This window comes from Pholis gunnellus (genome assembly GCF_910591455.1).
Source record: "Pholis gunnellus genome assembly, chromosome: 13".
NCBI lineage: Eukaryota > Metazoa > Chordata > Actinopteri > Perciformes > Pholidae > Pholis > Pholis gunnellus.
The window spans coordinates 22628898-22700986 of record NC_136540.1 but is presented as its reverse complement, the minus strand read 5'-3'; the positions used below and the strand labels follow the sequence as shown (position 1 = coordinate 22700986).

At 43.3% G+C, this 72089-nt stretch overlaps 2 protein-coding genes across 4 annotated transcripts; both read left to right on the top strand.

Annotated features, from left to right (window-relative positions):
* The first annotated feature begins 24949 nt into the window (after positions 1-24949).
* Positions 24950-59191, top strand: arhgap32b (Rho GTPase activating protein 32b). 3 transcript variants are annotated; one of them, XM_079171819.1, is made up of 19 exons: positions 24950-25072; positions 26123-26215; positions 26722-26844; positions 28102-28179; positions 31250-31331; positions 32840-32890; positions 34388-34462; positions 44328-44477; positions 48031-48133; positions 49280-49424; positions 50365-50447; positions 50815-50922; positions 51298-51443; positions 51517-51718; positions 52092-52237; positions 52529-52603; positions 52780-53613; positions 53947-54542; positions 55606-59191. In XM_079171819.1, the coding sequence occupies exons 2-19, from the start codon at positions 26135-26137 to the stop codon at positions 57814-57816; spliced, it is 5289 nt and encodes a 1762-aa protein (XP_079027945.1). In that variant the 5' UTR covers positions 24950-25072; positions 26123-26134; the 3' UTR covers positions 57817-59191. The 3 variants fall into 3 exon arrangements, with proteins under 3 accessions (XP_079027945.1, XP_079027946.1, XP_079027947.1); XM_079171820.1 differs by lacking the exon at positions 32840-32890; XM_079171821.1 differs by lacking the exons at positions 24950-25072; positions 26123-26215; positions 26722-26844; ... (2 more) ...; positions 32840-32890; positions 34388-34462 and adding an exon at positions 38351-38445.
* Positions 59192-63594: 4403 nt separating this feature from the next.
* h3f3c (H3 histone, family 3C) lies at positions 63595-66742 on the top strand. Its single transcript, XM_079171281.1, has 4 exons — positions 63595-63722; positions 64863-65006; positions 65213-65366; positions 65478-66742. The coding sequence occupies exons 2-4, from the start codon at positions 64879-64881 to the stop codon at positions 65604-65606; spliced, it is 411 nt and encodes a 136-aa protein (XP_079027407.1). The 5' UTR covers positions 63595-63722; positions 64863-64878; the 3' UTR covers positions 65607-66742.
* Positions 66743-72089: the final 5347 nt, after the last annotated feature.

Below are 72089 nucleotides of genomic sequence, written 5' to 3'. Positions count from 1 at the left end.
TGATTCTTTGTGGAGAGACTGCAGAACTGTCGATTAAATCAACTATTCGATCAGTTGACAACATCGTAGGAGTGTTTGTCCCCTAAACGTGTCTTTTGTCGAGGTCAGCCCTAACACGCTAAACGGAAAAGAGGCATCAAATCCACTCAAATGAGAATCTGGAACCAGAGAGTGTTTTGAATGTTTTCTGAAACGATTAACAAAATAGTGATTATTCTGTCGATGGACTAATCAGTTAACTAATTGTTGCAGCGCTACTATGTATGTGCAATTAAAGTGGCTGCCGTGTCTAACCAGCTGCCCTCTCAGGGCCTCTGGCAGCTCTGTCCAGTGAACTCCTCAGTGAGACTTTTTGCGACCTCATTTGCATACCACCTTTACTGTCACCGACCGTCCGGCTGTCGAGTCACGAGCTGAATCCAGGAAACTTTCCTAGCTCTGCCCCATCCTGTTTCCTTTTTACATTATCCATCCTGACTTGATCATATTCACACTGACCTCACTTGGCCAGCGCCAGATCTGTTTGTAAATCAATCCTTTCCTTACTACCTTACCTTGTTTTGTCTCCCAGGTGTCCTCCAACAACCTGCTGTACATTCAGCAAATGCAAATACATTCCACAGGCTCTGTTAATGTTTCGTTGACCACAGCTGCATTCGATTTGTACTGTAATTTAAGCTAAATGAAAAAAATAATTGCGTGTGCCTTGTAAAGGAATACATTACCAAAGGAGAGCGCGGACTGTTGGTTAGCTCCTTGTGTGGAGTACATGTTGTGGCCAAACACTGAAACATACGAGCAGGTCTGTAGTCCGAGTAGGGGCTTTTTGACGTTTGAGCGGGCTTTGGTTGCATGCAGGTAAACGGCCCACGTGGATGGCAAAAGAGGCGGAATTCACTGGCAGAAATGCCAGCCCGCCGAACCCATTTATTAGCTAAGAAATCAACTGTTAACTGAGTGTAAACTGGCTACTTGTGTCGTCTCTCTACTCCATTCTTGGAGTCTCGAGTTGCTAATCGGAGCGTAAACAACGACCTGTGCACAGATATCCGTTACCCGGATACCTACCGGCTACACCGCATCCCCAGAAACACTGGCCATTATCGTCTTCAGACCGATATCCAATGGGTTCAGAGATCGGAGCGTGTTTGGCTTCCTCGATGTGACCCAGTGAATATGCGGGTGGGGCTTAATTCTCAGCTGTTTTTAATTTGATCGACCAAAAGTCGTCTACGGAGTTGTATCCACACCACCGTTACCAGACTGGCGTCAGAGGGGGATGTGGTTAGTGTACGTATGAATTACAATTCAGGAAGTCCAGTTGGAGATCCTTCAGTTTCAAGGATTATTATTATTAACGGTTTTACAACGAAGTTGCCACGCAGGCAGTTATTGAGTTTTTTGGGCAGGGGTAATTGATGAACAGTAGTGTTCACGTTACAAAATAGTCCACAAGGAAAGTAGGAACGGTCAAGGGACAGCGCACCATCAGAAAACATTTTAAAGGAAGAAAAAAGACACGGATTTGACGTAAAACCTCTCAAATATCAAAATACAAGTGAACAATTGACGCAGGTAAACAGGATTAGAACATTTTTTTGATCTCTTTGTGTCTTCAAGTAATCAATATTTAGGTCAGCTCATCAAACATCACAGCTTTTAATACAATAGTGGGATGCACTCTAGCTTTGGCTACAGAACTCTTATAATACATTAAAAGTCAAGCAGCTTTAAACGACTCACCACTTCACCCAGGCAACCCGGCGCTTCACTCGGCCTCTCGATTATTACATTTGTAAATTTCTTTGTTATGAATTTCCTTTGTTCACTTGCTGGCTTGTTCTGAATAAGGTTGTTGTTGATTTAAATCAGGTAAACTGTACCGTACCGCTTCACTACAAACAACCAGGAAAGACATTTCATCTTAGTGATGCTTTCAACCAACATGACTTCAAGTTTACTGCCTGTCAGCTGTTTGAATGTTTCTACGGAGCTTTGTCCATCACCACGACAAACGGCAGAGATGTTTCATATTTGTGTGCTCCAGCTGGACCGCTGATGTTCTTGTGTCTTTGCGTTTTAGGCGAGGAGTGCAGAGATCCCTGAGCTGAGGGCGGAGCCCCTCATGCGCTCGTGCAGCAGCAGCACGGCCAGCATGAAGGTCAAGAATGTCAAGAAGTGAGCCAACACACACACACACACACACACACACACACACACACGCCTCTGCCTGTCTCCTCCGCCTCTCTCACATCTCCCCATCCCTCCGTTCATCTCTATGCATCGCTCTCAGCTGGCTGTGTTTCTCATCCGTTTCCAGTCCCTCAGTCTATTTTTGTGTCTTCCTCCTCCTTTTCTCTGTTTGCACCGCAATACTAGTCATACACACACTTCTGAGGTGTTATCATGAGCAGAGGATGGAGTGCCAACCAAACTGTGTGTGTGTGTGTGTCATGTTTGCAGACTTTGCTTCACCAAGGGCCACTTCCCGAAACTGGCAGAGTGCGCTCACTTCCACTACGAAAACGTGGACTTTGGTACAATTCAGGTAAAGACCTTGACTATTTTCTTCCGTAGTTACATCAGCACAGTAGTGGAAAGTGTCATCACATGTGTGATGATGGACTGATCGCTCTCGATGGGTTTGCTTCACCGGTTTCAACATTTTGGTGAAGCTGGCTGTATGAAATACTTGACAGCGCCGTGGATGTCACTCACGGTGTAGCCAAAGCTTTGAACCTCGCTGCTTTTTCAGAGACGTACAGTCTCTCTAGTTCCTCCTCTGCACTGCTGGGGTGAGGAATTGGAAAGATGATGCTCATAAAGACAGAAATATGATTTGCATGCCTCTTCAAATTGACGTCAAGCAGGCTCCATCCTTTTTCGCCGTCGATATGGTTGATGATTTGCATTTGTTTGACATCTCCTTGATTGCCCAATGGGCTACTCCAGCATGACCTCATTCATTCCAGCTCAACACACCTCAGCTGACTGAGGGTTCTGTGTGTAGGATTGGTTACTCGTTAAGTACTACGCGTCTACCCGCAAATCAGACAAGTAGCTGATATAGCCTCTTATGATTCATATTAATGTTAAAGTTGCATTCTGATATCAAAGTACAGAAAACGTACAGACACTTGCTGCCTATGCTGACAATACATAACCCGAACATCAGTAGAATATAAAACAGAAAATACAAAATCCAGGCAATAGTACAGGGGACACACTGATGACAGCATGACTAGGAAGAAGATCAGTGCACGGCACGATGAGTGCTGCAGGGATGATGTCTTTTTGAAGGATGTTGGCATCGCACTGGTTCCCTCGACAAAAATCAGTGAATGATTTTGGATTGTTGCATAAAAAAAGTTCTGTGGCAAATTAACGTTTATGATGCTTACAAGTTTTGTTCAGCAAGATAATATTCACAACTAAACCCCACTTTTATTTGGCCACTTATTAGCAACCGAGGGGTGTCTACTGAAGCATTTAATGTCGTAGAACACAACGTTAAATCTCTTCAGCTTGTGTTAACCACAGACCTTATTTCAGGCATCAAACCAAAAACCCATTGGAAAGCAGATGGAGACAAAAGATGCGGAAGGGCAAACCTGCTGACTCATTTCTGGTTCTAGGACTCATTCCTGCAGCACTCTGTTAATTACTTTGAGGAGACAACATTCAAGCAGCCTATCAGTCAGTGTGATAAAAGTCTGAAAAGGATCCCACCCATCTGACTTGTTCTTATTCACACAGCACTTTGCCAGCAGCTCTTTGGTGCAGTTTTCTCACAGATCTTTTTGCATGTTGCAAACAGCCGAACCTTGGTCCGACGGAAATCTGTGGTCTCGGCCCGGATCAAACTGAACCACAGTTATGATTGTCTTTCGTGTGCAAATGTTTTTATTTCTTTTTTTTGGACAGTTTGGACTTCTGGACCAATTACAGGAAGTTCTAACATGCTCAGAGCCGGTAAAGCAAAAACAAATCAACATGAGCCGCGGTAGCACATGGAAAGTGGAGAAGACCCGATCATCACGTCATAGTAGTTCTTTAGTGCACTTGAATAATTGCAATGTGAAACCAAAACTAACCGGATCAAATATATACCATGTAACAAAAACGTAAACCTTGGTTAGGACGGTCAGATGTGGCTCTTTATTTCGATGGAACTCGGATGAAAGCAATTTGAACATCTTAAAAAGTTGCTAAAAGATGTTTCTAGTTCATACAGTAGTTTCTGTCGAGGCTGTGCCAGTATTAGTACAATTAAAAGCACATTCCACTGATTCCACTCATGAAGTTTGATTTGCTATATCACAATTAGAGCCATCCAGCTGTGTAACGTCTTCTGTGGCTCTCTAAAGTTTGAAATGATGATGTCATTGGAAATATCTCTGGGTTCTACTCGCAGAAGTTCTACTTGGAGTGAGACCTCAAATATTTTTACAGCAAGTTTGCGTTTCAACCCCGATGGCGTGGGATATGAAAGAAGGCATTTGGGTGGGTCTGATGAAATACACTACTGAGTTGTATTATGGGAAATGTAGGACCCATGCTAGAGTCTTGGAGTCGGGATATGTAGGTCTCTGTATTAAGATCACTTTCTGTAGGAGAGTACTCCTTAAAGGTTTTAGGGTTCACACTGCTGTCGACTATGCTCTATTTGCATCGAGGGTGTAAAGATGGAATTGTATAGCGGTTTTAAATCCGCTTAAGCTTTCACTCCTTTACACTAAATTAAGCAGTTTTGGCATCTCATCATAAAGGAGCAGCTTTGTCATGATGTTGAGAGACCAGCAGGGGTCAGCAGTCTGCTGCCTTTATTATTACACACTGCTGTCCGGAGGCCAGGGAGAGAGTTTGCTCGAACTACTGCGTCTACTTCAGCTGCAGGTTCTTTGTTGATGTGACTCAGGTTACACCACAGAAACCATCTCTTCATTCACCGCATGCATAATGGAGGTCCTCGGCTAAAAGCAGTCGTCTGCTGTCAGTAGATCAGTTATCCTTCTGTTGTCCCAGCTGTGTGTGTGTGCTGGCTGGTCATACTTCTCTGACTACAGAGCATACAGAGCAGCACGGCGGTCTTACCCTTTGTGGTTTCTCATAACGCTTGTCTTTTCGTTTTGCCGCTCCATGGTTTTAGTATTCGGTGGCACGGCTGCTGCTACTTCTCTTTGGTCTTCTTTGTTTGAGGGATCAATTGTTCTTTATTGGTTCCCCGTGTTGATCAGTATATTTTATGTATAATCTAGCCTCAGCCAAATATTTTTCTTATTTTATGAATTAGTCAGAAATGTATTCTTTTTATTTGGCCCAAGACAGACTCTACTTTTCAGAAACCTTTTTGATGAATGAAAACTTTCAGAGAGTTTCCTTGAATCAACTTTTTCCATTCATCACTGTGGTCGTTTGATTGGTGTGTCGCATGCACACATCCCCTGAAACACTAGCGCTGCCAACGGTCATCTGTTATAGCTGCAGCAGCTATCGTTAAAGTGGTGTCTCGCAGGTTCACCTGGTGAAGTTTAGAAATATGTCTTGAGTTTGTTTGTGCAGTATACTGGACCAAGGCCGGGCTCAGGTTGGCGTTAGGCCATCTGCTTGGAGACACATTCTTCCATTTCCATAATAAAAGGCCTCGCCAAAGGAGAGTTTGAGTCAGGCAAGGTTTTGTTGTGGAAACATTAGGATGTCATAGTCAGAGAAGGCCAAAGGGGGGGGGTGGCTGCATTCAGAGCAGCACTTGCGTGGCAGTTTTTGTTTGTTATGATACTGGTATTTCAGGCACTACAGGCCGGTCGTTTGGTCTAAACGGGGTTGTTTTTATTCAGCCGTCACTGACACAAAGTGGATTCATTCCTCAATTTTATATTTAGTTATTCAGCCAGGTTTTCCATCCCAATGTATTGCAAATTTGAAGGAAATCTGCAAAAGGAAAAAGGCGAAATGAATGCTGGTTTCCCTCCACTACAGATATGTGATTATAAAGAGTGGGATCATGGAGATAAACAGTAAGTGGCGCCAATTCTCCAGTCTGAAAACCATTTTACCGTTACAGAAGAAGAGGGTGTAACAAAATGACGAAACGGTGAAAAACTATGTAGAGAACTGGATGTAAATATGAAAATCTTGTCCCGTTGCTAACAGATTCTGCATTACAATGCAGCATTAACATGCAGATACCGGTTTATAAAGATGAGTCAGTTGGGCCACCACCCATGTCCAGACTGAAATATCTACAACAACTATTGGATGGGTTGCCCTGACATTTTATACAGATATTCATGGTTCCCAGAGGCTGAACCCTACTGATGAGCTCCTCCCTTTTCATCCAGCGAGAGTATCCGGTCAAACATTCTAATGTGACCAAAAACCTGCTAAACTAATGCTATTCTCATCAGTCTTGTGTTTGGTGCTAATGAGTGTGAGCATGTTTGCATTGTCATTGTGAACATGTTAGCATTACTGCTCCTAACTACAACCTCACTGAGGCAGACTAATGTATCATTCATATTACTAAGTATGAAGTGCATTCCAATTGCATGGTATGTGGATTTTGTGTACACGAGAAATGCCCGTATGTATATTGTAGATTACCAAAGATCTCTGTGTGTGTGTGTGTGTGTGTGTGTGGCGTGTGCTTACTGGACATGCTGAACCGCTCCACAAGGGACTGTGTCTCTTCAGACCGAGATGTTGATCCACGCTTAAAGCTGTTAATAGGTCACTTTATTAAGTTTATGCTTTCAGGGGAGAAAGTAACTATTTAAGATTCCCAACATTTGGTCAATATACAGTATATCTATATAGATATACCGATTGTGTATGTAGGAGGCATTACGTTATGTGATTTTGAACAGTCTTGTAATCCTGAATACCTTCCCTGTGCTCTGTTCACATGTCAGCGAGACGGATGCCTCCTGCAAAAGAGTTTAGGAACCAACAACTCCAGGTTGGCTGTACCTTAGTGAACTTAGTGACTCCAAAATATACAGCTGGAATGTAACTTTATACCTTCGTACTTGCTTTACACTAGAGACACACTCAGCCTAACACTTATGCAACTGTGCATTTCCATATCAAGTGTATAATCCGCCCGGAGGATTTGGGGCCTCTTGCATGAAGGCGATATAATGACAAAAGCTGATGGGCCTGTAGTTTCCGTTCTCCATGTCCTGCACTGTGGATAGAGACTCTGAAACCGTCAGACACAGTTGTTCCATCAGGCTACCAGCACAGTGTGAGAGCCATTAAGCTGATGCCCGTGGGCGACGACAAGCTGCTGGTCATCCTAAAACTCTTTCATTGTCAGATCTCATGCAGCCCTTCGGATGCACCGTCTTCTGTTGATGGAGGTGACAGCAGTCCAGTAGTCTCCGTTCTGTGTTTACCTAAATTACTTTTTGTGACACATTTTCCGACATAATTGACCATAGCTGTGACATCCATTATAACTAGAGAGGCTGAATTATTTGTGCCACATCACTTCATTCTGACCATGACAGGACACAGACAGTTATCAACAAGGCCTAGCCTCCTCCCCAATAGACTGAATCATTTTGTCTTCAGTCAAGTGTTTTTGGTGATCCCATGCACCTAAATCCTGAGAGTAGTATTTATACACACCTATACAAAATAATAACTTTTGTATAGCACATATCATGCAAAGATGCAGCCCAAAGTGCTTAGCAAAACAACAGAACATTGTTAAAGTGGTAGACATTAGAATGCGAGTGAACTCGCTGACCCTGTCCACATGCCGCACAGCGTCCTGTTGACAGGAGGTGGCTGTTGGCCGTAACAAGCATGTGTATCTAATAAAGGGGCCTCTTTCTTGAGACCTCCTTCCTCTCAACATTTAGTGTTTTTCAGTATAACTGTTATCCTCCAGACGATCTCACTGTCCGCGGCCTCTGCTCCACGTAATGTCTCTGTTCACTACATGATACAGTCCTCAGTCAGACACCAGGAACACAGCTTTATTGACTCCAACACTACTGTCCCCGCTGTGCCAGGCGGTCCTGCTCTTCCATACCGTTTATCTACAACCTAGCATTTTGTCCCGTCCCGTCGCACACACACACCGCACTGAGGTTCAAGCTCTTACACACTGTACTATTAATGGAGAGTTCGAAACCACGCAAGCTGGTGCTGTCTGAAAACTGAGCCACAGTTTTCAACTGCTGTTTGGTATACAGTGATGAACAGCGTCTGAAGTTATTTAGAGATTGTTAAAAGGGAACTCCACTGAGTTTGGGCTTCGCAGAGATGAATGTGCAGTGTTTGTTTTCACATTCATCTGCTGAAGGAGGAATGTCTGTCTGCGCTCACCTTAAATATAGTTGGTAGAAAATTAAATCCCAAATTGCTTGTGATCAAATACCTCCATGTGAATATTGTGGCAATATTGTACTGTTAGTGCTTTTACTAAATATTTACACAAAGACAGTTTTTATAAATAATCATTAGTAATGTGGATATAATGACTAAGTGGGTAAAGGCAAATAATAGAACAGCTAGATCAGTCTGGAAGATGTAATTTACTATAATTTGTCTAGTCTCATTTATCAATATAATATGGATATATATTGCCCAGCCCTATACCTATAATAGCCTATAATGGTCTTGTTAAGGTTTTCAACGACATCCACTTAAACACAGACAATGGCAGAATTTCAGTCTTAGTATTACTGGATCTCAGTGCTGCATTCGACACGGTTGACCATGACATACTACTAGAAAGACAAAGAATCTGGGGGGGACTCTCTGGCACAGCACTTAACTGGTTTGAATCCTACTTGAAGGACGACCGAGAATACTTTGTGTCTGTAGCTAATTACACATCAGAGCTGACTAAAGTGAAATGTGGTGTTCCCCAAGGTTCAATACTGGGGCCTCTTCTGTTCAACATCTACATGCTTCCACTAGCTCAGATTATGGAAAACAACAAGGTGTGTTATCATAATTATACAGACGACACACAAATCTACATAACTATATCACCAGGGGACTATAATCCCATACAAGGGCTGGGTAAATGCATTGAATAAATCAACAACTGGATGAGCCAGAATTGTCTTCAATTAAACAAAGATAAAACAGAAGTAATTGTTTTTGGTACCAAGGACGAACGATTGAAAGTCAGCGCTCAGCTTCACTTACTGATGTTGAAAACCACAAACCAAGCCAGAAATCTAGCTGTAGTTATGGATTCAGACCTCAACCTGAACAGCCATATCAAGACAATTACAACATCAGCGTACTGTCACCTGAACAATATATCATGGAGTAGAGGACTTATGTCTCAGGATTTGGAAAAACTTGTCCATGCATTTATCTTCAGTAGACTGGACTACTGTAACAGAGTGTTTACAGGTCTCTGTAAAAAGTCAATCAGAAAGCTGCAGCTCGAGTCCTCATAAGACCAAGAAAGTGGATCACATCACTCCAGTTCAGAGGTCTTTGCACTGGCTTCCTGTCCAACAAAGAATTGACTTTAACATCCTGCTGTTGGTTTATAAAGCACTGAATGGTTTAGGGCCAAAATACATCTCTGATCTGGTGCTACCTTATGAACCATCCCGACCCCTTAGGTCATCTGGGACCGGTCTACTTTCTGTTCTAAGAGTCAGAACTAAACATGGAGGAAGACGAAATTGATAGTTAGTATAGTACAATTTTACTACCACAATTTTACTACCATGCAGACATAGATTAATGATAAACGTGGTGATAAGCGGCCTTAGACAAATCTGTGCTTGAGAATGACAAAGACGTAGAAAGGTGGCCGACAATAATCATGGCAATCAGTCTGAGTTTAACAGCTGTGAAGGAGTGCCGCCCCCCCCCTCTCATCTCGACAATAGTTACTACGGCTGTGGTTTTAGTGTGCGGGAGAATGAGAGCAGGAGGCCGTATGTATGCAAGCGGCCATGCGTGTGATGAAGATTGACGCCCCCCTTGGCCCGTCCTCTAGGCCAGCACACTGTGTGCTGCTGTACGGCTCATGTGTCTCCGCTGCATCCACCTTCAGACGGTGACGTGACGGTAACCGTCTGGAGGGGAGGGGGTCCATACCTCCCATCACTCGCCTGCCTGCATCCGCCCTGCTAGCTGAGCATCGTGACACAATATGCTCCGGCTGCCCACTCACTCCTTTCTCTCACAAAGGGCCGAGAGAGAGATGCATGGAGTTGAACTCCCTCCCCCCAGCGGGACCCAATCCATCAACTGCAGCGCTACACTAAAGACAGCGCCGGGCAGCACACGCCCAGGAGGCAGGCTGCCCTTTAAAGGCACAGGGGGCGACCGACGGAAGGGTCCAGAAAATAATCACAGTCGACATTGGATCAGTTGTAGCTGTAGAATAGTTCAGGACCATATGTTAGTCTGGACAAAGCAAACTCCGAGCCATGGCCTGTAAACCCCCTCTACCACACATTCAGAGGACCTCATTCCACTCCTTGTGAGCAGAGGATGATGTAACGGTTGGACTCATTCTGCCCTTGTTAGAGGAAACAAAAGACCAGCCAGACCGCACACACACACACACACACACACACACACACAACCTCTCTCTCTTTCTCTGTGTGTCTCTCTCTCTCATGGCCGTTATTGGAGCACAACTCGAAAGGGTTGAATATGTGATTGTCCTCAAAGCCAGAATGCGCACGATGAAGTGTTACAAAATCCACTCCAGGATGGAAAACCAGCTCAATTAGTCATGACACTGTTCGCGTGTTTCATCAATACTTTAAATTGAATGTGACACTTGACCAGCTAAAGCTGATGCCGCTGCAGTTTGAGATAAAGATTGACAAATTGAATCCAGTGGACTGTAGATAAATTAAGTGGGCAATGAGATTAGCTTAGCATTAGGCTGTGCGACTTTCAATCCCATATTACATGTGAACATTTACAAAAAGTTTTTGATATTTTCCAATTTTGACAACATTTTTTGACTGACTCACATCTCCCTTTTACAGGTTGCGTATGTGTTTTGAGGGAAGAGTGTTGTTGCCTTTCAATGCACTCATTTGAATGTGGGTAGTGCATCTAGGCCGTGGGGGGCCGCTAACGTAACCCCGCCACATGGTTTGTTCTGCGAAGCCGTCATTGGAAACAGTTTGGAAAAGGAAAGGCACGTTCAAAAACTACCTGGAACGTGGGAACATTTCAAACTGCTGAGCTTGCTGCTGGAGCAACCGCTGCACTCCAAGCATGTTAGGAACGCCTTACGCCCTTTTTCTGGCCTCCGGAAAATGAAAGGGGGGGATATAAAAGACAAAGTTGCAATATCCTCTTGACATCGAGATGCTTTCAGAGATTCCTGCATTCCGGTCCTTTTTCTGTAAAACTAGAATGTTGAGGTACCTTGAACAGAGGCCGTTTTGCCTCATACGTAACGACCTGCGTTTGTAATGGGCCGACCGCCTGCAGCGGGTGAGATAACTGCATTACCAGAGCGGCCTAAATTAGTAGGATGCACATATGGACGATATACACTCTGTATGAAGATGGAAATCCATGTTGAGCTCAGTGCCCTTTCACCTGAGGGTTAGTCTTTGTTGAGTCACGGCTCTTCAGCCTGTACTTCTGTGTCTCAGTAAAGTCTTTGTGAGCGCATCTACACTACAGAAAACATTCTCATAATGGGATTAGTTTTGTGATCTGCTCCAAGTCTCCATCTCATTCCCTCACAGCAAATCGCCCTCTGTGTTTAAATCCCATCACACTTCTCAGTCCTTATAGCTTTAGTAATGATTTTTAGAGTTGGCTCCCTCACACATCCTCCTTTTAGCTTCGATGTACTGCAGTGAAGCCCCACAGGCAGACCCAGTGTGGAAATGGCATCATGGGAAAGAGGCCATTACTCTCCCGTTTCCCTCATCAAGGATGATGTTGTTCTTTCTAACTAACGGATCGAGGTCCGTTTGTCCGTCATAGTTAGATTAGAAAGACATGCACAGAATTGACATCACAATTACAGAAGGAATAGAGGAAGAGGAATAGCATTTTGCCGTGATACAGAGGCAAACAAAGGGGGTGTCATGTCATCCACCAGCCCTGAAGAAGTTGCACAATGTCAGAAAGCTGTTTGCTGGCTAGCAGTCAGCCTTTGGTTTGAAAAGTTCTCGTGGCTCTGGTTCTTTGGCCTGGCCAGCTCTCTTATGTCACATTTGCAGCAGAGGACGGGGGAGACTCGCGGGAAATGAGAGCAGAGGAACGCCGTGGGCACTGCCGCTGTTTCTAAGTGTTTTTAAAGGAGGAATGAGTAGGATTTGTTTGGCTGCGTGGGTTAGGGAGCTCGCCAGCGGGTGAAAGACGACCCAGGATTCCTTCTCGTTTTGGAACAAGCTTTGTCCGCTTGGTGTTTTTCCTCGCTGTATTTGCATTTCTTCCGGTGCTGTGTATGCCCTTTCCGTAGCATCGTCTTGCATGCGTGCCTTCGATCTGGCAGCTGGTCGCTTTGTTTTTATAGAGGTTGATGCCCAGAAGCATTCCGAACACATAAAAGAGGGAATCCAGGCAGATGCTCCACCCACCTCTAGTGGGTCATCAGTGAGAGGAGTCTATACATTGTTTGGTTGGAAAATCCTTCTTAAGGAAAGAATCATATATTATAATTTGAAATATTAAAAATGGCATCATTGTCTGCTGACAAATGTCTGAAAATTGAAGATTTAAAAAATCTAAAGGTCATTTAACTCCTCGTAGTTCCTCAAGCGGTTCTGCTGGTCTAGTAGTTATTTTTATGAGCCACGCTAGCAGAGGCTAATCAAGGTGTGATGGTCCACCGCTGTGTTTCTGACTAAAAGATCTATTTGATGTTTTTGCAATTTTTGTACATTCATGGTTCACAAGTGGACATATACTGTATGTTCCCCTCAGAACAAATTGTTATCAAATCTATGACCCCCAGACTTTTCATTCATCATCATCAGATTCAAGTTTGAATTTCTCTTGATTTATGACTAAATACCTGCCAAACTGATATTCAGCCTACGTTGCACCTTTGTGTTTGACATTAGGCAGTGCATGATTGTAGTCGTCTGTGGCAGGAGGCCTTATGTTTTCATCCGTCCCGGTCTCGTGAGCGCAGTATCTCAGGAACACCTGGAGAGTCGTTCTTCAAGGATGAACTGATTACACTTTGGTGGTCAAAGCTAACAACACAAAACACATTTTTGGCCACCAAATAATTCATATGCTAATTATGACGATTTCACACAAATGTTTAATAGGATTAAAGTGATGACATTTTGGACAGACATGGATGTAAACTGCAAGTTTTAAACTCCCCATGACAAGTAACTTACTCGTGGGTCGCTAGCTGCCATGTCTAATGCATTTCAAAGGTCCCATTGACGTCCTCAATGCACTCAAAGTCAATGATCGCTCCTGTCTAATCTTAATTTTTTTTAATAAAGCATTAATATCATTTGATGAGGGTTTTAGCGTTTTACATCGGATGCTGAACTTTGACTGTCGCTACATTTCCTGGAAAACGTCTGACCTCCCCACACGTGCTGTGTGATAGTCCAGCCTGTCACTGGCATCGCAGAGCGGAGCGCTGAATGAACTGGGTCATCATTGGATTATCATTTGATATTCATCAGGCAGACTGATGCTCCGGCCAGACATCCCAGCCAGCCGAGCAGCGGCTCACCTTGAATACAGAACAGTGGCTGTGTGATTGCCACACTGTGGCTGTAAATGTTTGGCAGCAGGTGTTGTTCGAGGAACCTTTTTTAAAGTTTTGATCGGAGTCACTTTAGGAATGAAGGTCGCAGCAATAAAAGTAAGTAAATGAGTTTAAACCTGAAGTTGAATTGAACTATCTTTTTGTTTTTGATCTTTTCTTTGTTTGGTGTTAGATCTCTTTTTCTTGCACAGAGAAACACACACACACACACACACACACACACACACACACACACACACACACACACACACACACACACACACACACACACAGGGAGGTTCCATGCAGCCCCCTATCCTTGTGGCCTCTCTTGGCTGCCACATGTCCTCCTCACTGAAGCCGGCTGTTTGCTTGGATTCCCGTTCTCTTCTCCAGCAGTAGCACTTTAAATCCATCTCATGTGTGAGTGGCACATGTGAAGTCATCACAGCTGATGAAACCTCCACTTCTTTTTCCTTTTTTGTTTGTTTGAGGCATTTGGCTGCGATCTGAGAGCAGAGGGGAGGTTAAGGTTATATTTTTGGTGACTATTTCTACTTGGGTAGACTGCGCTCTACCACGCTCCGTGGTTATTTATTGTGGTGTCAGTATTTAAATGCAGAGTTTGGTCGCTCCGAGTTGAAACAGCTTCCCTTATTTATTTTTGCTGCATTTGCAAAGCATCAGTTATTGTATTGACACACTTAAGTGAATGTGCTTTGAGGGGAAATACATTAATGTCCTTTGACCAATAATTTGCAAGAACTGCTGATTTCAAGATGCCACTGTGGAAAAGGACAGCAGAGAGAGGACTGCACATGTGGAAGGAAAGAAAACGCCTCCCCCCGTTACCTCCTGCCCTCTCCTCTGCTTCTTTTCGCTCCCTCCATCCCTGCTCTTTGTCCTGGGAACGTACCAACCGGAGAGGGGGGAGAGGAGGAGAGGAGGAGAGAAGGGGGAGGGGAGAGCCAGCATGTCAGGCATGGGGAGAGGAGGGAGCAGGGAGAGAATAGCATGTGGCGGAGGGACAGAGAGCAGACCGTGAGGCCGGCAGAAGGACAAGACGGGAAAGAAAGAAAACTGCTTTTTTTCTTTTTGTTTTGTGGGGGGGATCTGGTAGTTCCCTCCGTTGTTTCCTGCTGCTAATATAATTGGGTGTTAAAGTTCTGCTGGGTGCCGAGCCATCAGAGAAAGGAAGTAAACAAGAGAAAGAAGACGAGGATGATGGGATGGGAGAGGGGGCAAAATGGAGGAGATGAAAGCGGTCCCGTAAAGGAATCCACCAAATAACCTCCTCCTCTCATCCACCACCACCAGCAGCAGCAGCGCTGCTCTCTGTGTCCCACACTGGGAGAGCTTACCCTGTAAGTGAAAGAAAGTGGAGAGCTGACATTTACGTCTCGCTGAGGGGAACAAGACTCTGCAAGAACGGGATGTGCATTCTCTCACACACTTGCACAGAGGACTAGACTGGGGACAGGTGTCTGAGTATTAACGAGGGGCAGACTTGACACTGCACGGCATGAAGGGAAAGGAAAGTGTGTAGGGACTAAAAGGAGGAGTGAAAACCCAGATTTGAACTGCTGTGAGTACAAAATGTCTTTCTGTCTTTTTGACTGTACCCTTTGGTTCTTTTCTGTCATCTTTCTTTTCTGCTGCTGCTCTGCAGTTGTCAGAGCAATGCTTCCCCTTTGTCCTTGTGTGCCTGCAGGACTCGCTTGTGTCCAAAATATGGCTGTTGGGATTTAGCTTTTTCTTTCTGCAGGAACCTTTGTTGTAGGGGACAGTGCAGCGTCTCCATGGATAGGTTTCTCTTGCTTTTACTGTGTAAACAAGAAGAAATCACAGACCACACAGTGTATGTGTAGTTTTTCCAATGTCACCTTATACAGCTTGAGGACATGGAGAAAGTAATAGGTGTCACAATGATCTTTGTTGGGGTATTTGTATTGTATTCCCATTATTAAAATGCTGTATAGTTTGAATGTGAACCCGGTACATGCAGAGAAGCTCATTCTTGAGTATGTAGTAACTCCCTCCTTTGCTGTAGCTGGGGCCAAAGGGACAATGTGTGCTAGTGCAGGTTGGATCTTAATCAAATCATAACGTGGTGGGCCGCATGCGGTGCAGAAAGCAGGCCTAGAATGGTGGACAACCTGTCCGGCAGGCCACTCTGTTCTGGTGCACGGGATCTCAACACAAGTTGTAATTTAGATAAACTTCTCTTCAAAAGCAGAAGCACTCTCTAAAATGGTGAAGCTGTCATGTAGAGCAGACATTAGTCTTTGTATCTAGTGTCTAAAAGCACTAATAGTTTTTAAGTACATAGTTTGTTTGTTATACAGCTGGGAGAAGACTACCGTATGCTTCCTCAGTAGCTCACTTTGCTTATTTGGTAAATGCCGTCTTTAACTTCTCAAGGCTCTGTCAGCAGATGTACAGTAGACAGTTTAGGACTTGAGGCTGGTGGCTAAATATGTCTGTGTCTAAACATATCTTATTGTCACAATATGACAAGTGTCTTCCTGCACAATCCCTCAAAAGAGTGGAGCTGTACTGGTCATACCTGTACTGTGTGCATCTTATCAGAAGTAGACTCGGGTAAAACAGTGAATCTATTTAAAGGCCCTGCGGTGATCTTTGTAAAAACAAAAGTCATGTCACCCTCTGGTGGATGTGCTGAAGGATAATTGTGGAGTCCTGTGTGTGGAAGTGCTGAGGGAATGGATTCTACAGTAGCTAAAAGAGTGTTTGTCTGGGAAATTCATCATGTGCACACATCGTTACATATTTGTTGCTCACTCTGAGTTGTGTTGGGTCTCACAGCCTACGGATTAGATATGGCTCAAATACTGCTCTCAACTCAAAGGCTCTGAGTTTGATTCATACCACAGTTTTTCTGAAGTTGTGGCTGATGCTAACACTTAACTACCTCGTTGTTTACACCTTAGCTTAGCTTTTAAGCAGCTGGGTTCTGCTGTACATTTCCCTCTTTCATACAGTGAAACCATATCATCGCTTTGTTGGTGTTAAAGGGATAGTTTGGATGTTTTGAAGTGTGGTTGTACTTATCCGTACTCAGTGTATTACCTACAGTAGACAGTTTGTAGAAACAGACAGGAGTACCAGTTGAGACACACAAGAAATCTATATCAGTTTAAGTGTACTCTATATTTGTAATATTCAATCCAAACTTACCCCGTAAAACGCCAAAGTCACATATTATCACTAACTGATTGAGGCAGCGGTAGACCAGTTACTCCCATGTTATGCAATGTAAAATGACAGTTTTTGTCAAAGGAGACAGTGGCTTTGAAGAAGAGCATAGATGGATACAATGACTTCAGCTCCTTATTCTAAATATAGCGTGCACATTAACTGATATTGATTTATTTTTAGGTTTCTAAAATACGTTTTGCTGCCCCCCCCCCTCCACAGCAGTACATTGATTTACTCCCGTGCTGGTACTCCTGTCTCCAAACTGGAGACGTACCGACCTCCATCTACTGCAGGTACAACACTGACCTAAGTACCTCATACAACCCCACCTCAAAACATCTGAATTGTCGTTTGCCAGCTTATCATCCAGGATGGTTCCCAAAATATTTGTACTGCTGAACATGCTCCCACTTAATGATGATACTGTAGCAGGAAAGCAGTGAACTGTTTCACTGTCGGTTGAAGGAAAGACTGATGTTCCACCACTGGGCCATGACTGTGTTCCTCATGGAACAAAAGGTGGACAATTAGCGGATATGAGAGCTTGTACCTGTCTTCATGATTACTCTGAGTAATCCTTAATGTACATGACTAATAATAGCAGGGGACCGACGCAGTCCTAAGGAGCCCAAACTAACTGTGAGCACATAGGCACCGTGGTGCCTTGAGCTAAATGCTAATGCTAGCATGGTAACATCCAGATGTTAACCAGGTATAACGTTTACCGTGTTCACCATCATAGTTTAGAGTGTTAGCATGCTAACATTTGCCAATGATGGGAATGTCATTAGTTCTGCAGGTATTGGGGGAAATGTTTTGACCTGATGATAGAAAGTTAAGGGATTACCAAAGTTATTACCCTGAGGGGAACTAGAACATCTGAACCATATTCCATGGCATTCCATCCAATAGTTGTTGAGACATTTGAGTCTGGACAGAAAGATTAAAAAGTCCTACAAACAATATGTCCGTGCCTAAACTTGACAGCAGCCCAAGTGCAAGGGCGCTGAAGAGGTGTAAACCATCATGGTAGTAATGAGCATGCTGCTCTTGGCCTGTCCTACAGCACAGCTTTGAGGTTTGCTTCATTCTATATTAAAACAGCAATGCTTTGTATGTTTTAAGTTTTAGTTTGTTGCAACAGTCGTGGTCCCAGTCAGTCAAAACTATTCCACTTGTCTCCTCAGTCCCAGTTGGTTTTGGGCTGCTGTCCTTGTCCCGACAATATAGGTCCAAACCCTTAAACCCTTCCAGTGAAATGCTGAACTGTCTGCCTCTATGGGCTCACTTCTAAAGTGTGTTCTTGTTGCTGCTCCGTGTGCAAAACATTTCTGGGTTGCTCGGTGCTGATACTGAACAACAGCGGGGTAATTAGGTCATTTTCTGTCATACTGGTTTGTGTCTCTGAAAAGAGACGCAGCCACAGAAACGGGCATTGTTGTTCCGAGAAGGCTGCTCCTCCACTAACAACCGTCTTTAAATCAAGCGCTCTTTAACGTGAAAACAAAAACACCCTCGCTGGCACCATGACATTGCTGAGACAATATCTGCTCAGTGGACCTTGGGAGCACATAAATACCTCTGGTTTTTATGCTTGCTGTTGTGAAAGCACAAACAGCTTCTTTTATCTGAACAAATTGAGATTGAACCTAAAAAGCTTAAATATAATCTATCTATGCAGCTGTGAGAGAGAGAGGTGACATGAACCAATTATGTACAAACCTAAGGAGCACTGAGAGCAACACATGCAGAGATAGACGCTTCAGAAAGCCAATCGTCAACATCAGGGACTGCCAGGCCGAGGTTCAGTGGCATCGAACAATATTACCATTGTTTCTGAAGGAGACTCCCGGCACCCTGGAACTACTTACATACTGTATGTGCCAAGACCTCATCTGGCTATGTGATGTGCTACATCATATCTTCATAATGTCCTCTGGTGTCATCGGCTCAATAAATAGAACTCTGCCAAAGGACGTTAATGACCTATTACCTGAACATTTAGGATCCTGTACAGCTGCGCTTCGAGCATCTGCCTTGTTTTACAAACCAGAATACATATCAGGACAAACACCACCATTTTGTTAGTTGAGTGCAGCTCACTGTGGGACTGACAACAATGGCACCAATTTAATCTTGCACATCAATTAAAAGAAGGGCCCTGCCTGCAATGGGAGGTCAACAGAATGGAGCCAAGGGCATAACTGTGAAATGTAATGTTACTAGTAGCATATGCCCCAACTCTGTACACCTTATAAAGATTCTCTATACAATATCCTGAGCATTAATATAGCATCAAACAACTATTATCTTTGTCAAAATATAGTGGAGTAATGGCTACCTGAGCAGAGAATGAATCTCCTTGCTTTGATGACTTAGCCGGGCCGGCTGCGCGTGCCTTTTAGTGCTAACCCGGCTAACTCACGGCCGCCTCTCTGCTCTGCTCTCATACGGCGGTTACAGCTGATAATGCCGTACCGTCCGACGTCATTGTTGTGGAAGCTATGAGCCCACCCTCCGGTTAAATTCAGGTCAAGCGCTGTTGGCTCTGTCAGCACTGTTGCCGTTGTTTGCGCTGTTAGCACCGTCAGCTGTGAGCCACAGGCTCGCCGTCGACATGTTGAGAGGCGATCAAAATGCTTCCAATCTCGGATCTTGCACCTTTAATGAATTGTGATCCAAGTACATTATAATGCACGCAATGTGGATTATTACCAAAAAGAAATGTTTGTACTTCATTCTTAGCATTGGGTGTGCTGTGTTTGTTTGTCTCATTTTATCCAGGAGTGGTTTTATGTGGCAGGGATATATGATTTTGGTTTTGTATATAATTAATAATAATGATAATAAACAAAGAAAGATGTAACTGTTGCTTATTCCAAGTCTTTTTTTTTTCTAAGTAGGGCAACCTAACCTTCTTAAAACATACAAAATAGTAAAGATGAAGCTGTCGTAGTAGACAGCAGCACCTCTTCCTTAACACAGCTGTCCATAATTCTCTGTACTAAGCAGATGGCTGTACCAACACTCCCAGCATCATGCTTGTTTCCTCATCTATATGTGGGCAGTCAGCGCTGTTCCACTTGGAACTCATCAATATAATCTTATATAATTCTTTTCAGATGCTTCCTGGTGCAGGTTTGAATGTGTCCCCCTTTTTCTTTGACTTAAGCCTCTTTCCCGCTGGGCAAAACTAACACCCACAAACATCTGGCAATCAGCATCCATTACCGGGACAAATGACTCTGCAGTAGTCAGTGATGGAGACATGACACCCGGGTGGACACGCTCATTTACGTCCCTTTGCCGGTGTGATGCTATGTGCGTTGAAGTGAATACAATGATAAAAATCAAACAGGGATTGGGACACTTGTTATTATCTATTAACCTACAAATCCTACATTTGATGTGCTCCCACCGCCACCAGACTCCAGTCAGAACACATTTGACCTCGCTGATCATCGAAACAAAACAAAACTCATCTAAACCTTCGTTGTTGGTCTTTACACTGTTCCAGCAATCACCAGCTCTGGTTTGTGACTGAGAAAGAGAGACCGAATAAGGAACAGATAAAAAAAGAAGTAACCAAAATGGCCTATCTTTTGCGGGTTCTCCCATGTTTAAAAAAAACCCTGCGTATAATTTTGGTGGAATACGGGTATTATTTTGTTTTGCTCGCCCTTGTTTCATGCAGTGTAGGCCAGAGCTGTGATTAAAAGCTGCCTGCCTCATCCTCGCCTCGTCTGTATGGGCTGGAAAGTGATGTCAGAAAATGAGATGTGTGTTTCCTCTGAGTAATAACATATTGGACACCTGAAGTAAAAGGCGATACTGAAACCTAATATTGCCTCGAAAGTAGCTTCACAGTTAATAAAAGACTTCTCCTCCCCTGTATGACAGGAGCTCATGTTTATTTAAAATCCAGCACTTCATTAAAGCTACAGCATGTTACACTTATGACTGGAACAGTCATGGCTGTATGATCAAATGAAATGAAAATAATATTCTCCTGCTTAGTTTTCTGCACGTTTCCCTGCCAGCCGGATCATGAATAGAATTTAAATGGAAGATCTCTGCTGTCCACCCATGAGTTGGTAATAATGGAGCTGTCAAAGGGTTTCTCAATCACCACCTCTATCTGATTCTACTTCTTATTTAGGAATAACCGAAGGTCTCTTTGTCTCTGTCCTTTCAGCTGTCCCTCGGGGATGAACAGGGGGAAGTGACGCGGAACGGCTATGAGTCGAAGGAGCTGGTGTACTTAGTGCACATATACTGTCAGGTAAGACGCCACTGGGTGTGATGGTGCGGTCATGCAGAAGTACAGATGCTGTACATACGCTAACCTCCCACAGCACGCATACACTTAGATACAAACGCCCACACTCACTCCACTTCATGTTTGTATTCATGCCTTCAACCTTTCTCTTAAAACGCAAATGACGGTTCTGTAGAACCCGGTGGCATGTCCAGCAGTCCTCCCTGTGTGAGAGCGCTGGCTCAAGTCCTGTTACATTTCTGAAACGCGTAGACATCCAAGTTATGTGGGAATTTTGGATGTGGATGAATGCCCGGATGGGTGAGAGATTCTGAAGAATGTCTGACAGGAAGGACGACATCGTCAAACCCTGAGCTTTCACAACGTACTGTGCACATGTTTCTGCATATTTTAGGATAATACCTCGGCTGACTTTTGGGGATTTGATTGCTCTTTAATCTGCAGTGTTTTCTGTTGAGATGCCTCAATCATGGAAAACTCAAATCATTCATTGCAAGAGTTGTTGGTGCCAGCGTCCACCAAGTATCATTCTCTAACGATTGTGGGCAGAGGCCTTTTGGAGTGTTCCCATAATAATGCAGTTCTGTGTACATGGGGATCTTCTTCCTCCAGCTAGCTGTGCTGTCCTTGCTTCGTCTTGTCAACGTAGAAACAAGATGACTTAAAAAGTCCTCTTTAGAATTCCTTTTTAAGGGGGGGATGTCAGAGTAAAGTAACAGCCACATTATTTATGATTACATCTTTGCAAGAAATCTGATTAACCCAAAATTGTGCATAGCCTGAAAGTAGAGCACACATGCACACCAGCTGCTCCGAAGCTCTGCCCCGGGCCGCCCCCGGTGACATTTTTGATTCTGGTTTCATGCATTTCCCTCTACAGATCATATTCCATTTGCACGACCTTGGCAACTGCACACAAGTATGTGGCTGTCTACGTGGAAACTCCGACTTCTTACAGCCATCGGAAAACTGCTAAATCTACACTGGTTCTATTTGGAGGGGGGGGGCTGGCAAAGAGTTGAAACAGTGAAAGTAGCACAGCAAAGTGAGATTGGTTCCACAGAGCCAGGAAGGGGGGGGACCAGAAGCACCGTCTGAAAGTGGGGCAGGACAGCATAAAGACTTCCCAGAGCCCTCCCAGCGCGTCTCGACCAGCCAGCGCTTTATAAACAGCACTAGGATCAGTGGGCTGAGTGGTGCACTGCAGTCCCAGTCACACAAGCCCTGGCCTCGGTACAGACGCATCTTTCTAGGCCAAATCAAAGCGAAGGACTTTTTCCACCGCTCGTCTCTCTCAGTGGGTTTTGGGGTTTGAAGCCCCGTCTCACTGGATGAAAGAGAAGCAACAAATCCATGGACGAACTTTGTTTTTAGTTTTTTTTTAAAGAAGTGTCACATTTAATGTGGTGGATTGATCGGTTTGCCCTCGCACTGTTGGCATTTAATCACTGCGTTTTATGATGAAGGGCTCAGTAAGCTGTTGATGTTCTTCGTTTGTAAAGGTATTTCCAGTATCAAAGCATACCAGTCCAGGAGAGACTTGATTGCCATTTTTCTTATATTTCTTGATAGACTGCCATCGTATTCAAGGCTTGTAAAGAAGAGTGTCTGTGGGGACAGAAACAGAAGAGACAATCCCAGAGAAAAACAAAGAAACAGAAGAGTCTCAGCAGGTTTTAGTGGGCTTATCTTTATACACCTGATAATGATTTGACAGCAGTTAGCAAGTTAAAGGTAATTGTTTTATAATGGTAATAATATCAACTTTATTTGGATGGCCATGTATACCTTTATGTAAATCACCAGGAGACCTGAAAGAGAAGAAACAACACAGTATTCTTAACGTTTTCCTCAAAACAAAATGAACAGCAAGCAGTCAGCTCCATCTTTTTTGACAGGCAGCCCAGCTTGTTGTTGAACTGGCTAGAATTATTTTTCAATTAGTTTGACTTTTTGTTTGTTTGGCAATTTGAATTCAGCAGAAACGAGCTGCACAGACGGCGCTGACCTGCAGAGTGCTGCACGAGTGTTTTATTTCAGGCCAACCCGAAAGTTAGCCTCGCACTGGTTCACTTGACAGAATTCAATGGGTTTAATCCATGGGCTTTGGGATTATTGCAGAAAATAAACTCAGGTTCATCATTCTTGCACATAATGCAGCAAGATAATCTTCACCAAAGAACAGCACTTTTATGATTTCTGAGGCGCGAGTGCAATCAGCAGATGTAAAAAGCTAACAGTCGATAAAGGTAGACGAGTTCTGCGTGATGACGTTTAATGTCGCAGACAAGTTTAATTTAGCCACTTGTTAGCAATTGAAGAGAACACCGTGGTTTTTGTATCGGGTCACTTTGGGAAAGCATGCAAGGTCAAAACGACAGTGTGCCGAGAATGAACCCTGGGGAACACCACAAGTCATCCTAAAGAGGAACAGGAGTCTGCCTCTACAACAGAGAAGGTTCTCTTAGACAGATAAAAACGTCCATTTTATGCAGTGACCAGAATCATAACATGTTATTTTCTCAGTTTAATCAGTTATTACTCTAATTTCATCATTTGTATTCTTCCTTCCTGAAGTAGTACTCCTAAAATACACGCCAATTTCACACCTGAGAGCTCAGATGATGGAAAAAAAAAACACCTAATAGCTCCCACACTGGTCCACACTGGAATTCCAACTATGCAGACTGAACATTGACGAGCCAGTTGAGGCAATGGGGCTCTGTATATGAGGCGTAGACTGGGGCTTTATGCACAAGAGCACAGCAGTGGTTTGCATGTTTTATCCCTTTTACTACGAATCACATAGTTGCAGTGATGTAAGGCTACATTTCACAACACTGCAGATCCCTTTCAAACCATGCCATACGCATGCTATATAAGTCCACTTCTTCCTTCCAAGCTGAAGAATGTTGTAAAACCAGAGCCAAAGGACAAGCTGTGAGCCTCCACAGCTGTTGTGTAAAGGACCGTATACATTTGAAAGCTTGTTGTATTTACAGCGTTGCTGTTGTGCAGGCTGCCCTAAGATACTCAAATGTTGGCTGCTGCCTCCAGCACCTGAACCCACAAAACTATCCACATAGATTCAGCTGGTCAGTTATCGTATTGTAAGGAAATGAATGGAAATCAAGTACTGCTGGGAAGTTAGGAACAAGTGTTCATTAAACATGAATCTGCTGAGACACACTTAGCAGCAAAGTCAAGCTGCCTGATGGGGTCACAGTGGTTTGTGTCCAATTCTTCATGTTTCCATTTAGGGCTGGGTGATATGGAAACCTAAATACTATGATACTTCTTACCAAATACCTCGATATTGATGCTGCGACGATAATGCTGTGTTTACTATTTGAGCTTTTACAAAATATTTTTATATATATATATATATATATATATATTTTTATAACAGTCTGGTAAATTCAGAAAATCACATTACTGTAGAACCAGGAAAAACCATTTATGCCATGTAACAATATTACAATTGATACAATATCGACACATTGCCCAGCCCTATTTCTATTGTGTTCTATAGATTTATGAAACATTGTTGGTTTAATGTAAGTGAGGTCTTTTTCTTCGTCAATTACTCCTTTTTTATTTGTGTGATTTCATTTTCATAGTATTTAGTGGGGGAACTTTCAACTTCTACCTAGCAGCAGCTGCATGGAAACATTTGTCACATGCAGCTCTTTAATCATTGAACGTGTTCTCCGTCTGTTTCCTGTGTTTCTGCTGTCGTTCTGAAGGGTCGAAGTTGGATCGTGAAACGCAGCTATGAAGATTTCCGCGTCCTGGACAAGCACCTGCACCTCTGCATCTACGACCGACGCTTCTCACAGCTGCCTGAGCTGCCTCGATTGGACAGCCTGACAGACCAGTCAGAGGTCAGCACTGAAAACACACACACACACACACACACACACACACACACACACACACTTGGCATATGTTTAACTGCAAACTCAAGCATTCAGGGCTGCAAGAGAAAATTGGATTTAGATTTGTGGATTAATGGATTTAGATCCTGTTTTCTTCACATTTTATCTTGAAATAAATCCTTGCCACAGGTAAAGGTTTATTAAAAGACCATTTTGTCACACATAATATGCCGTATTACATCTCACAGAGCTTTGTTTGTGCTCTCCCTGAACCATTCAGTGCTTAGTCATCCCCAAAATGGTAGTATTCTGCTGCTCATATACTTAGAAAACAAGCAAACATGGTATCGTTATCTAGATGAAACCTGTCACTGTGCTTTGATATCCAATGTCATCCACATGGCTTTTGTCTCCGGTTTGAAATGTCGCCAGATACTCCCTCTTCAGCCCGCCTGTGAAATGTATTCTGATCCGGACAAAAACCTTTATGGTCAGATTGAGGCTCTAAAAGGAATGCAGAGGTTAGGTATCAAATCCAAACTGGTAAAACCAGTTCATCACAGAGGGCTATTGTGTGTGTGGACGCTTTCAGAAGAATAGCTTTTACAAAGCTGCCTGCGGTGCTCCATCACACTTTCACCAGTGGCTGCGTCTATAGGATTCACTGTTGCATCTAATGTTGCCTGGATTTTATTTGCCACCGGTTTCAACGTACAGCACGAGATCCCGATAGTGAACAGTGACGGAGCTGCAGGTTCAGACGAGAAGAGCTCAGCTCCTGAAGCCCAAACGATGCGTGTCATCGCTCATGGCTGCAGAAACTATAAAACTAAGTTCCCCTTGTAATTTGAAGTCAAAGCTGCAAATGTCATTTCAAGTGGTTTACTAGCGCATGACACAAGGAGCTGATTGTTTTGAATGGTTTTCATTAACACCCATTGTAACAGCTGAGTTTAGTATTCAGTGAGTTAGTTGTGGGTTATTGCGGTGGTGAGCGGTACCGTCTGAAGTAAATGCAATGACTCTAACTGGCCTGTGTGTTTTCTGCCATGTTAGTCCGTTTCCCAGATGTTGCTGGCGTACCTCTCCCGGCTCTCAACCATCGCCGACAACAAGATCAACTGTGGGCCCGCCCTCACGTGGATGGAGGTGAGACCGCGCTGTCTTTACCGTCTTTATGGAGCACACCGAGGGCCGATTTCACTAAACCTGCACGGAAAAGAAAAGAAAGAAACCGTGTAATTGTACCCATAAAGGGTGAAAAGCACCCCAAACTGTGCTGCCAAGCAAACAGCGTCTCAGTGCTCCCGTTTTATTTGCATGTATATAAGTTAGGTTATCAAACGTTTGGCGTAAAACTGGCCACCTTCTATGCAAATGAGCCTTATTGCATGCCATATAGATAATTGCAATAAAAAAAAAAAAAGGCAAATGTCACTCGGCTTTCTGGGCGTGTTTTGCGCTGCTGTCTGAAAACACTGCAGAGTTTGTAATGCAGCTAAATCACAATGACTTGTTGCAATCAGAGAAACTTCATCGATGATATAAGGAAAGGTTGACAGGAAGATGTTGCTGTATCTTTACTCCTAGTCATTTGTTAGCCAATGGCTGCCACTGTTGAAATATAGAGTAAGTCTTGTCTGTTTGTGTACTAGGTTGACAATAAGGGAAATCATCTGTTGGTCCATGAAGAGTCGTCCATCAACGTGCCAGCTATTGCTGCTGCCCACGTCATCAAGCGCTACATCGCCCAGGCCTCAGACGAGCTGTCCTTCGAGGTGACAACAACAGTTCTCTCTCTCTCTCACACACACACACACACACACACACACACACACACACACACACACACACACACACACACACACACACACACACACACTGATTCCATTAGAATACCTTGCAGATATTTGCTTGTCTGTAGGCAGAGAAAGAAAAAGAACTGATGGAGCAATAAAGCTGTCTTTCAAAAATGCAAATGTTCAAACTGTCGAATCTGTTCGGTTCATTTTTAAAAAGGATACATTGTCCATATAGAGTTTATTCTTTTTTTAATATTCTATTCTGTTTTCATTTTATTTATGCTTCTTGACTGTTTGCAGTACTTACTTTTATTGTTTTATTATCTCTAACATGTTTATATTTTTAGACCAAGTCCTTGTCTATGAAAACCCACTTGGTGCTAAACCTGATTCTGTTCACTGTGAGCGACCTCAGCAGCTAAACAGGTCCATTTCTAGACCGCACCTCAGGAGGATGAAGAGCTCGGAACAGTTATTAAAGCTGGTTACTTTAATAAAAATGACTCTTTGTCATATTTGCTCAATCTGTCACTATATCCTGACCATGAGACAGTCTGTGAAAGGATCAGGTGGCTTTGCATCCTTTTAGTGCTCCTCGTGGAGTTCACAAGATTCCACCACACCTGAAGAAAACAACCAGTCAGAGTCTCTGATCTCTGCTCTTGAAGCTGCTGAACTCAAACTAGGCAGCTCTGATCAAATATGAATCATGATTATGTTTCTGCTTTTCCTATTTCTCACCTCAAATGTTTTCAGAAACATATTTTATTTACCGTTTAGCTGTAAAATGAGAAAATGTTCTCTGGCTGGTGGGCGGTGCTTAGTTGAGAGCAAACGTTGTCATTTTACAGCTTAACAATAAACTGAAATAAGTTTCTGTGTTTTCTTTTGATCGGAGTTCACAAGCTTCGCGACCGCTGATTGACAGCTGGGTTCCTCGGCTCTGATTGGTTGTTTTCCTTCGGCCACGGAAGAATCATGCCAACGCCATTATGAGCTTTAAAAGGAGGCGGAGCCGCCTGATTTTCTCATGTACGTGTCAGGATATAGTGACAGTTTGAGCAAATTTGAAAAAAAGTTATCTTTTATTAAAGTTACCAATTGCAGCTTTAACAAAATGATGCCCTTGCAATCGTTATATAATTGCTTTTATTTTAGCAATCACTGATGTGCTCAATGGACAAGAGGTAAACGGACAATGAGACACATCTTCTGTCTGTCCTCCCCCGGCAGGTTGGCGACATCGTGTCGGTGATTGACATGCCCCCGAAAGAAGACACCACCTGGTGGAGAGGGAAGCATGGCTTCCAGGTACGCAGCTAACACAACACTTTGCATGCTGAGAGCCAAAACACACACACACACACGTTTTATCTTCCTCTGGCTGTAAGCTTTTGATTCGGTTTGTACTCGAGGTGTTTCAAGGGCGGAGAGAGAACGCTGCTTTGTAAAAGAGATTTCGAACACTCCCCGAGTTTGTCGAAAGACAAAGCGAGATGTGAATCCTGTTTCATGTGAAGCTTTTGAGCAGATTACAGGATGTGTGCCACCGCCTGTAACGCCGGACTGATTCATATTCCTGCACATTGGAACTTTTTATGTTTAGGACTTTTGTTACAATCTTCCCAGTTTCACCTCTCAAGAATCATGTCGTTTTCTTGTCCTCATGCTACACACCACCCATAATCTCATTTTTGACTATAAGAAAACAAATTGTTGAATTATATATTAGTTATTTTAAAATGGAGGTCCATAATAAACGATCAAGACAGTGTGACCATGGTGTGTGTGTGTGTGTGTGTGTGTGTGTGTGTGTGTGTGTGTGTGTGTGTGTGTGTGTGTGTGTGTGTGTGTGTGTGTGTGTGTGTGTGTGTGTGTGTGTGTGTGTGTGTGTGTGTGTGTGCGCGCGCGTGCGTGCGTGCGTGCGTGCATAGGCTACTTTCAGACAATTATGTACAAAACTGAGCCAGACTTACTAAGTAGACGTTGAAACAGAAAAACTTTAGTGTTGATGTTGTTTAATACATGAAATTACGATATAGGAAGTCCAGCTCGAGTAACACACTCGTGCGTTTAAAGGCTTATCAGACGGAAGAACACTGCACATCAGTTTGTAATACTCAGACAGGACTTTCCATCTTTACCATCGAATGATCGTGATCGCGATACAAAGTAACCTACCAGGAATGTGTGCTTGCATGATTGTGGATGGCCAGATAAGTTTCTGTTGTCTTGCTACGACACACCACCTTCACTCAAGGATGGACTTATTATAATTTGGTGGGTTTTTAGCCATCATTTAAGAATTCCTAATGACGACAATTACACTTACAATAGGATAAAACGATGAGGTGATGACATTTTGGACGGATGTGGACGTAAACTGCAACTTGACTGATGGGCTGAGACGTACTACCATGAGGCTGTCATTCTAGTTTTGCTGGTGCCTGTATTGGCACCCATGTCAGACCAGTTCCATTGAAATACATGAGAGGACTGCGTTTCTTTCACACAGAACGAAAGCCAACCTGAACCTTGCTTTCATCTTTCGGGCCTGATTTAATGCATTCTGACCCAAAGTTTATCTGACGATAATATGAGGCTCTGAGTCAGACACATCAAGTGAGCGTCAACCAAACTTCAGTCTTTTATGACAAAATAGTCCATTTTGTGTTACTGTTCGTGTTTTTAGAACTCTTTGGATGTTATCCACTCAGACTCATCCTATCAGACCTCTGTCCTTTTTGTTTCCCGTGAGTCCTGCTGCATTAATAATTAAACATAAGCATATTTATGAGGAATATTTTGTGTGGTAGTAACATTGTCGGGTAGATTTAAACCGTAACCAAAGTGTGTATCGAGGCATGTAGTAAGCTTAGAAACAGCTACAGACTTAAGTTTCTGAATAAATACAGTTTATATTAATATTATTATTCAAACAGTCTTCGACTCTACTGAAGGGATTAGTTCCAATCAGAACCTTTTCAGTGCAGCAGCAAAGCTCCCTGCAGTTTTGAGGCTCAAGTCTGGCTGACCCTCCTCTGACCTGCCACCCCCTCTCTACACTGCCCTCTCTCCGCGTGTGTGTGCGTGTGTGGGTGTGTGCGTGCGTGTGTGTTGGCTCTCTGCCTACAAGAAGTAGTGCTGCCAGTCGGGCTCACTGGCAGGGTGGCAGGCACTTACTGAGCAGTTCAGCCATATTTGAAGATGAGTGGATTACAGAGCTTCTCCCTCTGAACACGTAAAAGACACGGAGAGGCTGTTTTCCTCTGCTAGAGGTTGACTATGAGCCCACCATTACTCTTTTACATATGACTTCAGGATTCATGCTAATGGAACTTCAGTGTGGCGTCCCCCTCGCTTAGAGACACCTTTGCTGTACTTCAGGATGTGTCCCACTGAGCCCGGAGAAGTGGCTGCGTGCCGCTCTTCATCTGAGGTGGTGAAGTTAACGATTGAGTGGACGATAAGCCACACAATGGTGGGATTTATTATTAATATTCCTGTGTTTTCAATTAGTTTGGGTTTTCCACCTCTGATGAAGAACAGCGCTCAGCCGCTGCACTAAACTCGGTCTCATGCTGAGAGTCCTGAACACAGTTCTTTGTCTGTCAGACGGTGACACTACAAGCAGAGCAACAAAGTAAAGCACAGCAGGTTATAGGACAGGAAGATTTTTTTCATCAGGATGACTTATTCTAATTCATTTACAACTTTAGTTTCGTAATATTAATTAAATATTATGACTTTTTAGAGAACACAGATATGTGGGATATGTTTTGAACAGAAGTCTTTCTGAAACACACGTGAACGACTTGAATAGGTGCCACGTGCACATTGAAAGAGGTTACTTCCCCCACGCAAAAGAGGAAGCAGAGACTAAATGTTTGAAAGCAATACGAATGCCTGAGAGCTGCATCATATTCCATTATATTTTGAATTGTTAACTGTTGCCTGAATTATGTGTTTTCCTTTACATAAATAAAGACATTTCCACCATAGATTGATTTAAAATGTAGTGTTTGATGCTCAGAATTCCCCGGGGGAGGGCCTCCAGACCAGAAGCAGGGGGCTTCATATGTGTCATATTTGGGGATCTAATGGAGCGACACAAACAAGCCTGCAGTACCACCTGTGTCCATTAGGAGGTAGTCAGCAGGTACACAGATGCACTTAACATGCACCTAATCTGTGATGTGGTCATTCCCGCACCACCTGATCAGATGGCTGTGCTTCTTCTAACAGAATCACATGATCACAGTGACCGCAACACCTCTGCGTGGACACAGTCGGCTCTCTCTCTGTCTGTATTTTATGATCTAGATGTGACTGTGCTTCCTCCCACCTCACCCTGCCTGTCTCACTCCCGTCCTCTCCCCAGGTCGGCTTCTTTCCCAGCGAGTGTGTGGACCTCATAAATGATAAAGTGCCGCAGTCCATGACCAACACGGTGCCCAAACCAGGTATTCCTCCTCCTCTGAAACCACTCACAGGATATGTGTTGGAGGGAAGTTATTTTCATGCCGGTTGATGTCTCACTCATATGACTGCATTTTCAGGAAGTGGGCGTGTGTATGTGTGTCACATCTTTCCAGCAAATATTGTTGCTGGTCTGACAGATCTGTGTCATGGAATGGATCTTGTTTTGAAAACACGAGCTCTACAGTGGATTTATAGTTTAACATCTTTACACAAAATGAGAGAAATGCAGTGGAGTTAGAGATGTAACCTGAAAACTAAATTGACATATACACAGTGCCCCGTTAAAGAACCGAATCACATTATAATTATCAGTGTAATCGATATAATACAACTTCAATTTATGAGCATGTAACAGTGAAAGGAAACCCATAATTCTGACCCCTGATTAAATCGGCTTATTATGTTGACTCAGCAGCGCTCTGCAAACTACTGTACTAATCTATTGCTGTCCAGAGCAAACAGATAAGCTCCTCAGAGATGAGTACATAACGGAAACCTGGAATCAAAAAGAACTCGTAACAACATTTGGCGGCTTCAGTCTTGAGATGAACTGAAACTTTGCCCTCACGTCTTCACACACCGAATTACACACTTTAGAAATAGCAGCTCGCGTCCCGTTTCTATGACGGAGCCCTTCTGATTAAAACCTCTTCTTGTACAAATCCACGTCTTACAAATCTAAAGATCGATCTATCCAATATGACTCACTGACACAACCACCCGGCTGGCTTCTAAGGGGCGGGGCTCTTAACCATCGAGAAAGCCTCAGAAAGACTCCGAGGTCTGCATGAAGTGCTGACACAGCGGAAAAAAACCTCCACCAGATCCACAACTACGAGGGAAGGTTATTATAGGCGAGGGGTTTCGGGTGCCGTTGGACGCCCATGTGCCAATCAGGGGTTCAAACCCAAAGTTCTTTTGTGGCTTTCAGACTGTGTGGCTGAACATAAATGCATCTGGTGGTGTAGAGTTAACTGTTGCAGTGCACGCACAGCCTGCTCCCCACACGGCCCACTGCCCCTCCCCTGCTTCTAAGCAACGATTTAATGCTTGTTGCTGTTTGATTTTTGCATGTGTCCTAATTTATCAATCATGCTTCTTTTTTTTCTTCAGAGTATCCGCAGGTCAAGTACATTTTTTTTTTATATCCTGAATGTAATCTTAAGACTTTCTTTTCATTTTTACACATCTGTGTTATTTATTAGTTAACTTTCTTCAATACGAAATATGTGGCTTGTTTGTAATAATCTCATTAGCAATAATCAAAATCTAATATTTGGGTTTCTATAACCTGCAGATGCCCTGTTCAAATGAACAGATCCTGGATCAGGTTCATAATCAGCAGCAGAGCGAATAACTAAATGTAATGGCGTTTAAAGCTGCCCGCTTGTTCTCCGCTGCAATGCGTCATTAATGCCGTTGTTGGACGTGCAGTAGCGTTAGCATGTGTCTTGATTTGTTGCATCTGACTGTGATTCCTCTGCCTCAGCCTCCCCCTGCTCTGGCCTGCAGCCTGCTTCTTGGAGTCTCTTCCCTCCCTGTGCGTGCTGGTATACACACCTCATCCACCTGTCAACTCACCCCGCATTCACTCAGCTCGCACACACAAAAAAAAAGCATTTTTACACTCGTATGACATGGATGTAATTAAAGTTCTGATTTCTGTGGTGTGGTTTAATGCTACAGCTCGCAGAACTCCTTGAACAGCTAATTTGTCAGAAATGCAACAAAAGAGCAACTAGTGCATCTTTATGACAGCTGTGACTAACAGGTTTGCATTGTTTTAACAACGAAGTTGGTCAATAATTGGCCTTTTTCCATCATGCCATGAGCAACCTCCATCTGATTTTATGCTGTAGTTTTATGAAGTGGTTTCCACACAACAGCAGGGAAACGAAACATTGTTGGTTAGCTTGCTGAGCAGTTGGAGGTGTGCAGCCTGTCACCTGCAGCTACTCAACAGCCTGCTGTGGTGATTCATTGTTTTGCCATTACCCCCTGAAATATTTCAAACGGATCCAAAAAATGACAGAAACACCTGCGTTTCCTGTGACTGCCTTACAAGTGCTGTCTGTTTCACCGGTTCAGTGTTTTTAATGTGGCAGCAGCAGGAAATTAGCATTGGCAGTACCTTAAAGGGATAGTTGGGGTGTTTTGAAGTGGGGTTGCATCAGGTTCTTATCCATAGTCAGTGTATTTCCTACAGTAGATGGAGGTTGGAGAAACAGACATTGATACCAGCTTGGCAGCAAAGCAATGTGCTGCTGTGGACGGAGGCAGCAGCTAAACGTATTTTAGATGCCTAAAGAAATCATTATCCGTTCAAGTGATAGAGAGCAAAGCAATGTACTGCAGTGAAAATATTCTAAATAGAAAGTGAACTCTCTGTTTCTCCAAACTCCATCTGCTGTAGTTAAAACACCGACTATGGGGAAGCACCTCATGCAACCGCACTTCCAAACATCCAAACTATCCCTTCAACACCGCTCTGATAGGGTGTGGCAAACAATGAGGCTGATATCAATCAGATCAAATTACAAACGGTAATGCTGGATTACATGCTGCATCGTTTCCCTCGTGTAGGCAAATTTAATCTTGTGCAGGAATGGCAGACCCCGCCACCAACAATGACAACTACTAGAAATAGAACTGAGTGGCTACTGCTGAAAATAATGCCGACTATAAAAAGTTGCAAAAACTTCAAGAAAGTCTTCAGGATTATAACTTTAGAGTTAAATTAAAGTAATCTCACAAAACAAGACTTGTTTTATTGATAAATGCAATGTTTATTTAATTGAGTGTACTTCATGACGAAGCGATTTACTTTTATTTTCACACTGTCTCTCAGAGCAGTTTATTGCTTCAGCATCAAAGTATCATTTCTATGCAAAGCCACTGACCTCACAGATCCAAAGTACACTGTTGCCCTGTTCTCTAACTTGAAGTGCTTCTCTCCCTCTGCCGACTCTCTCACGTCTCCCATCATCCATCCAATCCATCTGTCTGTGGGTCCATCTGTCCATCGGGCTGCATGCAGACTTGGAGATGGAGAGTGTAATACAGGACAATGCATGGGTGGCCGACCCGCTAAACCACTACAGCCTAAGTTCAGGTAGACAAAAACCCTTTGGTCGTGTTGCCCCGCCACTCCCTAACCAAAACACTAACTCCACAACCCCAGTGATGTGTTTGCACTTCTTATATGTCGAGTCTATACCTGTGATAGCGGCTTGCGATGTGGGTTACAGCTTCACTCTACACAGGAAAATGTTCACTTCTTGGTGTTGCATTACAAGTTTTCACATCCTGATCGATTGTCCATAACCTTTAACACACTTATCCACATTATCTCAACACTCTGTTGGTGGACCAATAAGACATGTGAGCATGTCTGGGGATATGGGTCTTTTTCTCCTCCACTGTTTGTGAACTTTCTTTCACTTTAATTGCTCTAATCTCACATCAGAAAAGGTCTGTGTGATGCAACACTTGCCATACTCTCCTCTCCTGTTAAGTTTGTTCCCTAAATTCTGGTCGGTTCCTTTTACAGAATAAGATTATTGTTATCGTACTGCTGTATTTTGAATGTATTGCAGGTTTTGTCGGAATGAATGATTTGTGTGTATCCTGCGTATAAATGTTTTTGGGATTAGATGGAGTGGATTAGACTCCTGTTCTTTTTCAGTTTCACTCCTCAAGGTGCATGCAAATGACTCCAGGGGTGAGCCGGGTTACTACAGCATTTCTCCAAGCGGCTGAATGTACGTTGTGTCTGGACGGGGGCCAGCTGTGTTTGTTGTGTGCGTCTGTTTGGTCGGAGCTGAAAGGCCACGGCACCCCTGCCGTGGCGCTCGGCCTCGACCGGCCTTGATTTATTTTAATCCTTTTACAATGAGGGGGCCTGTAAACCATCCATTGAGCGCCGAGCTTTGTCCCGCAACAGTAAGAATCTCTGTCTCGCTCTCCATGGTGACCGAAAGAGCACATTCCTGCAGGGAGCCACGCAGCATTGGGAAAATATGTTCACTTCTGCCTTGATCCACTCTGCTCCACTACTAACCTTTGCTGTTCTTCAGTACAGCTATGGAAATGGCTAACACGCTGCGCCGCTCCAGCTAAAATAGAGACGACCGAAGCCAGTTATTAGTCTTCCATGTGCTTGTGATGTTTCTCAGTGGAATCGGAGAACAGAGACTACTCTTCACAGTAGAACAAATAGACTCTTTTGTTGACATCAATGTGAAGATAAAGAGTTTTGGATGAAAAATGTCAGTCTTATTTCCTCCCCAGACAGCCCAATAGACCAACTGACCCAGATGTAGAGCCCCCCTCCCCCCTCAGCGCAGGCCTTCATCATGCCTGGGGACCAGTGATTTGGGCAGCTGTGCAGACAGCTGGTTATGTGAGGGAGAGAGGACGGAGAAACCGGAGAGAAAATGCGTGAGACAGAGTGTGATTTGTCCTCCTGTTTCCGAGGATCTCTTTCCTGGCTCTCCGGTTCTGGGCCGTTAAAACTATGCAAGGCCCCTTGTGTGTACCGTCTTGCTCTGTAGCTTCAATCAGAGACTGTTGCCGTAGGCCACACCTTTGTTTGGGTGGGAGGCTGCTTTTGATTACATACTAACAACTCCGGCTGTGTTGTAAACTGAGTGAGTGTGTAAAGCACATAGATCTTCTTTTTTGCTCCCTTTAGTGGACTCTCTGCTAAACGTTTGCTAATCAAAGTCTGACGCTGCCATTCATCATTATTGCGGTTGTTGGTGTCTCATTACTAAGACAAGTTGTGTCGTTGCAAAGCTTCGACGCTCAGACGTTTAACCAGCAGGTATAAAATTCAGATTTATAGCCGTGCTTGTGTTTCAGCCTGGCGTTCTGCTCCTGTACATCAAAGCGTGGAGTGCTACTGCTTAATACACTTCCTCGTTCTTGCCGCATCCCACAGAGAGACATAGATTATTCAGTTCCATGCAAAATAGCAGCTTTATGACACTTGGTGTAACACAAAGCTCTCTCCCTGTTATGTGGCGTATGACATCAGAGCAAGAGTACAGGTGACCGGTGTTTTTCAGAACGTTGCTAATAGTCTAATAACCTAAACGCATACTCCACTTGTTGCTTTCCTGTGTCCACCACGTCTCTGACAACCAAACTGTCTGCTGCTGTTCTAACAATGCCTCGCTATTACAATTTCTAGGCATCATGACAAACATGTAACAGTAAAAAGAACTTTACAAAGTGGACGAATGAATTAGAGGAGAGAAAACTCATCTCATTCTATTGCATGATCAATTCAGGGAGGAAATGGTCAGAGGTTTCACTCTGTTCTATAAAAAGTTGTATTTTGCTGTCTGGCCGGACTATGATTGCCACTGCACAGAACAAACTTGTACGTGTTGAACTTAGTGTGACTTTCTCAGTAATTGGAATTAGTGCTGGCTGATAGGGGGGGTCCAATTTTATAGATCACGGCATTACATACACGTGGAAGAAGTATTCAGATCTTTAACTTGAAGCTGAGGTCGGCAGCATTGGAGAAACCAGCAAGACGCTAGATTTTAAGATTTCCAAATTGAAAAACCCAGCCCAGTGGTGCCAAGTCTTTTCCAAATACAGTAGCTAGCAGCATTAGCTCCAAAAGTCGCTAAAACTAGCGAGAAAGTCGGCAACACTGACAGCCCGGCCCTTCATGGCCTCCCTCCAAAGACACTCTCCCAAATTAGCATTATGAATGTAAACATCGAGCTGAATAAAATGATTGAACAGATGTAATTTACAGTTGTGCAACTGCCAGATTTTCTTTCTTTTTTTGTGAGAGCATTTGATCTATTGGTTGCTGTCGGGATGTTCTGAGAATTTCCACAAATATAACAAAAAATGTTTCTAAAATACATCATCCACAATACCTTTAAGTAAAAAGTACAAATATAACAATGTCAAATTAAAATACTGCATTCCGAGTAAAGACCTGCATTCAAAAGAGAAATTTGAGGACCAGCCCAAAGAAATGTTTGTCTTTGTGTCACTTGTAAAAATGATGTCAAGTTGAAGCGATCACATGATGCAGTGGAAAAAGTCTGACTCCAGTCTTGTGATTCTGGACCAACAACAAATTAGTTTGACTTTATTTTGACTCGACATGTCTGCTAAGGAACTAAGCTCGTTGAGGAATTAATAAGATAATGTTTTCAGAGGAACAGGAGGCCCCTCAGAGGGAGAGCTGGTCTAAAGTCGAGGCAAGGCCATCCTGTACATATGTGGGGAAGAAATGCAGGGATGCTGCTTGTTAGGATCGTGTGTATGTGTGTGTGTGTGTGTGTGTGTGGGGTGGGGGGGTGGGGGGGGCGTGTGCGCGCGCGCGCTATAGAGGGGTGTTTTCCACTCTCTGAACCACCAGCGATTGCCACTTGGCTGCGTGTCCTCTGTGATGCCTTCACAAACTGTCGGGAAGATTAGAAACACGCACATGTGCAAGTCTGCATTATGAATATGACTGGGCTGGTTAAGAGTGCATAAACGCCATGTGAGCAGCTGATGACCAAAAGGGTTGTGTGTACATATACAATCATCGGTTTAATCCTGTGTGCGCTTTGATTCTCCTTCCTGTTATTAAGAATTCTAAAAGACTGCAGGCATGGCCTCACGTATTCTTCCTTTATTATATGAACTAAAAGTTAATTGGGTCCATCAGCTCTCTCGTATTTATTTAGTGTACAATTTCCTTCAATAGTACTCGCAGTGTTGTAAGAGTGTTATTAACAAGTGATTATTACCATTTTTCCGGGAGCACCTGAAGGCAGCATTCATGGGGTCGTAAACCGATACGATGAGGCGCAGCTCCGTGTAGATCCGAGCTGACTGAGCACAGAGGAGAGCCGGCGCTGCGCTCCTTCTCCTTCTGTCTAAACTTCAACCTTTTTTGAACTTTCTCACTCATACAAAGGGACCTGGTCGTGTTTGCGGTATTCAGTTGAGGTGTTAGCGCTATTTTGTACAGGTTTACGGTTAAAAGGAAAACCTACAACTTAGTTGTACTTTGGACCTAGTTTGAAAGCCTGTCATAAAGCCCCAAAGCGAGTCCAGCGATATGGAGCGAAGGTAAGAAAAATAGGTTTATATTTGGAGTGTAATTGTATGTATTCGCTAAAGTATCCCTGATAGATATGATAGACCGACAGCTTTATTTTTCTAAACTGACCTACTACACCGTTAACAGTTAGGTGTATGCTCCACGTACCGGGTTCTACTGGGGGAGAGACTGACTTAGAGTGATGGGAGAGGTTTCCAGGTCTCCTACTAAGTGTGGAAAATATTGCTCCTTCATAAGACCATCTTTTTCCATTAGAGGAAAATAAATAACTTAGGAATAATATTCGCCTCTTCTCTCAAAGTGTGTGTGTGAATATTTATTTATATATATATATAAATAAATTACCACTATGCCAGAAACGTTGAACTTTTAAAAGGCAGTTCTGGAATATTTTTTTTATTTAGCAAAGAAAGAGGTTAAACATTTGAAATATATTGTTGTTGTTGTAAACATGTGTCTCTATATGATAAAGCTGTGCCATAGTTTAGCAGCTCAGTGAAGTCAAACCTACTCTGACATTACCGGCAGTTCTCATCACTGATTTTCTGAGAAAATGAAAAGGTTATTTTGTTTTGATTACATAATTGAATTTTGAATTTGAAATGGCTTTGGGGGGGATTTGTGGCTCATCCCTCTGTACTGATGCTGATATTGACCTTTCATAACACTTCTGTATGAATTCTGTTCCTGATTTCTCTGATGTGGTGTACAGTTGTACCATCTGGTAGAATTTTCGGGCGGGACCACGCAGGTCCTCTCCTCCCTCTGCTGGAGTTGTTGATCCGTGGTGCTTTGAGAGTTTGAACAATAAGGCATTTTGCTCCGGCTATCACCACACACTGAAAGCCCTCGTGTCTAAACAGGTCACTGTCGGCCATGACTGCCTTTCTATAGGCACACACTGCTCTGTTCACACACTAGACGTCCACAAACACCAACAGGAGATTGTAAGGATGTGTTAATTGGTGTTAACACAGTGTTAGTGTTGTGTTTTTCAGTTTGATAAGCAATGCAAACAGTATCCCTGTGGTGGTCGCCTCTCAATAGACACATATCCTTTTTCAATGAGAGCGATGAGGGCATGAAGTCGGCTTGTTAAATTGCTTAAATGGCTGTCAAAGATACTTTAGTAAAGCTTTTTTTGAGACATAGCAAATTGCAGACATTCTCAGATTCACTCCATTCTTCTGCGTTGCTCCCAGAGAGACCTAACTTTACTTTTATGGGCCCGCCACAGTAAAAACACATTTGGTCCATTTAGAAGTGCTTTTGACGGATCCACAGATCCTGCCTTGTCTTCTCACGGCATGCAGATTACTGGGATGGATGATGTAATTATATCCAACCAATTCAAAGAATGATTTAACGAAACAGTGAAGAGGAGGTTTGAATTTCCCACTCTTCCGACTACATGGGTGTGGGTGGCTGTGGCGTCTCGAGGGGGGTGCTGGCTGAGCTGTGATGAGAGCATTGTGATGCCCCAAGGAGCCGCGGTCACGCCTGCTGCTGCTGCTGCTGGTGGTGGTGGTGGTGGTGGTGGTGTATTCAGGGAACACTGACACGCACAGTAGTTGTATCAAATATCTCAGGCTATTTAGCTCTGTAATGTCACCGCTCTACTTTGGGAAGCACTCTGTTGTGTTGCTATGAAGTTGGGATTTTCCTCTGATCTGCTTCCTTTAAAAAGCTCCATGATAACTCGATGGAATGAGGCGGTCGTTTTCTTTTCGGGGTGGACCGGGGAAACGGAGCATGATGTTTGCCATTACGTCTGTAATTGTTGCTGCTGTAATGCTTGGCCTCTTTTCTCCCCCCGGCTCGTCAACTCCCGGCCTCTCACTGAGATCTGCTGGGGAAAAGTCCCATCATGCTCACACAGTCAGTTCAGGGCTTCAACTGAAACCTACAACCATCCTTCTGTGTTTGCCGTTCTCTCTTTATCTGTTATCTATGCAGATGCCAGGCATGGGCTAATGGCTCTACTTTACCCAGCTGTGAACACGCCCCCCCCCCTGCTAGTGTGTCACATGTCAAGAATGTATCATCAGTTATTGTGTTAGCAAATATTTAGAAATATTATAGTGAAACCATTTCATCTCAGCTTTTTGTGTCAACAAGGCTCTCATCAACTTTGCATATGGATGTCAGTTTACCAGGCATGGTTAGTACCACAGCCTGTGGAAACAGTTATAGAATGACTCCTCTCTGTGGGGGAGCTCTGAGAGCAGACCCCCCCTGATGATGTCATCAGATGGTGATGTCATCAGGGTTGTTGTGTAGTTTGGGGGGGGTCTCTCAAGTCAGGGTGTCTCACAGATTGTTCCATTAATGTATCTCTTGCAAGACGTCCAACTTTGTGAAGCAAGCTATACATCTTGTAGTTCATTTTGAAGGCTTTTATCAGTCCCACCATCCTTGTGTTGAAGGCCTTCTTCCCAGCTGGACCTGAGCCGCTAGCATGTCACAGCTGCTGGCCCCTCAGACTCTATCTGCCTCGACAGTAAGCAGATGGGAGTCTCTGTCCGTCCTCCAGAGAGTCACGCTTGTCGTTGCACTGCTCTTCCTCGCGTCAGACGCGTCCCCCCCTACACACACTCACTCACTCACTCACTCACACTTGATGCCTCGACAGTGAGTAAACAAAGCTGCCTCACTGGTTCTGTCTTTGGTACAGCCGTGCAGGAGTCTGAGGGGTGAACTGTAGCTCCACTCCTCCCTGAAACAGGAAGATGGGTGTTGTTTGTGGATGTTGGCTGTTGATTCTGAATTGATTGCTTTTTTTGAGGTACTGGTAGTGCTGGGCCGGTATACCGGTTTTAATTTCCCGTATGATATACATTTTTCACACACCGCCAAACCGCCATAGCCGAAACAACTGCTGTCACTCTTCAACAGGCAACAGAATATATTGTTCGCTGCTGAGGACACAGTGGTCGGAGCTAGTTGTCTTATGTGTATTGAGAGGGACCCCTAATCATGGTTATAACTTTATAACACAACAATTAACAACCCACAACTAACGCTCTTTAACAGGGCGAACACCACGACACAACAGTTTGTGACAAACAAACAATTTGTAACACTAATAATTGTACATTTATAAAATTTCACCACCGAGAGTCATGCTGGGTACCCGCTAGCACAACAGTCTGTTAACAGCTGAGAAAGGCTCCATCGCTACAGTAACGTTACATTAAAGAATTCAACTTAACAAAACACTGATGGACGGATTCCATTTTTATTATCATTGACAAAAAACTGAAATGAGAAAATGTGTCACACAGTGACATGCAAAGAATGGATTCTACGGATCAAAATCAATCCATCAGTGCCTCCCTCTCTGTCAAAACCAAATGCCACTAACATTACCCACAATGCAAAAGTAACGAGAGCCCCTAAACATAGACGCCTGAACACGTGATTGATTAGACATTTCACTGTGTGCATATATCTTTGTTAGTATGCTGCCCAAACGATGCGAAACTGTTCAATGCATTCAGCTACAAAGCGACTTTCCATTCCCATCAGCTCATTAGTTTTACTCTGGTCCTGATGTTTGCATTCTAAATGTACACGGCGGACTGTCAATTAAGTGAGCTGCACTCAGTTTACTCCATAGTGTACGTTTAGCATGCGAGACAGGCTGCCTCATTAGTTTTTACCTAATGGTGTCTGGGCATTAGAGCCAAATCTCACACAGTGTGGCTGTTTTAGATGGTTGTAAATAATGATATTCATTTAGGCACACATGTGTGCCTAAATGATGCCATGTATGTCTCTGTAAGTGGATCATCTGCTGCGAGTAAAGACGCTGCCTTCTCACTTTCATTGTGTTGTTGTCTTTACCTCAGCGTGTTTAGTGTCTTTGGTAAGCAGTGGCCTACTTTCTGTTGTGCTGAGATGGAGGCAGATTTAAGCTTGGCACAGCACATTGAAGCGCCGTCTCTCCAAAGATTAGTTATTTATTTGGATTGAATTCTTAACGCTTTCTTCTTTAAATTGTGTGTGTGTGTGTGTGTGTGTGTGTGTGTGTGTGTGTGTGTGTGTGTGTGTGTGTGTGTGTGTGTGTGTGTGTGTGTGTGTGTGTGTGTGTGTGTGTGTGTGTGTGTGTGTGTGTGTGTGTGTGTGTGTGTGCGTCGGACTGTAGTTTGAAGCAGGTGATGTCAGGTCTGTGAAACACATAAAGTAAGTGGAAGGATTGTGATCGTGACTGTGTTTATAATCAGTTAAAGGAATGTGCCCTAGAATATAAATATTAAAAAAGCCGTTTTTCCACTTTGGATGTTGTTGTGATCACTCTGTTCTCAAAGATTTAGTGAAGTTCCAGATGTGGTGTGGCTGAGAGAACACAATGATGATAGATGGGATAGGTAATGGATGTTTTTAATACTGTCCTCACTGGTACATTTTCAGCTCCTGCGGTTTTACTTTATGTTTTTCATTAAGACGTTTGTCAGTTTACATGAGTGTGGACCGCGTTGCTGCTGAGCTCCATGTTCAGAAAGGATAGTTGTGCTGTGAAATGCAAGAGTATAAAACTGTAAAGTAATAATAGGAAGAGCTGTTGGTCAAAGTGTAACGATGTAAGAGGATCAAAGAGAGACATAGCGACAGGAACCGAGGGCAGACCTTTGACCCAGAGAGAACGGAGAAGCAGAGAAAGATGAGTGGACTGGAGATGTGTTCTTGGAGAAGCGTCGGGTCTGAGTGGAAGCTTCACAGGGCAGAGACGGTCTGAACACAGAGAGAAAGGGCAGCTGGCAAAGATCCTGTTAATATCAGGATTAGTAGGGTCCTCTTCTTCACAGTTTAAGGATAAACTTTAATATTCAACTTAGTAAAAAAGTTTTTTAGTGAATAAAAAATGAACACCGTGGGTGTTCTCTTTTCTGTGCCATTCATTTGCTCATCAATATATTTGTTTGCCCTGTTGTTTTGTCACGAATACAAAACAGAATGCAAATATTACGCAGCGTCAAAGCTGAATACTTTTTTCCCGGAACGAGGTGCATTTTTCCCTAAACTTTTGCACCGCGAATAAAAGGCATCAGCCAATCACATTATGCGGAACGGGATGAGTGACGCCTATAGTTATGTAACCACAACACGTGACATTTTGCATGTAGTTTATTCATTTAAAGGTCTTTTAAGATGGTGAAATAGTTTGTTTTTAACCCTACAGTCAGACTGTATTATACCATACTGTGACATTTCACTACAGTCAGTCATGTTAGATGCACTATCGCACTTCTTTGGTCAGTCAGTGGAAAACTGTTTCATACTCCATACATTTTGGATTTTTGTGTCTGTTTAGCCAAGACTGATGGACAACTTAAACTGAACTGAATTCTCAGTTAAAAGAAAATTGAAGCTCTCATCAGACAAGTTGATTTCCTCTGTATCACCGAGTCCAGTAAACTGACCCAAGAGTGGAAAAGCAGTGTGTGATTTTCACTTTTCTGTTTCTGGAGTGGAGCCAGCTCCATTGTCCCCCGAACCCCACCAAAGACATGCTAGTTTAAGAAGCTTAGGACCCTTTCCCAGACATATATCGGTTTGGGTTTCTAAGTAGGTCTGCTCCTTCTTCTTTTTGTCTCGTTTTGAAGCTGAGCGGAGGATACTGGTATTGGATGTGGAGGATTCCTTTGTAGTTGCCTGGGAGGTGGCATTTAAGAAGGAAGCCTTGGCCTCAAGGAAACTACACATGCATAAAGGAAGGGTTTGCATTAGAATGAAGCTGAAATGCACAAAGGGACGAGCCTGAGCAGCTTGTGTGGGGTTTCACTCCAGTCTACCAGAAACCGGCGTCAAACCCACATGTTCTGTAGAGTAGTAAACAGCTGTGTAAGATAACTAAGATGTGTCCTTCCCTCCCTCCCTCGTCCCTCAGTGTCTAAGAAGCACGGAAAGCTGATCACCTTCTTGCGCACCTTCATGAAGTCCCGGCCCACCAAGCAGAAGCTGAAGCAGAGAGGCATCCTCCGGGAGAGGGTGTTCGGCTGCGACCTGGGAGAGCACCTCCTCAACTCGGGACATGATGGTGAGATACATGCAGACACACCTGAGAGCACTAGTGTTTTCTGGACCCATTTAGGCTTGTTTTTTTAAATGCCGTAAATTCTCAAATAGTAGCCAGGGCCCTAAATTACCAGGAGCTTTAGAGACATTAGAGACCGGCCTCGATTCTTAATTTCACCTGCTCCCTGGTTAATGCAAACTCTAAACCTCCTCCATGTTTACCTGTTGACTTGATAAGTTCATCATTGTGTCCCTTACTGCTATACTCGATCCATTTCCAGGCAATTCCACTTTGCAATCGCTGAAACTTGCATATGGAGCAACATCCAGCAGCTGGTTAGCCTAGCTTAGCACAAAGGCTGGAAGCAGGGGGGGACAGCTAGCTTGGCTCTGTCCAAAAGTAAGATTTGAGAATTGATGGGATTCAGAAGTGCAAGACACAGTCGGGTTCTTTAGACCAGATTCATTGTTTTTCCTGCCAGTGCAACACAGGAGCATACAGATATACACAATAGATAAAATGATCATGAATACATTAATGCTCCGTTCATTATCCCTGCTCACATTAGTGTCAGTGAGGCAGTTTGTTCAGGGCTTTCATGGCAGAAAGGACAAAACTCTCCATTTTAAAGTCCTGTAGTCCCGTCCCAGATGTGGCTGTGGAACATCGTGACCATTAGGCTCAAATTATGGAGCGTAATAATGTTTAGCATATACCAGTGACATCATGACTGCCGGTGTTCAATATTTGTTGCAGAAAATGTTACGACCCCAAACAAACCTGCTCCTCCATCCATTCCAATCTGTGAACTGATGGTTTTTATATGAAGTCATCATGAACCCTTTCAAAATACACACCACACGTTTGTAACCAGCAGCTCATTCCAGCTCTATGTAGTTCTAGTTGAGATATTTGCTGGGCTAAAATCCATCCATACATCTATGTGCTGTGGCTCCATTGACTTCCTGAACTCTCAGCAGCAGCAGGTGTCTGGTAGACGAGCTGACGTGATGGTCTCAATGAGGATAATGGTGTCATCATCACACTGTGACATCAGCTCCACCCAGCGTAATGATCAATAACCTCATTTCAGTTCATGTTGACAGCAACTTGAAAAGGTTCTTAATGTTAATGGAGCTCAGGCCTTGTTCACACCTGGCATGGACGTCCGTGTTTGGTCAGATCACAGGTGGACAGATCCAAGTACAGCCAAATTGATGCATCACAATTTTAATGAGTTTTGATTATTCACTTTCGGTACAAACTATTTTTATTGCAGTTTCACTTTTCACAGCACTGCTTTCACTTCCATGTTGTGCTACTACGTCCTTGCTAATGTACGAGTCTTTACAATAACTCTGGTCCTTATCCACAGTGCAACTCTTCAGAAGCCAAATATAATTGTACCAAAACATTTTTACCCTAAATTCAATCAAACAGAGCACAGCTTTTACTTCTATGGTGTGCTACATTCCTGCTAGTTAACACATCTTAGATTGAGACATCAGGTACGGTTCTGCTTCGCCTGAATTCAGTGAGAGCAGATTCAGGAGATGGTAAAACAAGTAATGGACAGTGTGTGACTTGTCTACTCTGGACTACAACATATAGTCAAGCTTTTTCACTGGCTGCCGCTGTAGGGTGGCAGTGCGGCAGCATGACCGCTCCCGAAAAGTGAAGCCAAAACATCTCAATTCCCCCCATTGATGTGATATGCAGTCGGATCACCCATGTTGATGCCAGGTGTGAACGGTCCTTATTCTTTAACTGGATATTAATGTCATCGTACCATTAGCTCACAGCGATCAGTCCTGTCCTTTTTTAAACTAGCAGTGTAGGAGTCCATCCTTGACCTCCGTAAACCTGCCTTACCTTGACACCATGAGATGAGCCGCTCCGTCGCACTGTGCTGGGTCAAACGTCGATGTGTTCCGATTTGAAAGAAATGAAAGAGAACTGATCTCGTGGAGCAAGACAAACAGGAAAAGAAAGTCAAGCACCGTAGCTCGGCTGCTATGTAGACATTACATTACATTACATTACAGTCATTTAGACAAATCCAGGTTGTAGGTGGAAGAAGACGAGCCACCATTACTGACCATTAAGTCATTAAACACCATCACGTATGTAAAAAATTTCACATTTCAAGCACTTTTGCCAAGAAATCTGTCCAAGACATCCTGTAAAATTATCAAAGTTATCAAACACCGTTAACATAAAAGTGTTCAACTGACAGTTATGTCTTTCGTGCTGTTGTCTTCAACAGCAAACTTAGACTTGGGGGGTGGAAAGTAAGAGCTAAAAGCCTGTGCTCCATGAAATATATGTTTCTTTCATAAATCTCCATTAAAGCCTCTCGTGTTGAGTGGCACGCTAAAGACAAAGGGATCTGCCCACACAGGTTCGATGGAGACCTGCACACCTCACTAGCTCGCTAAGCTGTTCCCAAAGCCTGAGTCATCACCGATTTCAGGACAGCTTTGAAGCTGAATAACTTCCACATTCCCACAGACGGCCGTGATTAACCACAACATCACTGCCACTGTGCTAATGGCGCCTACTGACTTGAGTCAGTTTGAGCTTTCAAAGGCAGCCAAACCAGCACATCAGTTGAACGTTCTCTTGCTTTGAATACCGTTGTTTTAACTAGAGGATTTATTCCTGCTGTGTCCAACCCTAACTCCACATTCAAAACGCGTGTTGTTTGTCTTTGGTGATAAGAGGACGTAATAACAGAAAATGTTCCTATGTGAAGAACTTCAGGATTCTCTGCAGCAGAATGTGGTTTCCTCAAACCCCGGCCTTGTTTTCTCCTTCGCTATGTGCGGAATCCGTCTGAACAGCTGCTTCGGCGAGTGTCCCACTCTCTGTCATCCTCTGAATGATGTGTGAGCTGTGGGAGGCCTGGGAGCCTCCTTATACACATACACACCATCCTTATCTACCACACACACGCACACAGATAAATAGCATGTCTGCATGATTCATGGTTAGCTGAAGGGGAATTAGGAAGTTCTATTTCTGATTTATTTTTCTTTTGGTCAGTCCCAGCTCTATCACACAATCACTGGTATTGTGCTTTGAAGCCGTGTGTGTGTGTGTGTGTGTGTGTGTGTGTGTGTGTGTGTGTGTGTGTGTGTGTGTGTGTGTGTGTGTGTGTGTGTGTGTGTGTGTGTGTGTGTGTGTGTGTGTGTGTGTGTGTGTGTGTGTGTGTGTGATTGGCTGCCTCAGTCAAACACACAGAACTGTATCGATGTAAAAACTGGGTTAAAGGGAAACCAAAGGCACCAGAGAAAGAAGACAAATATATTTGTAAAGCTCTTCAGGATATATATTGGTCTCTCCTTTACGTGGGTCAAATGTTTCTGCCCTCAGCTTTTCCTTCCGAAAGCACTAGAATGTTATTCACTGGGTAATCCCTCTGAGCCCAGAGCTCTGGCCTGACTGCTCTGTACTCGGCTCTTCAAAAAGGAAAGTCGTGGTATCCTTGACCCTGAAGCTCTCAGTGCGGTCTGGACAAATATTGACGGATGTGTTATGTGATGACACGCTGTTTTTCTCTCTCTCTTCGCAGTGCCCCAGGTCCTCAAGAGCTGCACCGAGTTCCTGGAGAAGCACGGCGTGGTGGACGGCATCTACCGCCTCTCTGGAATCGCCTCAAACATCCAGAAGTTGCGGTAGGAGACACGCTGCCCGTTAAATACAGCATTTGATTCAATTCACTGGCCGATAACATGTGAATTCCATCTTTTATTGTATTTGATTATTGCATCTGTAAAAGAAAGAAAAGCATCAGGATGACGTGCAGTGTAACAGTTGTTCCTCATCCACAGATTTTACTGTGTGATGTTGTCAGAGGATAAGAACTTTTTGTGAACAGTTGTGGCTTGTAAAAGGCAACATATGAGGTCTCTAGGAGTTCTTGTCTTATTTCTGAAATGCTGTGAGGTGTGTAAGGACACATGTTTACATTTGGGGTGGGGGGGTTGACCATATGTGAGGCTGTAATGTCCTCACTCCACTCTCACTATCGAGCTGCCAAAATTCAAATGTGAGAGGAGTTCATTGAGATATTGATGCACTCTCCAGGTCATTTTTCAATTATTAGTGTAAGCTAAGCAATATTAGCTTTAAAAAAAAAGAGAAAGTTAAACCCTGGGCTTCGCCTCTCAGGCCACATACTGTGCTTATATCTTCAATGTGGAGTCTGCAATTCTGGAAAAAGATTTCTGATATTTGAACTCGACACTCTCGCCCCCACTGCCTCCTCTGTATTCACAGATTGGTATTTTTGGTTGAGAAAAGCTCAACCGTGTGTCCTCTCACTTCTGAAACCAAACATAACATGAAACCACACAATACACTGCTCATGTGCAGTCTGAGGTGACAGTCTTCCTAAGGAGCCTTAAAGAAACTTAAAAGGGATAAATTCATTAATCTAAATAAAAGCATGTAATTAATTGTCAGTAAAAAAAAAGCAGGATTTTACGAATAATCTCAATTTATTTAAAAGCGAATCATTTACAGAATGTCTGTCGCATTAATGTCATGCAGATCAGGATAGCGGAACCAACACCACTCGGGATGCTAAAAGCAGAACCCTGGATTAGATTATTACAAAATGTGACTATTTTTAACTTAACTAACAGAACTGTTGTGTTGGCACAGATCAATCCTTTCTAAAACACAACTTAAATGCAGAGACTTTCTTTCCATGTCTCGTAGCCCTCCACCAAACCACAGCAGTGGTTTATTGATGCACCTTTTGTTCAGAAGAAGCACATTTGTTGACTCTACCTTTGCCCTCTTTCTCTTTTCGCCAGGCACGAGTTTGACTCTGAGCAGATCCCCGACCTGACCAAAGATGTTTACATCCAGGACATCCACTGTGTGGGCTCGCTGTGTAAGCTCTACTTCAGAGAGCTGCCCAACCCCCTGCTCACCTACCAGCTCTACGAGAAGTTCTCCGTAAGCACGGCCTTCTCCCATACCGATCTGATCACTTTTAGTCATTTTTATCCTGCATATTTTTAGTCTAGGTTTAGTCGATGAGAAGTCATTCTAGTAAACTTTTCATTTTGTCAGCTACCTTTTCATTTTATTTAAATGTCCATTTTAGTCATCAGATTTATAGCACAAAACTGTCACAATGACAGTTTTGTCATCAAGTCAAACTTATGTCACATTAGATTTCATTCTATTATCATGGAAAACACGGTTTGAATGATTAGGAAGGCAGCTTTGCTCACTAGTGATGCATGGGTCAGTCCAGTCACACCCAATCAAATATCAGCATGCAACAATATGTGTTAGTCAACCACCTGAACCCGGCCCGCAAACTCTATGCATTGAAGTGTCACGAGAACAAAGACAGACTGAGCTCACACTGAGTTTGAGGCTTGAGAAGGTTTCACCTCGTCACCTTTAGTTGTAATTGATGTTGCAGGTGGCTGATGAACATGTTTCATCCTAGTTCACACTGTTCAGTGGTTATTGATGCCCCGGAAGGACACTGATTGGGTGTGACTAACTGCTCGGTCTCTAAGAAAAGAAAGGGAATTCCTTTAATTTCTCTGATATGAAATCTGCAAATTTACCTTTCAGTTATGAGTCACAGACACCCTTGAAATAATAGCATTGTACTCAACACACCCTATCAATACAAATGTGGCTCTCTATGTCACCTGGAATAAGAACTTTGTCAAAGCACAACAAGTCCCTGAAGACGAAGTCAATGTTTGCTGGTTGTTATGGCAGCTGGGGAGAGGCTGTGGCTGCAGACTGATGTCCCCTCTGTGCTCCATGTAGCAGCGCCAACCAGGGATGACAAATGAATGAGCTTAACGTTGTTGATACGCTGATACAACTATTTATCTCGCCATCTCTCCCTTTTGTTTTCACCCTGAAGGATGCTGTATCAGCAGCGACGGACGAAGAGCGACTCATCAAAATCCATGATGTCATCCAGCAGCTTCCTCCACCGCATTACCGGTCAGTGTAGAGGCACACTGCCCCCCTGTGGCAGGCTCGGCAACTGCCAGAATGCAGACGCGGACTCGTGTCGTACATTCACATCAGTCGGGTGTCTGTTAATGTCAAAATCAAGGGTTTTTCTACTGCCACACTGCATTGAGTGGAACAATTTAACAGGTCCCAACTGGTCTGCGTGAATGATGAATTGAATTTCCCGTCCTTTTGTGAAAGCATACAAATGCAGATTTCTAAGTGACATTCCTCTGGGGCTTTAGCACAGAGTGAAATATTGATGCTCTGAAGAAGGAGCTCTATCACAGCCATTAGTCTGCACATCACTAGTGGGAGCCAATTAAACCTGAATAAATGAATATTTGATTCCTAGGACCCTGGAGTTCCTCATGAGACACCTTTCCCACCTCGCAGCGTTCAGCTACATCACCAACATGCACAGCAAGAACCTGGCCATCGTCTGGGCGCCCAACCTGCTGAGGTGAGACGCCGTCCCGCTCAAAAAGAACGTCCTTTACATGCTTGTTTTGCAATGTGGGGAATACACTGTCAGTCATCACCTGAAAGCTGGCTCCATTGGCTGTTTCGACTACTCATATCAAGGATTTCTCAGACTTGAATTAGCTGCGATAATGGGCTGTGCCTCCTGCTTTAAATGAGTCTTCTACCTGACTGAAAATGATTTAAGCAGCTGTTTGTGGGAGGATGCTGATCAACACAACAACAAATGCTGGAAATGCATCCCAAAATAATTTTAGCAACTTAAACTCTAAGCATTTATAGGTTTGATTCACTACCTTAAAATGTTACGCTTGTTTAAAGTGGAGCACTCTCTAAATCAAACACAATTCTTCAGGTCCAAACAGATCGAATCTGCCTGCTTCAGCGGCACAGCAGCCTTCATGGAAGTCCGAATCCAGTCGGTAGTGGTGGAGTTCATCCTCAACCACGTGGATGTTCTCTTCAGCACCAAACTCAGCTCACTAATACGCGAGGGAGCTGGTACGTACTGCTCTCGTTGTCATTCCTCTTCCCGCTGCTGCTTCCTCCAATAAACACTGTCCCACATCACCAGGTCACAACTCATTGTCACGGCCCAAATCCCTGCTGGTTTCATCGCCCTCCACTAAACTGCTGAGTCTGGAGGAGGCCCAGGCCAGGACCCAGGCTCAGATCAACTCTCCAGTCACTGAAGACAGCAAGTACATCGAGGTGGGCGAAGGTCCGGCTGCCCTGCAGGGAAAGTTCCACACTGTCATCGAGTTTCCCACCGAGAGGTTTGTTAACTCCTCTTACTGATATTTCATTTGATGACTGTGTGCCTTCAAAAAATCAATTAGAATCTAATTTAGACACTTTAGATATTTATCTGTAGAATGTATTGCAAAATACTCGCATTTTAATACCAGTTGAGCCGAGATAATAATGCTGGAATGTGTCTCCATCTGCTGGTTGCTGTTAGGACTGCAGGCAGTCGTTTTCTTCTTGCACCCAGTTGCCTGCGTCTCCAGTTACAGACTTAGCTTAAAACAGAAAACTGTCTTTGATCATTTTCATTCCTGTGTCTAAATCTGTCATTGAGTATTGTGTATCTGTCAGTGAAACTATCATTTCGTTGCCCGCTTTCCCTTCACCATTTATGAATCACAGGAAGAGGCCTCCTATTAAATCCAAGAAGTCTCCTGTGGGTAGTTGGCGTTCTTTCTTCAACCTCGGCAAGTCTTCCTCCATGTCCAAGCGCAAGCTGCACCGCAACCCCAGTGAGCCCAATGAACTGAAGGCCATGGCTCTCGCTGGTGAGTCCTTCCTCCAAAATTGGAAAGAAATTGTCAAACTTTAACCTTCCAATTGATGAAATGAAGGAACAACAGTGTTCCTGTTAAGTCACGTCGCTCTTTATTCACTGTTACAATCATAAAAATAGCAAAAGCAGTATGTGTTTTCATGCAGTATACATTTAGTAGCTAGCGTAGCATAGAAATAGCCCGTCTGATTTGAGGGGTGGGACTTAGCGAAGAGTCAATTGTGCAATAAGAAGAGTGTATGTGACTAAACAAGACTGAAACCTTTTCATCACTCTGTTTCAGGAGGCAGAGGAGACACAGCAACATTGAGATCAGCCAAAAGTGAAGAGTCCCTGAGTTCCCTGCACAATGTTGAAGGTAATCATTCGTGTCTTCCAGTTCACTTTTATTCAGAATAGCAAGTTTAATCAGTCAGTGCTGCCAATAGCACATTTGTGTATATTGTTTTTCAAATGCTCTACAGTGTAGCCTACTGTTATGCTGAGGGCCTGATAAAAGAAATGGTTTCTGAATATATGCTGTTCCTGCTTCAGGAGAGTCCAAGGTGTACCGTCCCCGGCGGCCGCGCTCTAGCAGCGACGCCCTGTCGGCCTCCTTTAATGGCGAGCTGCTGGACTGCCGGCAGCACTGCAACTCCTACGGCAACCTGGGCGCCACAGAGGACAGCGACGGAGACGACGGCCCCATCTGTGTGCCTGCTCTCATCTCACCTCCCCGCTCAGCGGGTGAAGACGTGGACCTCAGCCCGCCGGACATCGGCATGGCCTCATTGGACTTTGACCCCATGTCTTTCCAGTGCAGCCTCCCCGACACCTCCTACGCCTTCCCCCTAGACGACTCACCCGCCGGGGCAGAGGGTTCCATGTTAAAGAGGAGCCCTAACAGCGTCTGCGGCAAGACCAACCGCTCTGACTTCATCTCTGCCACCTTCCTGGGCGGCTTGATGTCCCCTTTGTCGTCCGCAGACTTCAGCCTGGCTGCTGGAGAGAAGGTGGCAAACAAGAAACTGACCACTTCCTATTCTTACACCGATAAACCCACACAGGCTGTGTCGCCTATTAAATGTGGAAAGACCACTAGCTTGACGCCGTTTCCCACTTCGGAGCTTTTCTCTACAGAGATGCCGGACAAGAAAACGGCTGGACAGTTTGCCTCTCCACAAGCGTTATCTCCTCCCTCGGCAGCCAAAGACTCTCCTCCCCTGATGGGAAGTGTGCTGCTGAGGGCGGCCGAGCCGTCGCTAAGTGAAGCTTTCCAAATGGAGCTGCACTCTAAGCTGGCCGCCATTGACAGTGCGGACAGTCGAGAGCTGAAGGGAGAGGACGGCGTGCAGCAGGCGCTGGTTGCCAGCAGCCAAGAGCACCAAGGTAGGGAGCAGAGAATGACCTTTTTAAGTGTAGTGTTTGCTACATTTCTGCCTTGACACTGCTTTGTTTACACTATTTAGATTAAGAATAAGGTCATAAATTGTGCCATTAATTATGACTTTTTTTCTAGGTTTAGTTTTCCAGGTTTGCATGCATTTCATCTTAAACAAACCTTTTCATGTGAAGCCCGAGCACCAGGCTTAACTTTTCCCCTCATTCCCTTTCCCGAGGCACCTTAAAACCAGCCCTCCTGCTGTCGTTTCTTCTCTTCACCTGCTGCTCTCTTGCTTATTCCTTCTTCAAATATAGACCCCTTGTGTTTTTGTGTCATAGCTCCGGACTCTTCAAAGGACCTCACCCCTCGTTCCCTCAGCGCTACAGCTCCCACTACCGCCCCTCCTCCTCCCCCTCCTAAAAATGCTGCCCGCATGTTGGCCCTGGCCCTGGCCGAGTCTGCTCAGCAGGTCTCCATTCAGGCTCAGTCCCGGTCCTCTGAGCCCTGCACACCGGCGTCCCCTCTGCAGCTTCATGAGGCCTCTAACTCCCAGGACTCGACACATCCACTGTTCCCACTTTTCCGGACTTCTTCCGAGGAGGGAGCAGGGAGAGGGAGTTCCCCGCCACCAAACAGCACGGCCCCGGCCTCAGCTCATCCCTCCGCCTCCAGTCCTACAATCAATCAGCAGCCTCTAGAGGTGACCAGCGCGATCACCAAGTCCTCTACGACCCCACCAGACACTCCTTTTTACAAGTGTGCCCCACTCCCCAGTTCAACCAGCCTGACTTCTCCAATCAGGAGAAGTCCAGAAAGGCAGCAGCCTGTCGCGGGACAGGTCCCAGTCCGTACCAGCTCATCAAGTACCACTCTGGCCACCTTCCCCAGCAGCAGCTGCAAAGAGACTGGAGTCCTACCACAGCTTGTTCCTGAGGTAAGTGTCATATCACTTTCATATGTAGACTACTACTACTTTTACATTATTAAGGTAAGCATGATCCAAATTGATTAATACGTCATCTGCAGTATAACATGAGCAAGTTATCGTATTGTGAGAAGTACGCTTACGGTGATAGGATTAATATCACTTTCATCTCTGTACATTCAATATTAAGCTACAGCCAGCAGACTGTTAGCTTAGCATAAATATTGGAAACAGTTAGCCGGGTTCAAAAGTAAAAACACTTTTTTTTTTGTACAGATTAAACAAACAAGATGTAACGTGTTAATTAGCTGTAGAGGACATGTTAGTTAGATTTTAACGTTAACAATCAACTGTTTTCAGTCTTTATGCTAAGCTAAGTGTCTCTTGGCTCTACCTTCATATTAAGCATGCAGACATGAGTGACTTCAATCTTCTGATCCAACTCTAAAATGTCAAACTGTTCCTTTAACTCGAATATATCTTTTGATTAATTAGGTCCCAATTTCATGATTAGGAATGATCTGTACTCTTCCACAAAAGGAAATTTCACTGACAGTGTTTTGACTACTGTCACTTATTTAAGTGTTGTATTATATACACGCAAACTACACTGTACAGTGATGGTATGTAACTATGTACATTTACTCGAGCACGGTACTTAAGTTAAGTTAAAGTGTGTCAAAATTGTACTTACGTTTTTCCATTTTATAGAACTTCTACTCTACTACATCTCAGAAGCAAATATTGTACTTTTACTACTCATTTTGTGCTTTTACTTATATTGGAGTATCGACTTTTACCTAAGTAAAGAACCTGAGTGTATGACCTGCAAAATGTTTGTGGCAGACAGAAAAATACCAAATGTGTCAACCCTTTTGCCATGTGGGTCGTCAAATATGTAGTTTATTTGATGCTATGATCTCCTTTTTGGATTATTTCTATAGTATTTTTGCCTGCATAGATATGGAGAGATAATAACAAATGGTGGAACTACCCCGTAACTAGACTAGTGACACTGTACAGCTTGTTTTCCTCATGGAATAAGAGTCTGTTCTGTTCTGATTTGTCTCAGGTCAAACTAGAGGAGACTAAACCCCCCCCAGTCCTTCCAAAACCCACAGAACAGCCACCTCAGAAGCCCAAGAGGCAGGCTGTCTCACTGCCCCAGAATCAAACACAAACTCAGCAGCAGAGCCAAGCTCAGATACAGCCTCATCTTCCACCACAGCCTCACACGCAATCTCAGACACCGGTCCAACCCCATACCCAGCCTCAGCTCCCCTCCAAGGCCAGCGCAAGAGTGGTCCCCACCTCTGCTGAGCCTGTTGAGAAGCCTTGGGAGGCCATAAAGCCGGTACAGCCCTGTACAGAGCCTGCAAAGCACCAAGACGCGTACGTACCCAAACCTCCGGCCCCTCCCGTCCGCACCATGGAGAGCAAACTGGCCACAGCGGCTCTCAGCCAAAGTGAAGCCTCCTACCATATCCTGGCTGAAGGGCCTGTGCCGGGCCATCTGGAGGATGCTCTGCCTCACCATCCTCCTTCTCCTCACAAATCTTCCACGCACCAGCCGGCCTACCTGTACCACGCTAAAGGAGAGCCGGTCTTAATTGAGCCGCCTGGAGCTGCGTACTACCACCAGAGGCCTGTTCCGCTGGGCCCCCAGTCCGTGCTACACCACTTTCGGCCCGACAGCGTCCCCCCACACCTGTCCTACGTGTCCAAATCAGAGCCTCAGATCCCTTACAGTGCCCGACTGGACAACAGATACAGCACTTTAGGCCCCAGGTCCTACCACCACTCCATGAAGTCCAGAGGAAACCCCCGCAGTGTGTACGTGTCTCCGGGGCCAGGCCATCAGGGTTACAGCCATGACAGAAACCAAGGCTATCCCACCATCCGCAGAGTGCACTCACTCCATGTCCCTTCCACTATCCGCTCAGTGCCCATCCAGAGGACTGAAGTTCCTCCAGATGACGATATGTTCTTCTACCAACGGCCCGTGTATCAGTGCAAAGCCTACCAGCAGCCCCCGCAGCAGTCTTCACAAACCGACTACCACGTCACCCAGCTGCAGCCTTACTTCGAGAACGGACGGGTCCAGTATCGCTACAGTCCATACTCTGGTTCAAGCCCTTTGGAGGCGCCTTACTATGACATTGACCCTTACGGCACCATCCGAGTCCACCACGTCCACTCCCATAGCAGCCGAGATCCGGGAGCCGCTGCTGGTCGACCGGGTGGAAAGGCAACTGGGTACCACTACCTCGCCCGCCATGTTCTCCCGCCGGGGAAGGAGCACAGCTTTGTGAGCAGGGACATGCCCCCCGGTTACGGGGCCAAGGAAGCTGCTGCTTACCTCGCTTGGGACCCCGAGGAGTCAGAAAGGCTCCGCATGCACTCCATCCGCAGGGAGAGCAGGGCCAGACAGAAGATCAAAGGCCCCGTCCTTTCTCAGTATGACAATGTTGGCTTGTTTGCACCCTCTGATGTATCAGGCTATGAAACCCTGCACCTGCGCAGTAAATCTGACCCAGGCAAAGCTGTGCTCATCGCGGCCGAGAGCAAAGACGGGCGCTACCTCCCCAGACACATGGTGTCCGACCCTGATGTCCTCATGTACATGGAGACCGACAAGCATGTCCAGGGGGGCGCAGTGGGCGACAAGTCCGACGGGCTCGTCAAGCAAGGCGGTTCCAAGAAGTGCCAATCCTCTCACTCCCTTCCAGCTACTCTGAGCCACAGTCTGTCCCATCAGCAGGAGAGCGGCCGGCACGAGACCGGAGACGACAAGCCCGGTGGAGACGGCAGCCGGTCTCAACACTGGCAGCAGGACTTTCCCAACAAGAGGAACTTCCAACCACACTACGAGTGTGCTGATTCTGACCACCACCAGAGTAAAGTGAAAACATCCAGCGGCTACCACAGTACGGACGAGCAGCTGTCGGCCCCCAGGGAACAACTCGGCCGCTCCAAACTGGAGCGATCGCACAGCGTCCGGGAGCAGCAGCTCTACAGTCAGGGCAACCCCGAACTGGACAGAGACTACTCGTATCAGAAACACGGCGCTAAACCGGTGCAGTCCCACTACGATAACTTAGACGATTACCACCCAGTACCTCAGCCTCAGGCCCCTGTTCAAAAACGTGGAGGACCCTATCCCGGCCCAGGGTTCACCGTGAGCCACAGTAATAGAGCGTACTCCACAGCACTGGGCCAGGGAGCCTTTATCCAGACTGACCTGCTCATGCAGAGGCCAGAGACAGAGATACGTACAGAATGAAGCATTCGGGGGGGGGGGGGGGGCATGTAGAAGAAAGACTTTGAGCTACGGTTGCAGCCTCTGCAGGACAGTGGGCTGTCGTATCAACATATTTTTGCTCCTCTGTATTTTTAATGAATTTTAGAGAAAATTGTAAGACTTTTTACTGGAAGATCTGAATGTACCTGAATTTACTGTCCAAGGGGTCACATTATTGTGATTGAGACGGTAGCCAGTCATAAATGTATATGAAAGATGTACGGTACTTTTAACAGAATCATAAAAATGTAAAATATATATCCTATATATATATATAGATAGATATATCTATATCTATAGATATATCTATCTATAGATATAGATATATCTATATATATGAATAGAATCACTAGTAAAAAAGGGATTTAGTTGTATTTTGTTTTTGTTTTTTGTGGCGCTGGTTATGAGAATCAACTGGGGTTGCGGTTTGCATTTTAGAAATGCATGCACTCTCTATCTTACAGAACAGTTCTGTGTACTCAACTATCCATCACGTTCTTTCTGGATGTTACAGCACAAGTTATTGGAGGAGCATATCCCTCTGCTGATGTGTACACAAGTAGAGTCCATGTTAGTCTCTTCAGGATCCGGCTGGGTGTGAGCTTTGATGAGGAGCTGCGATGGGTTATTCTCGGTTAATATAGTGGTTTGTCATGGTCTTATTTTCTGTGTGACTGTGCCATTTTTTATGTAACTTTGCTATAAACTGATTTCAATGACTTCTAATGGACTGTTTTGGTACTTGTACTGTTCTTCATCCGAAGAGGGACCAAGCGACTCGGCGCAGTTGTTGCACATACGGGATAAAAGAGGGGAGCTGGATGAATGCCTGTTGTACCTTTTAGATGTGTAAGAGGTTCTATTTTTATTTCCCTTTTTTTCCATTACGTTCACGGTACTTTCATGAACTGGACTAACTGAATAAAGCTGAAAACAATGTGGTGAAGAACATGTTGCAGCTACCTTGTTGGTGACGAGCCTTACATTTTGTTCATCATGATGCACAAACATTGTGATAACTAGAATTAAGATCACCGTTGATGGTTCTGGACAGATCTACTGGGGTTATTTCATTTTGTATCAGTGACCTCGTTGGTTCTGAATTTAAAGATCTTATTTTATAGATCCCTAGGGCCATTTATTTTCAGACTGGAATCCTCTGGTATGATACTACATGCCCTTTTGGTTTACCATAATCATGTGGGGATTACAATATGTTTCAAATGCGTCTAAATCCAGTTTGTACTCTTAACTGTTTGACAGGTTTTTCTCCTCTTGCCTTATTTAAAGCCTCTACCTTTTCAGATGGGTAACTTACGTAAGGCACTGTGTACATGAATGTGAAAACACTTTAGTCTCAAACTACAGGTATCTCCAATTAGATATGAAACAATAAAACTGTTGAGGAATAGCTATAACCCATGTCTTACAATATGTGCGTGATGTTACTGCTCGGTTCAGTCTGACGATTCCTTAAGGACAGCATTTGTTAGTTCAGGGGACATGAGTAGTTGTCATCAACTATACATTGATGGTATAAAATAATGGTTGTGTGTAGAGATTCATCTCCTTATGTTAACTTACAAATCAGCTGTAAAGCATAAAAGTAATTTTATTTAATAATTTTTTTTTGTTCTAAATCATGAATGACTAGTTGCAGTAGAGAGCTCAACATGTTCAATGAAAAGTTCCCTGTGGAGTTTTATTTATTACCTGTAGCAGCATGTGCCTGAATTGCACCAGGGAAGGGAAACTGCAGGGTGTATATATGTGTATATATATATATATTAGTCATTACAAGCTATAGTATATGTCTGAAAAGACAGTTTATTGTTATCAAAAAGTCAAATACGTCATTGTACAGTATGTCACCAAAAAGTCTTTGTATAGTATGTTGAAAAGTCAGGAAAATATTGAGAAAGGATAAGATTATCCTTTATTCATCCCACAGCAGGAAACAAATACGTTATCAAACAGTAAAGGTATGATGAATAAGTAAACCAAAAAAATGTAATAAAATATAATAGGACTGAGTTCACATTAATGCACATATATAATAAATGTTGATACTGCACAGAGTATTGATATGCGGTATCTCTCCTTCACCCACGGTGGGTGAAGCAGCCCGTCACTGGAGGAGCTGCCCAGTGCGGTCAGTGTCCTGCATGGGGTGGAGCATGGTCTCCATCAGGGGTGAAAGCTTAGCCAGCATTCTCCTTTCTGGATGGAGGGGGCATCCTAGGACACAGCTGGCCTACTTGACCAGTCTGTTGAATCTCTTCAAGTCTACAGCCGAGATGCTGATGCCACCACAAAACATGTCATGGTATAGTATGTCAAATAGTCATATATGTTGCTGAAAAAAGTCAGTGTAAGAAAAACAATGTTTATAAAATGGCATTAGTATGTAAGAAAGGAAAAAAAAGTAATATTATTGGTTGAAAATATATAGTATGTTGAAAAATAATCACAAAATAGTCATAGTACAGTAAGTCCAAAAAAGTAATTGTATGTCATCAAAAAGTCGTAGTATAGTATGTCAATAAAATCCTGAAAAGTCATAGTATATTGTTTAAAAAGACATTATATAGCATGTCGACAAAAATCATAAAATGTCATAGTATGTATATCGTATAAAAACATGATAGTACAGTATGTGGAAAAAAATCGTTAAGTCAGTATAGTATGTCAAATAAAGTCAGTATAGTTAGGATGTGAAAAAAGTCATATATGTCAAAAAGTAATAAAAGTTATATCAAAAAGAATCATAGTATAGTATTCCATAAGCGTCATGAAAAAACCCACAATATAGTATGTTGAAAAAAGTCATAAACAGATACTGTATAGTAATGCAAAGAAGTCATAAAATGGTCATAGTATAATATGTCGAAAAAATTATATAATAGTATGTCATTAAAAGTCCTGGCATAGTATGTTGGAAAAATAAGTCATGTTAGTCATAGTGCTAAAAAAAGTAATAAAACGTCTTATGTTGTTCTTCTCTTCTTTTCTCCCCAGATGAGTGCCGCTTCCAGACTAAAACTACTGACTACAGAGCTTCTTCACTCTTTTCATCGTCTTCTGTATGAATGTAGAGGGGTTAATGTACTGGGTGGGTCATTCACAGTCATGTCTGCTGCATTTTCAAAATGCCCCCTGTGGAGCCTGTGGCCCTCGTCCAATGAGACCCCAGTGTTGAGTTTGGACCACAAATCACACCTTGGTGAGATTTAACATCTCGTGGGGCTTGGTGTGATTTTAACCCAAATCAGACTGTTGAACCATGTAGGCCCAACTCCCAACTCCCTTTGTTCCAACCACATGGTGAATCCCATCAAATACAGCTACTGCAATGACATGATACTATACCATTCATTTTTTATGGCATACCATACTATTACTTTTTCGACATACTATACTATACTTTAATTTACACACAACTTTTTTGACGTACTATAAGATGATTTCTTATTATTTTTTCAACAGTGTATTTTGACAAACTTTACAACAACTTTTTAAATATCTATTTTCATGACTTTTTTGACATAAGAAACTTTTTCATACTTTTAAATACTGTAGTATGACTTTTAAACAACTTTTGCAAAACCATACAAATCAATTTTCTAATGAATTTTTTTAAACTGTTTTAGTCGCATGTGTACAGAATGTAAAGCACTCTGAGGCAAATTTGTGATTTGTGTGGAACGCTTTACTCTGAAATTGTATGACAAACTAAACTAAGACAGGTTATAAACCTTCCATATGGCATACTATGCTATAAGATATTACGTTATTACTGGCCTACTTTAAATTGATGTTGTTATGGCATACAGCGATGCGATCTTATGGCATAATAGGACTATACTATGTTTTTGTTTCATGGCAAAAGTATATCATGATATATCTTTTGATATGTTATGGCATTCTATACTATGACATTTTCAATTGCATTTTCATAGCATAACACTGTTTTTTTTTATGAAATTTGAATGGCATAATATATACTTCGACATTTTTTTATGGCATACTGTATTATGACATTTTTATGACAATTTATGGCATTGTATATTATTGTATCTTAATGGCATTAAAATGACATACTATCCTATATGTTTTATGAAACTTCTAAATGGCATACTATGCTATGACTTCTTTATGGCATAGTATATTAATAAATAGATATAAATATATTATTATACTTTATGGCCTACCATACTTTGACATTTTTATGTCATGTTCTATATGAACTACTATACTGGGATACTATACTATGGCATACGTTATGACAGTTCTTTACGGCATATGACTTGTATTACATTTTCATGGCTTAATATACTTTGACAATTTATGGCATACTACAATATGATATATACTGATATGATATATACTGTGACATATGTAATGACATTGTTATGATATAGCTAGCTAGCAGCAGATCACGTGTTTGTTTGCGTGGTAGTTTAGCCTCTCACTAACCGCATCACCAACAAGGAACTCCAGCTCTTCCTGTAGTTTGCGCCAGCCTCTCTTCTTTTACGTCACATCTTCTCATTCTTTGGGGTTTTCCAGCTGTTGGCAACCTTTTAAATTGCATTACTGCCTCCTAGTGGACGTAATTGTCCACTGAAATCCTATTCTAGTAATAGCCTTGATACTAGTCTGGTTTCTTTCAAAAACCTAAACATCGTTTTTACTCTCTCCACCGTGTCTCCACTGTCAATAGCCCCTTTTTTGCAGCAGCCATTTAACATGACGCTGCAGGGTGAACACAGGTGTGATTAATAACACTGATTACGGCCCTGTTCCATTTAGGTGGGCCACGATCCTGGTATTGTGTATGCTGGCTCCCTGGAATGACTGTGACCCACAAAACAGAATGGTACCATAATTCAAAACCATAAAAAAAACACCTTTGTAACAACAAATATCATGTCAAAATGGCTGCTGTGAAAAGGGTCTATAACATCATTAATCCTGGCCTCTTCTCATCCTGGCAACTGAAGTCCTTCAGTCACGGTCTCTCTTTCCTCTTCTTACTTCCTACATGGAATCAGGATGACTCCTTTTCTTGAGGCTGATTACAATGACTGATTATAGTTTGTTTTCCTATGATTACTGTTATAGTCTGTTGATTCCACCAGTCTAATTCGTACCTCACCTACTGTATTTACCTATTTTGTGTCTTCTTTTTGTCACACTATCCCAATACTGTTGCTTCTGTTTGCTTATTTACCTCCAAATATCAACTGAAAATAGTTGCTACAAAGGTAAAGTATAAAAATATAAAGTATAAAATGGGATGTATGGTTGCTGTTTTACATCAACATAAGGTAAGAATCTTACTAACTTGGTCAACATGTTGTCGAATTGATAATCAAATAAATAATCAAATTTATATCGTGTATATATAAATCAGTGGTGGAAGAAGTACAACTCTATTACTTAAGTACAAGTTGCAATACCACAGTCTAGAAATACTGTTACAAAATAATCGAAAGGCACAGTAGCTGAGTACGTGTATGGGCATAATTATGCTCATATATTGTGCCCGATTTCTTAACATTCATTTTTGGACACATTTTGTTCTGTGATTTGTATCGCACAATATTGGCCTAAATACTTAGGTGAAAGAATAATAGTTGTTGCTTTTCTAGTATCATTGTATTAAAAACAACGTTTGGGACAAAAAGTTACCGTTGAGGACACGAAGTCGCTACAATGTTTACAAATGTTGGCAGATGCATTGTGGGAGACAGATGATTGACACGGCCGCCATTTTGCTCCTGCTCTCTGCTTCCATTGTGTGAGAGATAGTAAATATCTGACACTGCCAGACAACCACAACTCACTTGTGTCCTCGGGAAGAAATATCGCTAAATTCAGCCTCGGTAAGTAAAATTTCTGTCATACTTTTTAAATCATAATATAGTATTCACCTTTTTGTAAAGAAAATGAGACGGATAAAGTTGTTTTTGTGCTGAAATGGCGTGTTATTTCGACGCGATAGAGAGGAGAAAAAGCAGCTACCCCGATGCCAGGCTGAGAGAAACACGGCTCAGTACTTCCACTGAGAGAGCAGCTCCACTTTCATGAGCGGTTTACACTTCGCTCTTCTGCTTTAATACACCATTGACTCTCACGCGGTGACGCTTATTTGATAGCTGCACTTGTCGCCTACGTTTTGTTGGTCGTCTTGTGTGCACACGTTGTTTGATTTTGAGGTGAAATATCAAAGTTTCCGTCCCGCTCATTGCCTGTGTATTGGTAGGTTCATTTGGGTCTGCGGCCATAATCTTGCGGAATGAGGCGGGTTTATGGCTGCTCGTCCCGCCCTAAAACCCAGAGGACTGACACGCCATTGGTCCTAACACGCGACACCGCTACGGCGGATTGGTGTATGTGAGAATATGAGCAGTTTAGCAGTGTGATTGGTGTTGGCTTTATCCAAAGCTGTTTGTATTGGCTCGGGAGCTGACTGTCTGTGCAGCTGACAAACCGGTGAAAAGTTTTCCCAGGAGGTCAAATATGATTGACCGTCAGAGTCCCAATCCTGTCCCCTAAAGCCTCAAACCCTGAACCCTCAGGGACTTACTGACGCTATACTTTTTACTCCCGAATTCGTGAAAGTGAAGATTGGGATCGGGACTGTGAGCTAGATCCTTTGCTACCTGCTACTGCAGGAAAAATTAGATTTTATGCAGATATTTGGGTGAAAATAGTGATGATATTAAAACAGCTCACGAAGTTCTCTAAATTCATGCATCACTAAAACGTTGATGAGAATTATTTTATCCATATATTTTCACAGCTTTTTGTGAGTTTTAGGGCTCCAAACATAAGCATTCTCATTTAGGCTAAATATGTTGCACAGCGTTATCAGAGGCTGGCTTAGAAACCATCAGTGGGTAACATGATTAATGTCAATAGGGTGTCCAAACAGCGGCTCTAAAAGATGTCTGAGAGAGAAAGTATGAAGTATAGAGTGAACAACACTAAGCATCCTGTTATAGCTTTGCTATTCCTTACAGGTGATACTTCGTCGTAATGGCTCGTACCAAGCAGACCGCTCGTAAGTCCACTGGAGGAAAGGCTCCTCGCAAGCAGCTGGCCACCAAGGCTGCCCGCAAGAGTGCCCCCTCTACTGGAGGCGTCAAGAAGCCCCATCGCTACAGGTGCTCTTGGTTGCACAAAGTGACACACTAGTACATTGGCAGCATTCAAACTTGATGTTACATTCACATTCACTGTACTGATCAGAAACTAAAATGGGGCTTTCTTCTTTTTTTTTTTAAAGTGACAAAATGTCATTATTTGTACAGAAGATGAATCCCGATGAGCTTGTTAAATTAACCTGCTCGAGCTTTGTTGTGTGTTTCAGGCCCGGCACCGTGGCTCTGAGAGAGATCCGTCGGTACCAGAAGTCCACCGAGCTGCTCATCCGCAAGCTGCCCTTCCAGCGCCTGGTGAGGGAGATCGCTCAGGACTTCAAGACCGACCTGCGCTTCCAGAGCGCCGCCATTGGAGCCCTGCAGGTGTGTGTGTGTGTGTGTGTGTGTTTGTGTGTATTGATAAAGCTACATCAGTGTAATCCGTAAAACTGGCACTCTTCTACTGCTAACATATGCCCCCCCCTCTGCCTGCAGGAGGCCAGCGAGGCGTACCTGGTGGGTCTGTTCGAGGATACCAACCTGTGTGCCATCCATGCCAAGCGTGTCACCATCATGCCCAAAGACATCCAGCTGGCACGCCGCATTCGTGGGGAGCGCGCCTAGACGGCCCTCTCTAATGTTTCCTCTCTGTCCTGTTTTTTCTTAACCTGTCCCCACCCCCACTCCTTTATTCCACCCACCTGCACCCATCCCTGTCACCCTCCCGCCTGCCCAGCTTCTCAGTAGACTTTAGAGTGATCCTGATTCTGAAGAGATAGAAATAGGTTGAAGTCTGGTCTCATAGGTTTTCTTTGTCTTCACCAAATGTTTTTTTAGGGTACCTTTTTCGTGCATGTAAAGGGTTTGCAGATCAGACACACGTGCACACACAACTCAAACGTGCGTCACTGAGTGTGGGAAGCCCTTTGAGCTCTCCTGGATTCTTCCGTGGTGGGAGGCCGGCAGGTGCGGTCAGAGTGTGGCAAAACCGAGCTGAGGCGGAGGGACGTGGCTGAGGGGCTAGTCTGCTTAAGGGGAGCTGCAACTTCCACAGCAGGGTGCTATTAAAGCTAGTCCTGAGGCCTCTGACCCGTCTGACCCCCTCACTCTGCAGCCAGACGGCTCTCTGTACCTCTTCAAACCACCTCTTCCCCTCTGTAAGCCGCACTGGAAGGGGATGGTGCTCTGTTGGTGTGGATGTGTGAGCGCTGATCTTTCAAACCACTTGTACTCAACAAACAAGAATATTGATTATCGTTGTGGATATGGTGTCTATTTTTTTTTATGCGTATAACTCACGGATGAGCATCTCTTCTCTTTACCACTTCCAAAATCAGCAAATTAAGAGAGAAAAAAACAGTTAATATTGCCCATATGGTTATCTTTTCTTTGCAGTGATCTGCTATAGAAAAGCAGGAAGGGCTTCTCTATTCTAATGGCAGCCACACGGGGGCGATGGTTTCCTGTCTATTCAATTGTTCATCACACATTCTGCTTCTGTTTCTATCTCTGGCTCCACAGATGGGCTTGTCACAATAGTATGAATGAATGAATTATTTGTTTGTCTCCTGCTCTCTGTTGATCTGAACATGTAATCTGTCCCTTTCTCAAAATTTGTGATACACAATATAACCTCATATTTGTTTTCTTTTATATTTTTCTTATTCCTCGAGATTTTCAGACGTATAAATAAGCCGATCTTTGTATTTTCCAAATTTCTCATATTATGGTGGTAATAAATAGGTGTTAAAACAAACGGATTGCCTGTTGGTGTGATTTATTTGCACTGATATCTGTCTTATTGGTCATTCAAAAGACAGGTTGGATATGATATGAGTACGTTTTAGATATAATCCAGCATTCATCTTTCAATGTAATAACTACCTGATAATATTGCAAAATGCGATAACTTGGTAATTTGCAAGTCTACTCATACTGCGCTGTGTGTTGCTTCGTGGTGAACTGATGAGAGAAGAACACACGCTGACTCAGCAGGAGTTCCTTTAGTCCGTTTATATCTGAAGCTGGAATAAGTGAAAAGTTTTCTATCAGTCAAAGTTACACTTGGCTTACCTAAAGTGAATTTAACAGCACATTCTCACAGAGGACAATGCATTGAAAAGGTCATTTTATTGTCGATATGTTTTGCTCTAGAGCTCCGCTTGGATCAGAATGATCTGGAAAAGAATCAAACCTGACTCGTACTAAAAATATGATTTGTAATATTTCCTCGTGGTCTGCCGGTGTGTAGTGTTTATTTTACCGTGGTGATGTGTCACAGCAACACCATGACTCAATGTGCCAAAAATCATCTTCACATTTTCTAAATCATGTTATTTGTAGAAAGTGCACATTCTTCTTCTTCACACTGAATGAATAGAGGAGAAGTGCTGCTCCAGTAGAGCTCTCGTGGTGAAACGAATAACAGACACTGTGGCAGATTATATCTTTTGAAATCTATTTACTATTTTAGTATATTTGAAATAAATATCTGCACTTTATAATGCTCTGTGAACACTTCTATGGGGAAACAAATGGCTCAGATGTAAGTACAGCAGCACAGTTACTGTTAGGATGCTAAAATCTTTATTCAGGGTAATTCAAATATGGAGGGAAGGGACGATCCATGGGCAGTGTGTCTCTTTGTAGTTGGTTTGTCTCTTTATTGTAATTGTTTTGTCATTTTGTGTCTCTTTTGGTTGTTTTGCCCATTTTTATTGTCATCGTGTGAGTCTTCTTGTGTCTCCTTGTAGTTTTGCATCCGTTTGTAGTCGTTTTCTGTTTCTTGTGGTCCTTTTGAGTCCCTTGTCCCGGTTGGTACATGTCTCTTGACTGCGGCATTTTGTAGCTGGAGGCCACCGGGGGCCCTGACACTTTGGGCTCCTGGGCCTGTGCTGTAATCCATCATGGGTGAATGGACGTCCTCTTGTGGATACATTTCATACACCCTGACCACTAGTGCAGAAATCAGAAATTGCAGATTAAGATTTTAAGAAATGAGATGACCATATGAATGATGATAGATTGTTAGATTCAAATCCTCCCAACAGTGTATATATACAATTGTGAGAATTCCACCACAGCCAGCAGCCAACATTAAAACTCTACTTGCAGAATTCATGTGGTGGTTAATCTATTTGGTGTTTGTGTGACGAGCAAAAACAAAGACTTATTAGAACGACTTGGATCTCAGTATCAACAACAAAGAGCGGGTTCACATTTCAATATATTTAGTACAGTATTGCTAATCTACTTATGACCGATAACAATCAGTCATAGATTAGTAATCTAGAGCTGCTTGATGGGTCACTTCTGCTTGTTTCATAAATTGATGTGACATTATACTGATTTAGCAAGAGGCATTTCCTGTAAAGGTGGAGTTATTCATCACTTCACAGTGTGATCTAAGCTGCTGGACTTCTACTGGATTCTTACCACTGCTTTGAAACAAATCTTTGGCCTGTAACTATTACTTTCAACCAATGTTTTAACACCTTAAACACACCTTTTTATTGTTTTAAACAGTGCTTGTAAATTGGAGTGGTGGAATGTAACAAAGTACATTTCACTCGAGCACTATTTTTACTATCTATGCTACATTAAACTTATCCTCTGCTAAATTTGGAAGACAATGTTGTTGGAAGCCAATGTTGTACAAGGATGTGTTCATTATTGATTACGCTACCTGTTAGTCCAACGTCTCAGGAGACCAACGCGGCCTCATCCGGGACGGCGACGTGTCTGCACACCGACATGAGGTTAAGCATTGTTGCAGCAAAATGTATTTATTTATCTGGATGTGACTGATTACTTGAACATTTTAGATTTCTTTTTCTCAGCGCTGTTCTGTTTTCTATTGTCATTACCATGAAATAATTGACCAGTGTGATTTATTATTATATTATTATTATTATTATTATTATTATTGTTGTTATCATTATTATTGTCATGACATAGCATCTATTGTTTTTTTGTTTGATTTATTCGCAAATATTTACAATTGTCATCATCAATACTTGTTATGGAGTAATGTTTTAAGCACACTGGCATCCATAGTTTTACCATTGTCATTCCAATAGATGACAGCTGGAATGTTTGGAATTGAAAACAAAACAAAGTAAATAATCCCCCCCCCCCCCCCCCCCTTTAACTAATGTTCTCATTTCTCCCAGATCTATACAAATATCTGCTGTTAAGAATTCCAACCCATTTATCTTAAAAAGCCTCAAGTGTTCTCGTCGTCACTCTTTTGTGGTGACCTAAACTAGGAAAAATAGATATGAATTAAAGTAATAAAGCCACAAAAGTGTCTGGAAACTAGGTCAAGTAGGCCTCAACGTTCTCATAATTCATTGTTCAAACATGTTGCCTTGAAGAAAGAATTGTAGAAATGTAGGTTTAGAAAAAAAAAGCCGTTCAAGTTCAATCTTAGATTAGATGTTATTAAAGAAATGAATAACCAAAACACCCATCATCCTCCCCCGAGAGGACACACACACACACACACACACACACACACACACACACACAATTATACATACAGACACATTAAGGCATTGTCACAATTGTTTTATACCTTTAAAACTTTAATGAACAGGGATGTGGTATTTCCATGTCAGTCAAACCACAGCAACATTGCTAGATGGGTTACAGCGTTGGCCTCCTTTCAGCAGAATGGGGAAACTTAACTTGGCAGGTAGGCTTTTGTCATTTGCATGAATGTGGATTTTGATTGTATTGTGTCGAGATTCTGCCACTGATATTCTATATGTGGATATTTGGAGGAATCAGGATTATGAAAATACATAAATAATTATGTAGTTGCGGAAAGTAATCTTATGCTATTGAGACCTCACTGAAGCTGTTTCTAAATTCTAATATAAGTTCCCCGAGATTCAGTTCAGTCCTCCCATTCTCCTCTCATCCTCAAACTAAGAGCATTATTATCTTTTTTCGACTGACGTAAATGGTAGCAGATGTCAACAGGTAGCCTTGAAGGTGGGATGTGTATTTGCATAAAAACTGTGATATCCACTCACTCTAAATGCAAAAGGCAGAAAAGTAAATTAAACGCATGAAAAAAAAAATCAGGGGATTTGGATATCAACGTTTTTACACTTAACAGAAATGAATGTAAATGGGTTGCTCAGGGGTAAAAACCCTTGCAGCAGAAATGGAGTGAACCCAGTACTGTTTAAAGTGTACAGTTAACAATCTTGCTCGTTCTTATTGTTGAAGCTGTTGATATATGAATCACACTCAAACATGTAGATAAAATAAATGACAGTGGAGCAGTGTCAGTTTTGGTGCCAGGTACTTTGTAACCACAGATGGTGCCTCTGATTACTTCTCTTTCTCTGCACAAACCAGACCTAACATGTGGACCAAATGACAGACAAAGCTACCGTTCAGAGGGGAATGTTCACACTCAAACACCTTGCAATTTGTATTCAGTTCAATAACAGAAAATGGTACTCCAAATGCTTCTGATGAAAGGTGATTGAGAATGAATGCTTGTGTTTTCAGTCGCACTTCCAGTTTACTTTTGGAGTTGAAAGTGAATTGGCCCCAATCCTGCAAAGATAGATTGATTGATTAGCATCTCAACTCATGTATTTTCATAACGTTGTCACAATGCAAGATACCGTGGCTGTAAAAATGAGTAAAGTTAAAAAAATATATCTGTGCATAAACCAATTTAACTATTATGTATTTCAGGGAATACAAAAGAGAAAACATTAACGTATCTCTTTTTCCTTAAGAGAGAGCTCCTGTATTCAAAATGTGCTTTGCTTCAATCTGTAAATATTTGAATGGCTTATAAATCTTAATTGTAACCTTTTCAGGTATTTTTGTACAAATAAGGGACTGATATATTCTGTTTATTGTAATTAGAATAAAACGTTAATACATTGATATGAAAAAAAAAAGTTTTGTCTTTATTGGGGGACAATTTAGCAGCATGTGGAACCAATAAATCCTGCAAACGATTAATGATGTGACATGTAAATGCTTATGGAAAGGAAATCAGGTTAATGTGAGGTCCCACAGTAAGAACACTGCATTGATCCTTCTAAGAATGTAACCTTGGTGTAGTGTGTCACACCCTTTGGATTATCAGTCATGCAAAAATAGTAAGGTTCAAAGGCTTAAAGTAAAAAAAAAAAGAAAAAAACTGATTAACATCTTTGAAGGTTTGGTGTGTGAATAAAAAAAACACACAAAAAAACCTTTTACACAAATATTAAGTATTTTATGGAGAAAATAAGGTAGTAATGTAATGCTATGTAATGCTATGTTCAGTATTTGTTGACATTTTGAACTGAACGGAAGACTTCATGACGGAGAAACCTGGCGGGGGGTGATTGGGAGGAACGGCTTGCCCGATCTGAACCCGAGTGGTGTCTCGTTATTGGACTTCTGTGCTAGCCACGGTTTGGCCATAACGAACACCATGTTCGAACATAAGGTGGCTCATAAGTGTACCTGGTACCAGAACACCTTAGGCCGGAGATCAATGATCGACTTTGTAATCGTATCATCTGATCTGCGGCCGTATGTCTTGGACACTCGGGTGAAGAGAGGAGCAGAGCTGTCAACTGATCACCACCTGGTGGTGAGTTGGATCAGATGGCAGGGGAACCGGTTGGAAAGACCCGGCAAGCCCAAACGTATAGTGAGGGTGAACTGGGAACGTCTGGCGGAGGACCCTGTCCGGGAGGTCTTTAACTCCCACCTCCGGAAGAACTTCTCACACATCCCGAGGGAGGCTGGGAACATGGAATCCGAATGGACCATGTTCAAAGCCTCTATTGTGGACGCGGCCGCTAGGAGCTGTGGCCGGAAGGTCATCGGTGCCTGTCGTGGCGGCAACCCGAGAACCCGGTGGTGGACACCGGAGGTGAGGGAAGCCGTCAAGCTGAAGAAGGAGGCCTTCAGGGCCTGTTTGGCCCAGGGGTCTCCTGAAGCAGCTGAGAGGTACCGGCAGGCCAGAAGGACTGCAGCTGCGGTGGTCGCGGGTGCTAAAACTCGGGCATGGGAGGAGTTCGGGGAGGCCATGGAGAAGGACTTTCGGTTGGCCTCAAGGAGGTTCTGGCAAACCATCCG

Bases quoted from the DNA above. Each gene is read 5' to 3' on its own strand.
- arhgap32b (XM_079171819.1), top strand. From the start codon at position 26,135: ATGTTGCTGGCGTACCTCTCCCGGCTCTCAACCATCGCCGACAACAAG. The intron at 44,478-48,030 runs GTGAGATACATG...CTCTCTTCGCAG, and splicing joins CCTCAACTCGGGACATGATG to TGCCCCAGGTCCTCAAGAGC. The intron at 50,923-51,297 runs GTGAGACGCCGT...ACAATTCTTCAG, and splicing joins TGGGCGCCCAACCTGCTGAG to GTCCAAACAGATCGAATCTG.
- h3f3c (XM_079171281.1), top strand. From the start codon at position 64,879: ATGGCTCGTACCAAGCAGACCGCTCGTAAGTCCACTGGAGGAAAGGCT. The intron at 65,007-65,212 runs GTGCTCTTGGTT...TGTGTGTTTCAG, and splicing joins AAGAAGCCCCATCGCTACAG to GCCCGGCACCGTGGCTCTGA. The intron at 65,367-65,477 runs GTGTGTGTGTGT...CTCTGCCTGCAG, and splicing joins CCGCCATTGGAGCCCTGCAG to GAGGCCAGCGAGGCGTACCT.